The sequence below is a fragment of the Hordeum vulgare genome, chromosome 6H (genome assembly GCF_904849725.1).
Source record: "Hordeum vulgare subsp. vulgare chromosome 6H, MorexV3_pseudomolecules_assembly, whole genome shotgun sequence".
NCBI classification, from domain to species: Eukaryota; Viridiplantae; Streptophyta; class Magnoliopsida; order Poales; family Poaceae; genus Hordeum; species Hordeum vulgare.
Window position 1 is genome coordinate 470,063,056 of NC_058523.1, and position 72,089 is coordinate 470,135,144.

Here is a 72,089-nt window from a genome sequence, read left to right on the forward strand (position 1 = left end):
AAGTTGATCTTGGGAGGAGCGCATCTAACTTTCAAAGCATGAATATCACAAGACATCCTATCAACGCTCTTAGCCAAATCATCTATTTTGAGTAGTTTTTCCTCTATGGACGCATTGAAAATCTTTTGAGAGTTGATGAACTCTTTGATATTACTCTCTAGATCAGAGGGTAATTTGCTATTATTTCCATAAGTGTTGCCGTAGGAATTGCCATAATTGTTAGAGCAGTTACTAGGAAAAGGCTTAGGAACATAGTTTCCTCTAAAAGCATTGTTGTTGCCAAAATTGTTCCTACCAACAAAATTCACGTCCAAACTAGTGTTGCTACTCTCAATCAAAGAAGATAGTGGCATGTCATTAGGATCTACGACATCATTTCTACTAGCAACCAAATTCATCAACTCGTCCATCTTAGCACTAAGCGAGTTAATCTCTTCTATAGCGTGCACCTTTTTGCTAGCAGGCGACCGTTCAGTGTGCCACTGAGAGTAGTTGGTCATGATATTGTCTAGGAGTTTCGTAGCGTCTCCTAACGTGATTTCCATGAACGTTCCACCTAAGGCGGAGTCCAAGATATTGCGAGAAGCGAAATTCAAGCCAGCGTAAAAGATTTGTATAATCATCCACAAACTCAATCCATGAGCGGGATAATTTCTAATCATAAGCTTCATCCTCTCCCAAGATTGTGCAACGTGTTCATGATCAAGTTGCTTGAAATTCATGATATCGTTGCGTAAGGAGATGATCTTAGCCGGTGGAAAATACTTGGATATATAAGCATCTTTGCACCTATCCCAAGAATCGATACTATTTTTAGGCAAAGAAGAAAACCAAGTTTTTGCGCAATCTCGCAACGAGAAAGGAAAAAAGTTTCAACTTAATCACGTCATTATCCACATCTCTTTTCTTTTGCATATCACAAAGCTCAATGCAGGTATTGAGATGGGATGCGACATCTTCACTAGGAAGGCTAGAGGATTGCTCTTTCATAACAAGATTCAGCAAAGTTGCGTTGATTTCATACGATTCCGCACTAGTGGCGGGAGCAATCGGAGTACTAATCAAATCATTATTATTAGTGCTCGAGAAGTCCCAAAGTTTGGTGTTTTCAGACATGATGTCTTCAATAAACAAACAAGCACACAAGCAAGCAAGAAACCAGCAAAGGAAAACGACAAAGGCAAAGGAAAACGGCGAAGGAGAAAGGCGAATGAAAACGGCAAATGTGAAGTGGGGGAGAGGAAAACGAGAGGCAAATGGCAACAAAAGTAAATGCAAGAGAAGAGTTTGTGAGACCTACTTGGATAGATCTTGATTTCTCCTCCCCGGCAACGGCGCCAGAAATAGGCGTGTTGTCGGGAGAATATTCTTCACGATCCTCCTCGGCAAGCGATCCTCTTCCCCGGCAACGGCACCAGAAATACTTCTGATGTTTGTTGTGTATCCCTCGCAATTGTGCCAGAAATACTCCTACTACGGCACGTTGGTGTTCCCTCGAAGCGAAAAGGGTGATGTAGCACAGCGACGGTAAGTATTTCCCTCAGTTTGAGAACTAAGGTATCAATCTGGCAGAAGAGTATCTCACCAACCTACACAGACACAAAATCTTGCACCCAACGCTATGAAGGGGTTGTCAATCCCTTATAGATTGTTTGCCAAGTGAAACTGAAAGTAACAAAGTAACAAAGCAAAGTAAAAGCGGAGTTGTAAATGATGGATGTGAATAGACCCGGGGGCCATAGTGTTTACTAGTGGCTTCTCTCATGAAAGCAAGTAGACGGTGGGTGAACAAATTACTACCGAGCAATTGATAGAACTGTGCAGAGTCGTGATGATATCTATGCGATGATTATTTCTATAGGCATCACGTCCGAAACAAGTAGACCTATACTTTCTGCATCTACTACTATTACTCCACACGTCGACCGCTATCCAGCATGCATCTAGTGTATTAAGTCCATAAGAACAGAGTAATGCCTTAAGCAAGATGACATGATGTAGAGGGATAATCTCAAACCAATGATAAAACCCCCATCTTTTTACCCTTGATGCCAACTGCTTGATGTGTGCCTTACTGCCCCTACTGTCACTGGGAAAGGCACCACATGGCAGAACCCAAAACCAAGCACTTCTCCCATTGCAAGAATCATAGATCAAGTTGGCCAAACAAAACCCAAGACTCGGAGAGACTTACAAGGATATCAAATCATGCATATAAGAAATCAGCAAAGACTCAAATATATATCATAGATAATCTGATCACAAGTCCACAATTCATTGGATCTCGACAAACACACCGCCAAAGAAGATTACATCGGATAGATCTCCATGAAGATCATGGAGAACTTTGTATTGAAGATCCAAGAGAGAGAAGAAGCCATCTAGCTACTAACTACGGACCCGTAGGTCTGAAGTGAACTACTCACGAGTCATTGGAGGGGTGATGATGATGAAGAAGAAGCCCTCCACCTCCAAAGTCCCCTCCGGTAGGGCGCCGGGAAGGGTCTCCAGATGAGATCTCGCGGAAACGGAAGCATGCGGCGGCGGAAAAGTATTTTCGAGGCTCCCCTGATTTTTTGCGGAATATTTGGGAATATATAGGCGCAAAACCTAGGTCAGGAGTGTTGGGGAACGTCGCATGGGAAACAAAAATTTTCCTACGCGCACGAAGACCTATCATGGTGATGTCCATCTACGAGAGGGGATGAGTGATCTACATACCCTTGTAGATCGTACAGCAGAAGCGATTAGAGATCGCGGTTGATGTAGTGGAACGTCCTCACGTCCCTCGATCCGCCCCGCGAACAATCCCGCGATCAGTCCCACGATCTAGTACCGAACGGACGGCACCTCCGCGTTCAGCACACGTACAGCTCGACGATGATCTCGGCCTTCTTGATCCAGCAAGAGAGACGGAGAGGTAGAAGAGTTCTCCGGCAGCGTGACGGCGCTCCGGAGGTTGGTGATGATCTCGTCTCAGCAGGGCTCCGCCCGAGCTCCGCAGAAACGCGATCTAGAGGAAAAACTATGGAGGTATGTGGTCGGGCTGCCGTGGAAAAGTCGTCTCAAATCAGCCCTAATACCTCCGTATATATAGGTGGGAGGGAGGGGAGGAGGCAGCCTCAAAACCTAAAGGTTTGGCCGAAATTGGAGGTGGAGGAGTCCTACTCCAATCCTACTTGGAGTAGGATTCCACCTTCCCACTTGGAAACTCTTTCCACCTTGTGTTTTTTCCTTCTCAAACCTTATGGGCCTTAGTGGGAACTTATTCCAGCCCACTAGGGGCTGGTTTATCTCTTCCCATAGCCCATGAGACCCCTTGGGGCGTGACACCCCTCCCGATGGTCCCCGGCACCCCTCCCGGCACTCCCGGTACACTACCGATGAGCCCGAAACTTTTCCGGTAATGCACGGAAACCTTCCGGTAACCAAATGAGGTCATCCTATATATCAATCTTCGTTTCCGGACCATTCCGGAAACCCTCGTGACGTCCGTGATCTCATCCGGGACTCCGAACAACATTCGGTAACCAACCATATAACTCAAATACGCATAAAACAACGTCGAACCTTAAGTGTGCAGACCCTGCGGGTTCGAGAACTATGTAGACATGACCCGAGAGACTCCTCGGTCAATATCCAATAGCGGGACCTGGATGCCCATATTGGATCCTACATATTCTACGAAGATCTTATCGTTTGAACCTCAGTGCCAAGGATTCATATAATCCCGTATGTCATTCCCTTTGTCCTTCGGTATGTTACTTGCCCGAGATTCGATCGTTAGTATCCGCATACCTATTTCAATCTCGTTTACCGGCAAGTCTCTTTACTCGTTCCGTAATACAAGATCCCGTAACTTACACTAAGTTACATTGCTTGCAAGGCTTGTGTGTGATGTTGTATTACCGAGTGGGCCCCGAGATACCTCTCCGTCACACGGAGTGACAAATCCCAGTCTTGATCCATACTAACTCAACTAACACCTTCGGAGATACCTGTAGAGCATCTTTATAGTGACCCAGTTACGTTGCGACTTTGATACACACAAAGCATTCCTCCGGTGTTAGTGAGTTATATGATCTCATGGTCATAGGAATAAATACTTGGCACGCAGAAAACAGTAGCAACAAAATGACACGATCAACATGCTACGTCTATTAGTTTGGGTCTAGTCCATCACATGATTCTCCTAATGATGTGATCCCGTTATCAAGTGACAACACTTGCCTATGGCCAGGAAACCTTGACCATCTTTGATCAACGAGCTAGTCAACTAGAGGCTTACTAGGGACAGTGTTTTGTCTATGTATCCACACAAGTATTGTGTTTCCAATCAATACAATTATAGCATGGATAATAAACGATTATCATGAACAAAGAAATATAATAATAACTAATTTATTATTGCCTCTAGGGCATATTTCCAACAGTCTCCCACTTGCACTAGAGTCAATAATCTAGTTCACATCACCATGTGATTCCAACGAATCCAACACCCATATAGTTATGGGGTCTGATCACGTCTTGCTCGTGAGAGAGGTTTTAGTCAATGGTTCTGAAACTTTCAGATCCGTGTGTTCTTTACAAATCTTTATGCCATCTTATAGATGCTTCTACTACGTGCTATTCGGAAATGCTCCAAATATCTACTCTACTATACGAATCCGTTTCACTACTCATAGTTATTCGGATTAGTGTCAAAGCTTGCATCAACGTAACCCTTTACGACGAACTCTTTAACCACCTCCATAATCGAGAAAAAATTCCTTAGTCCATTAGTTACTAAGGATAAATTTTGACCGCTGCTAGTGATTCAATCATGGATCACTCTCTGTACCTCTCAACATACTTTGAGTCAAGGCACACATCAGGTGCGGTACACAGCATGGCATACTTTAGATTCTACGGCTAAGGCATAGAAGACGACCTTCGTCTATTCTCTTTATTCTGTCGGGGTCGGGTTTTGAGTCTTACTCAAATTCACACCTCACAACGCAACCAAGAACTCCTTCTTTGCTGACCTATTTTGAACTCCTTTCAAAAACTTGTCAAGGCATGCATCTTGTTGAAACTTCCGTTAAGTGCTTTTCGATCTATCTCCATAGATCTTTGATGCTCAACGTTCAAGTAGCGTAATCCAGGTACTCCTTTGAAAACTTCTTTCAAAACAACCTTGTATGCTTTACAGAAATTCTACATTACTTCTGATCCACAATATGTCAACCACATATACCTATCAGAAATTCTATAGTGCTCCCACTCACTTCTTTGGAAATACAGGTTTCTCATAAACTTTGTAAAAAACCCAAAATCTTTGATCATCTCATCAAAGTGTATATTCCAACTCCGAGATGCTTGCACCAGTCCATTGAAGGATCACTGGAGCTTGCATACTTGCTAGTATCTTTAGGATCGACAAAACCTCATGGTTGTATCTCATACAATGTTTGCTCAAGGAAACCGTTGAGGAAACAATGTTTTGACATCCTACATGCAATATTTCATAAATAATGCAGCAACTACTAACATAATTCTAACAGACTTTCAGCATCGCTACGAGTGAGAAAGTCTCATCATAGTCAACTGTTTGATCTTGTCGGAAACATCTTTGCGACAAGTCGAGCTTTTCTTAATAGTGACTTATCACTATCATCGTCTGTCTTCCTTTTAAAGATCCATCTTTACTCAATAGTCCTATGACCATCAAGTAGTTCTTCCAAAGTCTACACTTTGGTTTCATACATGGATCCTCTCTCGGATTTCATGGCTTCCAGCCATTTGTCGGAACCCGGGCCCACCATCGCTTTCTCCATAACTCGTAGGTTCACTGTTGCTCAACAACATGACCTCCAAGACAGGGTTACCGTACTACTCTGCAGCAGTACGCGACCTTGTCGACCTACGAGGTTTTGTAGTAACTTGATTCGAAGCTCAATGATCATCATCATCAGCTTCCACTTCAATTGGTGTAGGCGCCACATGAACAACTTCCTGCGCCCTGCTACACACTGGTTGAAGTGATGGTTCAATGACCTCATCAAGTTCTACTACCCTCCCACTCAATTCTTTCAAGAGAAACCTTTCCTCGAGAAAGGATCCGTTTCTAGAAACAAACACTTTGCTTTCGGATCTGAGATAGGAGATGTACCCAACTGTTTTGGATATCCTATGAAGATGCATTTATCCGCTTTGGGTTCGAGCTTATCAGACTGAAACTTTTTCACATAAGTGTCGAAACCCCAAACTTTCAAGAAACGACAGTTTAGATTTCTCTAAACCTCAGTCTATACTGTGTCATCTTCAACAGAAATACGCGGTGCCCTATTTAAAGTGAGTGCGGTTGTCTCTAATGCATAACCCATAAACGATAGTGGTAATTCGATAAGAGACACCATAGTATGTATTATACCAAATAGTGCGTGGCTATGATGTTCAGACACATCATCACACTATGATGTTCCAGGTGGCATGAACTGCGAAATAACTTCCACATTGTCTTAACTGCGTACCAGAACTCGTAACTCAGATATTCATTTCTATGATCATATCGTAGACAGTTTATCCTCTTGTTACGACGAACTTCACTCTGAAACAGAATTGAACTTTTCAATATTTCAGACCTGTGATTCATTAAGTAAATACTCTAGTATCTACTCAAATCGTCAGTGAAGTAAGAACATAATGATATCCACTGCGTGCCTCAGCACCCATTGGACTGCATACATCAAAATGTATCACTTCCAACAAGTTACTATCTTATTTCATCTCAATGAAAACAAGGCCTTGCTCATGTGGTATGATTTGCATGTCACTAGTGATTCGAAATCAGGTGAGTACAAAGATCCATCAGCATGGAGCCTCTTCATGCAATTTATACTAACATGACTCAAGCGGCAGTGCCACAAGTAAGTGGTACTATCATCATTAACTCGTACCTTTGGCACCAATATCATGAACATGTGTGACACTACGATCAAGATTCAATAAACCATTGAAGGTGAATATTCAAGAAAATAGAGTAACCATTATTCTCCTTAAATGAATAATCGTATTGCAATAAACACGATCCAATCATGTTCATGCTTAACGCAAGCACCAAATAACAATTATTTAGGTTTAACACCAATCCCGATGGTAGAGGGAGCGTGCGACGTTTGATCATATCAACCTTGGAAACACTTCCAACACGTATCGTCACCTCGCCTTTAGCTAGTCCCCGTTTATGTCGTAGCTTTCATTTCGTGTTACTAATCACTTAGCAACCGAACCGGTATCTAATACCCTCATGCTACTAGGAGTACCAGTAAAGTACACATCAACATTATGTATATCAAATACACTTCTTTCGACTTTTGCCAGCCTTCTTACCTACCAAGTATCTAGAGTTGTTTCCGCCTCAGTGACTGTTCCCCTCATTACAGAAGCACTTAGTCTCGGGTTTGGGTTTAATCTTGGGTCTCTTCATTAGTGCAGCAACTGCTTTGCCATTTCACGAAGTATCCCTTCTAGCCCTTGCCTTTCTTGAAACTCAGTGGTTTTACAAACCATCAACTATTGATGCTCCTTCTTGATTTCTACTTTCGCAGTGTCAAACATCGCGAATCGCTCAAAAGATCATAGTATCTATCCTTGATATGTTATAGTTCATCACGAAGCTCTCATAGCTTGGTGGCAATGACTTTGGAGAACCATCACTATCTCACCTGGAAGATTAACTCCCACTTGATTCAAGCGATTGTCGTACTCAGACAATCTGAGCACACGCTCAACGATTGAGCTTTTCTCCTTTACTTTGTGGACAAAGAATCTTGTTTGGAGGTCTCGCACCTCTTAACAAGGGCACAAGCATGAAATCACAATTTCATCTCTTCGGAACATCACTTATGTTCCGTGACGTTTTACAACGTTTTCGGTGCCTTGCTTCTAAGCCATCAAGTATCTTGCACTGAACTATCGTGTAGTCATCAGTAACGTGTATGTCGGATGTTCATAGCATCCACAGACAACGCTCGAGGTGCAGCACACCGAGTGGTGCATTAAGGACATAAGCCTTCTGCGTAGCAACGAGGACAATCCTCGGTTTTACAGACTCAGTCTGCAAAGGTTGCTACTATCAATTTTCAACTAAATTTTCTCTAGGAACATATAAAAACAGTAGAGCTATAGCGCAAGCTACATCGTAATTCGCAAAGACCATTAGACTATATTCATGACAATTAGTTCAATTAATCATATTACTTAAGAACTCCCACTCAAAAAGTACATCTCTCTAGTCATTTGAGTGGTACATGATCCAAATCCGCTATCTCAAGTCCGATCATCACGTGAGTCGAGAATAGTTTCAGTGGTAAGCATCCCTATGCTAATCATATCAACTATACGATTCATGCTCGACCTTTCGGTCTCATGTGTTCCGAGGCCATGTCTGCACATGCTAGGCTCGTCAAGCTTAACCCGAGTGTTCCGCGTGTGCAACTGTTTTGCACCCGTTGTATGTGAACGTTGAGTCTATCACACCCGATCATCACGTGGTGTCTCGAAACGAAGAACTATCGCAACGGTGCACAGTCGGGGAGAACACAATTTCGTCTTGAAATTTCAGTGAGAGATCACCTCATAATGCTACCGCCGTTCTAAGCAAAATAAGGTGCATAAAAGGATTAACATCACATGCAATTCATAAGTGACATGATATGGCCATCATCACGTGCTTCTTGATCTCCATCACCAAAGCACCGGCACGATCTTCTTGTCACCGGCACCACACCATGATCATCCATCAACGTGTTGCCATCGGGGTTGTCGTGCTACTTATGCTATTACGACTAAAGCTACATCCTAGCAAAATAGTAAACGCATCTGCAAGCACATATGTTAGTATAAAGACAACCCTATGGCTCCTGCCGGTTGCCGTACCATCGACGTGCAAGTCGATATTTCTATTACAACATGATCATCTCATACATCCAATATATCACATCACATCATTGGCCATATCACATCACAATCATACCCTGCAAAAACAAGTTAGACGTCCTCTAATTTTGTTGTTGCATGTTTTACGTGGTGACCAAGGGTATCTAGTAGGATCGCATCTTACTTACGCAAACACCACAACGGAGATATATGAGTTGCTATTTAACCTCCTCCAAGGACCTCCTCGGTCAAATCCGATTCAACTAAAGTTGGAGAAACCGTCACTTGCCAGTCATCTTTGAGCAAAGGGGGTTACTCGTAACGATGAAACCAGTCTCTCGTAAGCGTACGAGTAATGTCGGTCCAAGCCGCTTCAATCCAACAATACCGCGGAATCAAGAAAAGACTAAGGAGGGCAGCAAAACGCACATCACCGCCCACAAAACCTTTTGTGTTCTACTCGAGAAGACATCTACGCATGAACCTAGCTCATGATGCCACTGTTGGGGAACGTCGCATGGGAAACAAAAAATTTCCTACGCGCACGAAGACCTATCATGGTGATGTCCATCTACGAGAGGGGATGAGTGATCTACGTACCCTTGTAGATCGTACAGCAGAAGCGATTAGAGATCGCGGTTGATGTAGTGGAACGTCCTCACGTCCCTCGATCCGCCCCGCGAACAATCCCGCGATCAGTCCCACGATCTAGTACCGAACGGACGGCACCTCCGCGTTCAGCACACGTACAGCTCGACGATGATCTCGGCCTTCTTGATCCAGCAAGAGAGACGGAGAGGTAGAAGAGTTCTCCGGCAGCGTGACGGCGCTCCGGAGGTTGGTGATGATCTCGTCTCAGCAGGGCTCCGCCCGAGCTCCGCAGAAACGCGATCTAGAGGAAAAACTATGGAGGTATGTGGTCGGGCTGCCGTGGAAAAGTCGTCTCAAATCAGCCCTAATACCTCCGTATATATAGGTGGGAGGGAGGGGAGGAGGCAGCCTCAAAACCTAAAGGTTTGGCCGAAATTGGAGGTGGAGGAGTCCTACTCCAATCCTACTTGGAGTAGGATTCCACCTTCCCACTTGGAAACTCTTTCCACCTTGTGTTTTTTCCTTCTCAAACCTTATGGGCCTTAGTGGGAACTTATTCCAGCCCACTAGGGGCTGGTTTATCTCTTCCCATAGCCCATGAGACCCCTTGGGGCGTGACACCCCTCCCGATGGTCCCGGCACCCCTCCCGGCACTCCCGGTACACTACCGATGAGCCCGAAACTTTTCCGGTAATGCACGGAAACCTTCTGGTAGCCAAATGAGGTCATCCTATATATCAATCTTCGTTTCCAGACCATTCCGTAAACCCTCGTGACGTCCGTGATCTCATCCGGGACTCCGAACAACATTCGGTAACCAACCATATAACTCAAATACGCATAAAACAACGTTGAACCTTAAGTGTGCAGACCCTGCGGGTTCGAGAACTATGTAGACATGACCCGAGAGACTCCTCGGTCAATATCCAATAGCGGGACCTGGATGCCCATATTGGATCCTACATATTCTACGAAGATCTTATCGTTTGAACCTCAGTGCCAAGGATTCATATAATCCCGTATGTCATTCCCTTTGTCCTTCGGTATGTTACTTGCCCGAGATTCGATCGTTAGTATCCGCATACCTATTTCAATCTCGTTTACCGGCAAGTCTCTTTACTCGTTCCGTAATACAAGATCCCGTAACTTACACTAAGTTACATTGCTTGCAAGGCTTGTGTGTGATGTTGTATTACCGAGTGGGCCCCGAGATACCTCTCCGTCACACGGAGTGACAAATCCCAGTCTTGATCCATACTAACTCAACTAACACCTTCGGAGATACCTGTAGAGCATCTTTATAGTGACCCAGTTACGTTGCGACGTTTGATACACACAAAGCATTCCTCCGGTGTTAGTGAGTTATATGATCTCATGGTCATAGGAATAAATACTTGGCACGCAGAAAACAGTAGCAACAAAATGACACGATCAACATGCTACGTCTATTAGTTTGGGTCTAGTCCATCACATGATTCTCCTAATGATGTGATCCCGTTATCAAGTGACAACACTTGCCTATGGCCAGGAAACCTTGACCATCTTTGATCAACGAGCTAGTCAACTAGAGGCTTACTAGGGACAGTGTTTTGTCTATGTATCCACACAAGTATTGTGTTTCCAATCAATACAATTATAGCATGGATAATAAACGATTATCATGAACAAAGAAATATAATAATAACTAATTTATTATTGCCTCTAGGGCATATTTCCAACAAGGAGGCGGCTAGGGAAGCCACAAGCTTGCCCACCGCCGCCTCCCCCCTGGTGGCGTGGTGCAAGCTTGTGGGCTCCGAGGGTCCCACCTGGCCTGGCCCAAAGGTTCCCTACTCTTCTTTTGTTCGGGAAAAAATCATTTCGGGGATTTTATTCCGTTTGGACTCCGTTCCAAAATCAGATCTGAAAAGAGTCAAAAACACGGAAAAACACGAACTAGCACTTGGCACTGAATCAATAAGTTAGTCCCCAAAAAGATATAAAAAGGTACATAAAACATACAAAGAAGACAAGATAACAACGTGAAACCATCAAAAATTATAGATACGTTTGAGACATATCAGTATCCACCCGTCAACATATTTGGAATTATTGTGAGCATCACGCGTTTGTTTCGTATTGTGAACCTCAACAGGTACATGAAGCGCTCGATGATGAGGATTGGCTTATGGCCATGCATGAATAACTCAACAACTTCGAGCGTAATCAAGTATGGGATTTAGTGCCAAGACCAAAGGAGGAACATAATGTCATCGGGACCAAATGGATCTTCCAAAACAAGCAAGATGCCAATGGGATTGTGATTCGAAACAAGGCAAGATTGGTGGCTCAAGGCTACTCCCAAGTCGAGGGTATCGACTACGATGAAACCTTTGCCCCTGTTGCTCATCTAGAATCTATTCGCATGCTGCTTGCATTTGCTTCTCATCATAATTTCAAATTACAGCAAATGGATGTGAAAAGTGCTTTTCTTAATGGTCCTTTAAATGAGTTGGTCTATGTCAAACAACCCCCGAGATTCGAACATCCCAAGCTCCCCAATCATGTGTACAAACTTAATAAGGCACTCTATGGCCTTAAACAAGCCCCACGTGCGTGGTATGAGTATCTTACCGAGTTGTTACACGATCGTGGGTTTGAAATTGGGAAGATAGATCCCACTCTTTTTACTAAGAGGGTTAAAGGGGATTTGTTCATATGCCAACTATATGTTGATGATATCATTTTTGGTTCTCCTAACATTTCTTTCAATGAAGAATTTGCTGCACTAATGACCGAGAAATTTGAGATGTCCATGATGGGAGAGTTGAAGTTCTTCCTCGGATTCGAGATTAAACAAGGCTTAGAAGGGACCTTCATCAAACAAGCCAAGTACACTCAAGACATGCTCAAAAGGTTCGAGCTCGAAGATGTCAAGCCGGTCAAGTTCCCCATGCCAACAAGATGCAAGCTTGATAGTGATCCCAATGATAAAGCAGTGGATCAAAAGGTATATCGCTCCATGATTGGATCCCTCCTTTACCTTTGTGCATCTAGACCAGATATTATGTTGAGTGTAGGGATCTGTGCATGGTTTCAATCCGCACCAAAAGAAAGTCATTATATGGTTGTTAAGTGAATCTTTCGATATTTGGCTCATACCCCAAACTTTGGTCTATGGTATCCCAAAGGAGCGAACTTCAACCTAGTAGGCTACTCTGACTCAGATTGGGCAGGAGATTGTGTGGAGAGGAAGTCAACTTCTGGAGGATGCCAATTCCTTGGTCGCTCACTGGTAAGTTGGTCTTCAAAGAACCACAATTGTGTCTCACTATCATCCACCGAAGCTGAGTATGTGGCAGCTGCAAGTTGTTGTGCAAGTTGCTATGGATGAGGCAAATTTTAAAGGATTACGGTGTCACTTGTGACAAAGTGCCTCTTCTAGGTGACAATCAAAGTGCTATCAAGATTTCCCTCAACCCGGTGCAACATAGCAAGACGAAGCATATTGATATTCACCATCACTTCATTCGTGAACATACCAAGCTATGTGATATTGAGGTTCACTTCATCCACACTGAAGAGCAACTTGCAGATATTTTCACTAAGCCCCTAGATGAAGCAAGGTTCCGGGAGTTAAGGCATGAGCTAAATATCATTGATTCAAGTAACGTGGATTGAAACTAGGCACTTTGCACCTCACTATGCATTAGATCTTGTTCTAGGTGTAGGCATGGACATAGGGGGAGTGTTGTTCTCTCAATGAACTTTCCATCCCCCCATTATGCATAAATCGATCAAGTCTTTCACTTTGGCCATTACTAAATGGCACTTGTGCTTCAAAGACGAGCGTTGGTCATGAACCCAAGGATAATTCTTCGCGGTGTCATACCTTTGCCTCAAACATAGGTGGCCTCGGCCACCGCCCCCACCTTTCTCTCATATGGAAGAAAGGTTACAAAATGACTAGTCAGTATACCTTGCTGGTGCTATCTTTGTTTTTACACTGACTAGTCGCTGCCCACGTCGTTTCCACGGAATCCTATGTCTCGTTGTGTCATTGTGAGCGGTACTACCGCCAGGGGTAGCAGTACTACCGCCAGGACCCCAGCGGTACTACCGCCAGGGGTAGCGGTACTACCGCCAGGACCCCAGTCTATCACGACTTGACTAGGGCTTTTTAGGGTTGTCACAAGGGAGAGCGGTACTATCGCCAGGGGGAGCGGTATTACCGCCAGGACCCCAGCGGTACTACCGCCAGTGGCAGCGGTACTACCGCTAGGACCTCAGCGGTACTACCGCTGGCCCATATCCCTTGGGCTATATAAAGGAGGGGGAGCCCGTTTTTTTTTCTGCCCTCTTTCTTCTTCCTTGTGGCTCTTCCTTCCTCTACCCCGAACTCCCCCCATTTGGATCTCTATTTGCGGAGCCCCTTCTCTCCCTTGAGTTGGAGGGTTTGCTCCACTCCTCCTTCCTCCATCAAGTGCCATGGACACCGGTAAAGCTCCTCCCTTTATTCTCTTGATTGGTGTTTTCTTGTTCTAGGGTTAGGAGCTTGGTGATTTGGATCCATGGCTATGGTTTGTGCTTTGTTCTTGGATGCAACGAAGGAGATATTCTAGGGGAGTTTAGGTCCTATGGTTCATTGCTTTTATCTTGACATACCCTAGGTTCTTCATGTTTTAGATCAAGTACTTTTTCTCTCTTTTTTTGGATTAGATCTAAAACTTGAATCCTCTTGACTAGGCATGTCTCTATCTAGATGTTCTTGAGGTCCTCATGTGATTAGGGCTATGGTGGTTCTTGTAGTGATTCTATGCAGTAGCCATGGCCCTCGTAAATCCAATCTAGCCGTTCTTATGGGTCTTTCTGTATTCAGATCTGACAGTCAACCCCCTAGTGGTACTACCGCCAGCCTGGCGGTACTACCGCTAGGACCCCAGCGGTACTACCGCCAGGGGTAGCGGTACTACCGCCAGGATGATATTTTTCGTTTTGTTTGGCAATGTGAGTTTATTCTTATGCTTCTTTTTTACCATTGCCTTGACTCCTCCTGTCGCTCTTTTTCGGTGTGTGTCTTGTGTGTCACAGGTGGTGCTCGCCGCTCGAATCCCCCACGGGACACCCAACCGAAGCAGTATCGCACTCCAGATGCTCCAGAGGGCTCCGCCACTTCCGGTCTGAATCCCAAAAAGAAGTCTTTCAAGAAGCCAGCTCACAAGACCAAGGGGATCAACGTTCGCAACATGCCCCCTAAGGATTTTCTGTTGTTCCGCAACCGCAATCCCTATCTAGAAGAGAAGGCTCAGATCAAGAATATTGAGCATGTTTGGTCACGGGATCACTGCATGATCTATCGCGACATCATCAAGCAATTCAAGAAGATGTTTGTTCCAGTGCAGTGGATTGACTTTTCTCACCTTCAGCGGAACCCGGATTACTTTGGTGAGGCTCTCTTTTTGATTGACAAGCTTGGCATTAAAGAGACCATCACTTTCACGCGAGACTTTGATCCAGATGTTGTGGCCCAATTCTATGTCACTGTTCACTTTGCACCTGATGACGAGCGCACCATGACTTGGATGACCGGTACTCAGAAGATGACAGGTTCCTGGTCAGAATTCATGAAGCTTCTCAAGGTCGACTTTCAGGGAGATGAAACTCCTCTTGGGTTGTGATACGTCTCAAACGTATCTATAATTTTTGATGGTTTCACGCTGTTATCTTGCCTTCTTTGTATGTTTTATGTACCTTTTATATCTTTTTTGGGACTAAGTTATTAATTCAATGCCAAGTGTCAGTTCCTGTTTTTTCCGTGTTTTTGACTCTTTTCAGATCTGATTTTGGAACGGAGTCCAAACGGAAGAAAAACCCTGAAATGATTTTTTCCCGAACGGAAGAAGACCAGGGGGCTTTTGGGCCAAGCCAGGTGGGCTCCAGAGAGCCCACAAGCCCCCACTCCGCCACCAGGGGGGAGGCGGCGGTGGGCAGGCTTGTGGCCTCCCTGGGCGCCCCCTGACCTAGGTCTTTGGCCTATAAATTCCCAAATATTCCGCAAAAAATCAGGGGAGCCTCGAAAATACTTTATTAACCTCAGTTTATCACATGCAGTAGTACATGCAAACAGATTCCTAGTCATAGTCAAAAACCATGTTTTGAAGCCCCTTAAAATTTGAGAAAATGGGTTAACGATGTGGTTCAAGCAACCTTCTCTCTCCATATGAAGGTTACCCCTGTCCGATCAAGCTTAAATGGGAGGTGAAGACACCCTTGGATTACCAAAAGTTAACATTTATGTGGCATTCTCATGTGCTAATGCTCATGTGACCATGGGGTTAATTGCAAGACGTACTGGATGTGAGTTCATTATATCAACTTCTCACAGGTATGCAAATATTCCAAACTCTTTGGTTGCTTAAACACTTGCTCTCTAGGATGTGATACACATGATCTGTCAAGGAGGAAGAATGGCCTGATGTTACCTTTCAATATGATTGTCAGATACTGGTGGAGATGTGGAACTAAACAAAACAGAACATATTGAATATTATGGGCCCTGTGTGTGAAATTGAGGAGCTGAGCCAAGCCTTTTTTCTTTCTTACGACGTTTCATTTTTATTTTTAGAGGCTAATTTATGTGTGCAAAGCTGCATGTGCAAGTTAGTGGCCGGAGGCCGTGGCATAATGCTGCTTCGGATCAACTTGCTTTTTGATGCAAACTGACAGTAATCATGAGAAGGGAGCTGAGCTCATTTGATTGTGAAAAAAGCCTCTTTGATCTTTTGGTGTTAAGATTTTACCCCACAATATTGGTTCAATGCCATTGATATTTCTATGTGAGATATCTGCTTTTCATTTTAGCACCCATTCAGGTGTGCTATGAGTATTTGCAACATGTGATGGGATGTCAAGATTTTCACAATACATTATCAATGCCTATATTGTTTGCAGATTTACATATGCATTTGGTTAGCAACCTCATCTAAGAAGTATGTGTTAATCACTTGATCTACTATCCCTGGTTCTTTTTCTTAGATTTTAGTTATGAATTGCTTACACCATAATATTCATGCAGCGTCTCATAATATAAGACGTTTTTGTAAGAGATTTTTTATTACACATATATGTTAATCTCATTGGATTAACACTTGAGACGTGCGATTGCACGTGGAAGCTTACTCGTTCGCATAAATACATTCACTTTCACTGTTGAAGAGACTATAGATTTTTTGCTTTCATCAGACTAGTCGTGGGCCATCCGATTAGAATCATATCCATCGTTCGATTTACTATTAAAACTCACGCAAGATTTGCTGAATTGATGCCTTAAATGACTGCTTCGTCCTAACTGCTTTGTGTGCATGACCCGATGGTAGTTCCTTCTTTTGCGGGATGGGCCTGGTGGTAGTTATTAGTTGTATTGCTGCTTCCAAACTAATGCGGTCTGATTAGCTTTGCTTCAAATTACGTGCTTCCAAGATTTCCTAAAAAAGTGCTTCCAAGATTGATGCAACAATTTTCTCCACACAATTTATTTCTCCATGTTAGTTACTCTATTTTGAGCACAATCCATATTTGCTTCCATCAATTCAATAATCTGCTTCAAGTGCGTACAATCAAGTTTGTTTTAATCTAAGAAAAATCTGTGATTACAAATATTTACTTTGTTTTCATCGATGCAATAATTTATTTCCATCAACTCATAATATGTTTCCACTACAAATCAAATTTGCTCTTACCAGAAAAATCTATATCTGCTTTCAAGCATAAAGTGGTTTTCATTGTAGGTATACATTGATGTCACAAGAGACGGAAATTTGCTTCCAATGAAAAAGTAATCGTCTTCCATGAAACAAAAGACTAATACCATTTCAACATGTATCAATTACATTACAGCAAAATCTGATACAAAGATCCCACGTAAGATAGCTGGGAAGCGAGGGTGTTGTCTTGAGCTCTGGCGTCGCAATAGTGAAGATGACCTTGGTTCTTGTCTTTCACGTGTCTCCACCACCTCTGTTGCCTTCATATCAATACTGTCGACATCATGGCGAGAGGGTAGTGCAAGGCGATTGAGAAAACAATGATGCATGGTTGGCATCGTGTGATGCAAACCATTTGTGATAACTATAGAAGCGAGAACTATGGAAGCAAACTACCTAGAATGAATACACATATGTGATAACAAGGACAAGACCAAAATTTATATAAGAATACGTAGGAAGTATGGAAGCAATCTGCATACACCAAAAAAACACTTGAACTATGATTTGAAAGCTCACTGGAAGCATGAAAATATGCTATATGAGTATGACTCATCTTAATAGAAACTATAGAACATTGAAAATGAAAACACATTAAGATTACGGCTAACATGGGATGCATGCTAGATGTACTTGTACATACAAAATGAATCAAATCTTGTTTACTTATTGAACCAAAGTCTATCCTGAAGAAGCTAGTGTATTGAAATTTAGAATCTCCATGAGTACGAACCATGAAAAAAGTGTGTGACATGATACATGTCAATAAGTACAACATATGTTACAGGAGCTCGAATGGAAGCATACAACAATGAAAATCAAAGCCAACTAATATTGTGGGTAACAGCGATATGGATGATTTGTGTCACTAACTTACAAATTAATATAATTGTTTTTACCTATGAAAGCAAAATGTATAGAGTTCAAACTGTATTGTGGTTTAGATGCTACGGAGTACATAACAAAGTACTCCAGCACGAACATGGTACTTTGGGACAGAACTAGTCTTCCATGAAAGCATGGAAATTTGAAATAATTACGACCTTTGATCGGGAGGTGCACCGGCAAGGTGGACCAAGGGCTGTATCGAGCGGAGCATGGCAGGGGATCCATCTGGGCGGCATTGTCAGAGATGAAAGTAGTATGAAGGAAGCACAACAACAATGTATGGTTTACAACAGTGCTAACAAAAACAGAAGAATGAATAAACGGAGAATATATACGATGGAACTACCGAAGCAAAATACACATAAGGAAGAAACATATGTAATATAATATTGAAGCATTGCATTGTACAATGGATACTGAAGCAAAACTAAAAAAATTGGCCTCCAAAGGATGGATGTTTTGAATCACCAACATATAGATTAATCTGCATTATTATTATTTGGCATTAGGAAGAGAAAAAAAATCAGAGTCCAGAAGCATTTGTATAGCATTATAGATGCTACAAAACTAAGAAGCATGGACATTTTTAATTTGAGACAGATATATACTTCGATGGAAGCATGCGGTTTGAAATAATGTCGAAACTCATATTACCACCAATAGAATCAAGTTATTGAGGTCTGCATATAAAATTAATCAAAATTCATAGATGGCAAAAAGATCCATTACACATCGGATATAACGTAGGCACACTCAAACAAATTACATTGAAGCAAGCAGTGGACCCAAACTAATGCAAATCAAAATAGGACAGTAAAACTGAATCAAATATTCGATCAATCAAACTAGTTCGTGTGAGTACATACCACCGAGACGATGCCTTCACGGAGCTTCTTTCCCGTGCCGAAACGGCGCACCAGCATGGTGGGAGGGACGGTGGTGGAGGACCGGTGCGGCGAAGGGAAGGGGCATGGTCGGTCGACGGTGAGAGAAGGGATCAACGAAGAAGATGGAGGCGGGGCGCCATACCGGTGACATGGATCAAGTGTAGCCGTCATGAGTTCTTGATGGGGAGCTGGCGGCGGAGGTAGCAGTCGACGTGACGACGTGCCGCCGCTGTGCGCGCCCAGAGCTCGCCCGTGGGATCCGAGATTTACTCGCTCCGATGGGTTATCCGCCGAGATTTACTCGGAAGATGGAAATTGTGGGATCAATTAACGGGATTGAAGATTTGCTTAAAATATGGACCGTGGGATAAAAAAGGAATCAATGACCCAGGGCTGGTCTGAGGAAACTTCCGTATCAGACTGCTGATAGGAAGTGTTTCCCTACAGTCACTACCGGCCAGTGGCAACGGCGAGACCGTTTGCGTTGCGTTGTCCGCGCCGCGCACGAAAGCATGTCACGACCTCACCTCTCACGCTTCCAACGCACGACGCCCACCACGGCTGGCCACGTGGACGCTTCTCCACGCGGCGTCTTTCCATTGGACAGGTGACTCAATCCTGGCCCGTTCTATTTCCAGCCAATCTTCCGACCAACCCCTCATACTTTCCATATTCCACAAACCACCCGCCGCAGCAGAAACCGGCGCATCAGCAGCAGGCCCGTAATCCGCGATCCAAAAATACTTCCAGGGTCTCGAACGGAAAAGATTTTAATAGTAGCAGAAAAAGAACCGATTTTTGCAATCGGAAATATAGCTCGCACGCCCTCCCCGTCGAGATCGTTCTCCCGTGCTCCCGCCCCGTCCACACTCGCGAGCTCCAGATCCCCGAACCCTGACCCCCCCGCATGCCATCCCACTAGCCCGCTCGCTCGCTCCCCCGCATGGCGCCGCGTCTCCTGCTCCTCGCCCTCGTCGCGGCGGCCGTGGCCGTGCCGCCGGCGAGCGCCGCGGTGGCGAGCATCGACCTGGGCTCCGAGTGGCTCAAGGTCGCGGCCGTGCACCTCGCGCCGGGCCGCGCCCCGATCGCCGTCGCCATCAACGAGATGTCCAAGCGCAAGTCCCCCGCGCTCGCCGCGCTGGCCGACGGCAACCGCCTCGCCGGCGAGGAGGCGGCCGGCATCACCGCGCGCCACCCGGCCAAGGTCTTCTCCCGCATGCGCGACCTCCTCGCCAAGCCCTTCCCCTACGCGCGGGCCCTCGCCGACTCGCTCTTCCTCCCCTACGACCTCGTCCAGGACGCGCGCGGCGCCGCCGCGGTGCGCGCCGACGACGGCCAGGTCTACACCGTCGAGGAGATCGTCGCCATGGTGCTCCACTACGCCTCCGGGATCGCCGACGCGCACGTCGGCCTGCCCGTGCGGGACGCCGTCGTCGCCGTGCCGCCCTACTTCGGCCAGGCCGAGCGCCGGGCCCTCACGCAGGCGGCCCAGCTCGCCGGGTTCAACGTCCTGGCGCTCGTCAACGAGCACGCCGGGGCCGCGCTGCAGTACGGGATCGACAAGGACTTCTCCAACGAGTCACGCCATGTCATCTTTTACGACATGGGCTCAGGCAGCACCTACGCCGCGCTCGTCTACTACTCGTCCTACAGCGCCAAGGAATTCGGGAAGACGGTGTCTGTCAACCAGTTCCAGGTAAAATTCTCACCTCTCCAGCTTCTTTGTCTGTTCAATTTGCTTCAAAACTCATATGCCTGCCTGTAAGATCTCTGAAGAAGAAGAAAGATGTTACTTCTGCTTTCACATGCCTAGCTGGTAGAGAAGATTGTTACTTCTGCTTTCACATGCCTAGCTGATAGTAGATCTGAAGAGAACATGAATTTTAGCTGCTTTCTCGAATAGATAGCTACAGAATCTACTGCTAATGCTGTTAGCTAATTCCTCTCCAGGTTAAGGATGTCAGATGGAACTCCAAACTTGGAGGCCTTGAAATGGAAATGCGTTTGGTAAACTATTTTGCTGATCAGTTTAACAAGCAGCTTGGCAATGGGGATGACATCCGTCAGTCTCCTAAAGCAATGGCTAAGTTGAAGAAGCAAGTCAAGCGCACCAAAGAAATTCTGAGTGCAAATACTGCTGCTCCGATCTCAGTTGAATCTCTATATAACGATATTGATTTCAGGTGCGTCCTTCCATACATGCATAATCTTCAGATGATCATTAATATGAAACTTAAAGATGAACCAAACTGTACAAACAGGCTCACATGTCCCGTCTTATGTCCTAGATTGATTCTGAACACATGAGCCTCTTGCTTGTAACCAAACATAATCTGGAGTAGCATGAATGACAGGCCCTACTATTTCATATTTGTCAAATGGTCCAACCTTTGATAGATCAAGTTGATTTCTTTGTCTCTTGTAAAGTACGTAGATGCAGTATCAATTGAATAAAATTTGTTTTGGTATTGCTTTTGCATATCTCTTGTGAATAATTTCTACTCTACATTGAAGTTCTGCATCCTTTTTCATTGCATATTCATGATACGTGGACCTTGCAAGATTATGATTCATACCAGCTTCTTAACTCGTCATTGTTGGTATTTACCTTAGGCCCACTGCTGCCCTTTTCCCTTACCGCTTTCTTCTGTAATGGTGGATCTTTTCCCCAGCTCATGCTTTCAGCTTTCCCTTACTTTTTCTTGGCATGGAGTGAACCTGTAATCTTAAATCATGATTAGGAAATTATTTCAAGGTTTTATGTGTTGATCGACATACTGTTTGTTACAGGAGCACAATAACTCGTGAAAAATTTGAAGAGCTTTGTGAAGATTTATGGGAGCAGGCTCTGACTCCAATTAAAGATGTGCTTGCCCAGTCAGGCATGAAAATTAGTGACATCTATGCTGTAGAGCTAATAGGAGGAGCTACCAGGGTACCGAAACTGCAGGTGATTATTACTCTCTCATTCAAGACTTACACTTAACTTGCCATTGAAGGGCTGTAATGAAATGCAGGACTGTTGCATTATTGAATTTCGTAAACTCTTGTTGTATATACTCGTACAAACTAAACTGATTTTATAACCTGGGTGCATGCGGTTGCCTGCTTCTTATTTCACCTTTTATCTCTTAAGAAGGTTTCATCGTGAATGGAATTCAGTATTTGGCACGTCTCACATTTGTATTCTCCTGTTCCAGACTAAGCTGCAGGAATTCCTGGGACGGAGTGAGCTAGATAAGCACCTTGATGCTGATGAAGCAATTGTTCTTGGTGCCTCACTGCATGCTGCTAATCTAAGTGATGGGATTAAGTTGAACCGTAAGTTGGGGATGATTGACGGTTCTACTTATGGTTTCGTGTTTGAAATAGATGGCCCAGATTATGTCAAAGATGAAAGTACTGATCAAGTACTGGTGCCAAGGATGAAAAAAATGCCGATAAAGGTAAAAAGGATATTAGTCAATCTCTTGCTTTTACTTGTCCACAAACTTTGCCTATTGTTTGAAGAAATATATCTGAAGACGCTTTTTATTTGTCCGTTGTCTACAGTTATTCAGGTCAATCAAACATACTAAGGACTTTGATGTGTCTCTTAGCTATGACAAAGCTTCTGAGTTGCCCCCAGGTGTTTTATCACACAAGTTTGCGGATTATGCTATATCAGGCCTGACAGAAACCACTGAAAAGTAAGCACAATATTGATGTTATTTTGGTGCGCATAGTCTCAAGTGTCAACTCTCAACCCTGATCATAGTCAACTTAACAGCCTGAAAGGATCGTGAACCAATATTTATTCTGAATAGTCTGCCTGTGAATTTGTAATACATATATATATATATGGTCATGTCAATATAATTCCAACTAAAAAAAGGGCTCTAGAAAATCAAGTGATACTGCCATTCTGTTATTACGATTCACCTCATGTTTTGGTTCATTGCATCGATTTAAGTATTTAACAATGTGCATTTTTCAATCAGGTATGGAAGCCGCAATTTATCTGCACCCATCAAAGCAAATCTACATTTTTCTTTGAGTAGAAGTGGAATTATTTCTCTTGATAGGGCAGAAGCAGTGATTGAGATAACTGAATGGGTTGAAGTTCCAAAGAAGAACGTAACACTAGAGACTAATACCACCGATCAGACTTTGTCTGCTGAATCAGGAACATCTGATAGTACAACGGATAGTAAGGAGAATTCTAGTTCAGGAAGTGATGCTGATAATTCTAGCACTACCAATGATGAGAGCAATGTGCAAGATACTATTACAGAGAAGGTGCTGAAGAAAAGAACCTTCAGGGTTCCATTGAAGGTAAACCATACTTGGTAAATTTACGCCAATATTGACATGACAAAGAACATATGACATAGATTAATTTACACGTCTTATTTTTTAATATAGGTCACTGAAAAAACAGCTGGTGCTGCATCAATCCTTTCAAAGGAGCTGTATTCTGAGGCAAAAAGTAGGTTAGATGTACTTAATAAGAAGGATGCTGAACGGAGGAGAACTGCTGAACTGAAAAATAACCTAGAGTCTTACATATACTCTATGAAGGAAAAGGTACCCTTTTTTTGCATCTGTCTGTCTTAAATTAAATGTGCACCTTTTTTTGTTTTCTTTTTGAGTTTTTAGCTTGTTGTGATGTGAGCATTGTCAGCACGTGGCATACTGCAATGTAAATTGCTTTGTATGTGATGCACCTTATTTATTTTTGACTGCTTAATTGCTGCCATTCAATATCACAGTTGGAGGAAAGCACAGATATGTTGACCGTCTCAACTGAACAGGAGAGGGAATCTTTTACAGAAAAACTCAGTGAGGTTAGTCAAATAATGGATCTTGCTTGGGGTATAATTTGTCTAGGATATGTCTCATGCTGAAGTTGTTGTTGACAAATGCAGGTGCAGGATTGGCTGTATATGGATGGTGAAGAGGCTCAAGCAAACGAATTTCAAGAGCGCCTTGATCAGCTTAAGGCCATGGGCGACCCAATTCTTTTCAGGTAATTAATTTTATTAAATTTTGTACATATCACTCAGTTACTGAGATTGTTTATTTTTATTTTGTTATACAGAATGAGTGAGTTAAAAGCCCGACCAGCAGCTTGCGGAAGTGCTCGATTATATCTTACTGAGCTACAAAAGGTATCCCCGCAGATGAGCAAATGACTTCTCTAACTAAAATAATTTATTCTTGACACAATGTACTCCAATATAAGATCCAATATTGTTTACGTGTTTGCAACTAAAATTATGCTTGATTAAGAAAGAACATATACTTGTTCCATTTGAGCAAAAAAAAAAAACATTTGTCTGGAAAGGTCAAGCGTTGTATTACCAACACAACGTCAGTGCAATCTTGGATCCTTTCAGCACATGTCACTGCCAGAAAACAAAATTTCTTCATCTTGAACAATCACGCAGAGTCATCTTCGTGTTCATGGGTTCTTTAAGCTGTCACTGTGCTAATTAAATATTCAAAAGAGATAATGTCAGTGCAATCTTGGACCCTTTCTTATCTTACATTGCAAATTTGCAAAGTAGAACCCATGATAATGATCAGACTTTTGTAGGCGCAAAAAAACTGAAATTTGGACATTGAATTCCAAACAGGCTAAACACACACTGCATTTTAGTTTATCTGCATTATAGAACCGCCAAGCCTTAAAAATTGCAGATGGTTCTACTAAACGGTTTATGTGTTGTTGCACTCTCGTTTATTCTTTTTTCCTGCAGATCGTTAAGAACTGGGAGACAAGCAAACCATGGCTTCCAAAAAAGAGAGTAGATGAGGTCGTAAGTGAAGCAGATAAACTGAAAGCTTGGTTGGAGGAGAAGGAAGCCCTACAGAAGAGGTATGCCATTTTAAAGAAAAATCATTCTCGAGTTCTATTTACGTTTCAAGTGCCTAACTCCAAACGGGTATTGCAGCACCCCTGTCCACAGCTTGCCTGCTTTCACATCTGAAGAGGTCTATAAGAAAGTTTTAGCCCTACAAGATAAGGTCAGAATTTGTACTTAGCCTCCTAGCACACCAGGCTCGACTTCTATTCAACTTCTCAACAGTCGACACAATGGGAACTTGCTTGTTGTGCAGGTCTCTAGTGTCAATAGGATTCCAAAGCCAAAACCCAAGGTTGAGAAGAAACCTCCAAAGGAAGACGCTAACAAGGACAAGACGGACTCTTCAGAATCTGCATCCAGCGAGCCTGAGCCTGAGTCCACCGAGAAGTCGTCGGAATCAGATGCCCCGGAAAAGACTAACGATTCAGAACCAGAATCTCATGATGAGTTGTGATTATTAGGATCAGCTTTTGATCCCCCTGGGAGAGATACTGCTCAATATACTCCGAGAAGATAGTTTGTACCACAGTTTTGTTTGACGGCCGAAAGACGAGGTTTGTGTAGGAATTCGCGGCAGGCTAGATGCTATATGGGCGAGAAGAATTTGATATAAATCCCTGTATAGCAGTATTGTGGTCTCTAGGGCATATGCTGTCAAGATAGCGCCTTGAAAGGCTTAGTTGTCAGGACTGAGAAGACTTTGTAGCTGCATTGTTGTACTGAAACTCATTTATATTTTGATAACAGCTACTATAGAGATTTCATGTCTGGTAGGGGTATCAATGTACCTTTTAGCTCTTTCATACTGTCTATCACGCATTGTTGTGAACTTTCAGTTAAAGGAATAAGAGTGCATCCGCCTTCAGGCATGAAAAAAGCGGTAGGCGTAAGTTAGGCGGTGGCAAGACAGTAATATAGCTTTTGTTGTCAGGGTGTATCTGTGGTTATTATACGTGTATCGATGTTAATATAGGAGTTGGATTATGAAACATTTCCCGTATCAGTTCAATATGACATAATTTTTTAGTTGGGTAGACAATTTTTTATTTACCTTACCTAAACGTTCATTTATCTTAAGCAGTACCTAAGGACACTTTCATTTATCATTTATACTCGGATGTTTCCAATGAGATCTTTCAAACTAGGCCCTATACGTGCATATTCTCACAAATATTTTTTTCAAAACCAACTTTGAGTCGGGAAAAGCAAGTTCGTAGTGCAAATATGCTTTTTTAGCTTGGACCGATTTTCTACTACAGTGATAAGTCAATTGTGTGAAAACCATGTTTTGGGAAAAAACATAATACTTCATCCGTCCTAAAATAAATATTGTTGATTTATTAACAAATATATACTAACTTAATTATAATTTTATGACACCTATTTTGGAACGAAGGGAGTAGTTGCTTGCATATTATTAAGATGCTTTTGTATAGTTTTAGGGTACGCACTAGTTTACGCAAAGTAACGTAACACGATATATAAAATAAAAGTTGCATTGCGAGTTATTTCTTGTCACATTAACTTGCATACAATAATATTTGGCAAACTATTTAATTTGTATTAAGAAATATTGTAGCACATATCATTTGTGACAAACGATATACGTGCTGGTTTACGAGAGAAAAGCAGATTTATACTGAACATTTGATTTTCGTCAAAGTATGTTTTCAGATATATCCACCAGGACGTGTTCATGTGGAATCTAATTTTGATGGTCTCATGACGAGAAATATAAGAAAATGCAAGAAAAATATGAAGGAACTAGTTTTACTCGAAATAAATATCAGTTTTTTGGCTGGCATGTGTTAGAAAAGCAAGTTCGTACTAGAAACTTGCTTTTCGTGGCAGAAAATGACTTGTCAGAAAAGTTTATCAGAACAAGCCGATGTGGGATCTAATTTTAAAGCACAACGGTGAAAGTGAAATTCAATCTATCCAATTCCCTTGAAAGTAATAGAATTATGAAATTTTAGAATAATTTGCATGATGGTGAATGTCATATTTCCCCCCCGAAGCAGGCCTCAAACATCCGGACGCACCCATATCCTTCACATATTCTAGCAACCTCCACGCTACCGAGCAAGTCACAAAATTACTTTGCGAAGAGAGCATGTGAATTTGAAGTAGAGTGGCCATGTCACTTACACGAAGTATCGTTGCCGGGGAGAAAGACAGTCGAGGAAGATAAGCGGGGGCCAGGAGGCAGGAGCAGCGCTTGACCAACTCCGCCCTTCTCCAAAAGTTGACCGTTATCTCACTGACTCCCTATCCCTAGGACCAGTCAAACAGCCAGGCTTGCTACCGCCAGCCAGCCAGCCACAGCCACTAGCACCCACCAACCAACCTCGTCTCAACTCTCAACTCCCACTACCACATGCCCTGACGCCCCGACCCGGTCCATCTTGCACCCAGCCCCAGCATGTCACTCTCTCCTCATCACCATCGCTCGTGCCTCGCAGCCCGAGAACACTTCCCCCCTCCAGAATCCCAGCGCCGCCTCGTATATAAAGCTCCCCCAACTACTATCAAGCCAGCCGCGCCGCACAAGGAGATCGAGAAGAAAGCCGACCAAAGGCGTGCTCCATCGATCGAGCAAGCGAGGATGGAGAAGAATAATGGCGTCAAGGTTACCTACGTCGAGACGCAGTTCGTCACCTCCGACGCCGCCGGCTTCAAGTCCCTCGTGCAGCGCCTCACCGGCAAGTCGCCCGCGCGCAAGCTCCACAGGCCGCGGCCGCGCCGCGCCGACGGGAGGAGCGCTGCCGCCGGACCGTCGGGCTGTTTCATGCCCGCCACGGCAGGCCCGGCCAGGGCCAGCGCGGCGGCGAATGACGACGTGCGGACGGCCGACGCCGGCGCCGCGCAGCCGTGCCTGGACGAGCTGCACGGGCTCTGCGATTACTCGGAGCTGTTCGGCGTCGTCGGCGCGGCCGGACGGCACCATGGCGGGAGTAGCACTGGTTTCCCCTATTGAAAAAAAGTGTGAACAATGCTCCAAATTCAAGTCATATTTGGACGCTCTCTGCACTTTTATGTTCTGCCTATTGCGGTTACTAAGGCATCCAAATTTTGAGCTGAGATGACCGTTGTCAATCAAATTTTTTTCTTTTTGAAAAGGAGGAAACGAGCCCCCGGCCCCTGCATCAATCGATACATTCAGTCATATTATTTAAAAATTCAAAGTAACATCATAGGTCCAGATAAGTTTGTATGTCGAAATAAAAATGAAACTAAAATAAATCTTAAAAATCTGCCACACCCGGCGTAACTAATAACAGACTACGATGCCTATACACCTAGTCTATTACTAGCACGCCATCCAAACCGGTTGAAGATAACCCGTGCGGCCATCTCCCATCGGTTGCACCGAGTATCCATAAGCTCTCTGGAGTCCACATGACTGAGTAACGACCACGTACGGATCCAAGAAGTTGCTCTGAATATGACCTGCAAAAAGTTATTAAATCTCTTGCCATTAAAAATCATGTCATTCCTGGTATTCCATATAGCCCAAAATAGAACGCATATCGCAATTCTAATACAACAACAACAACAACCAAGCCTTTCAGTCCCAAACAAGTTGGGGTAGGCTAGAGTTGAAACCCATAAGATCTCGAAGCCAAGTCATGGCTCTGAAACGTGGATAGCTAACTTCCACGCACCCCTGTCCATGGCTAAGTCTTTGTCGATATTCCAAACCTTCAGGTATCTCTTAATGGACTCCTCCCATGTCAAGTTTGGTCTACCACGACCCCTCTTAACATTCTCAGCACGCTTTATCCGTCCGCTATGCACCGGCGCTTCCGGTGGCCTCTGTTGAATATGTCCAAACCATCTCGAGACAATGCTGGATCAGCCTCTCTTCAATCGGTGCCACCCCAAGTCTCTCTCGTATATCGTCATTCCGTACCCGATCCTTCCTTGTGTGGCCACATATCCATCTCAACATGCGCATCTCTGCTACACCTAACTGTTGGATATGTCGTCTCTTGGTTGGCCAACACTCCGTGCCATACAACATCGCAGGTCGGATAGCTGTCCTATAAAACCTGTCTTTTAGCTTTTGTGGCACTCTCTTGTCAGAGAGTACGCCAAAAGCTTGGCGCCACTTCATCCACCCAGCCTTGATTCGGTGGCCCACGTCTTCATCGATATCGCCATCCTTCTGCAACATGGACCCCAAATATCGAAACATGTCTCTCTCCGATACCACCTGCCCACCAAGGCTAACCACTCCATCCTCGTGCCTAGTAGCACTAAAACTGCACCTCATGTATTCAGTTTTAGTTCTACTAAGCCTAGAACCTTTCGATTCTAGAGACAAAATTTTAACGTCCACTACATTGAGGCACGTTGTAAATATTGAGCCCATGCATGTAGGTGTGATCACATTAAAAGCTATATGAACAGTGCGCCAAAGTAGTTTTGCAAGAGGACATTCCAAGAATAAGTGTCTTATTGTTTCATTTTGATCACAATAACAACAATTAGATCTACCTCTTCAGCTACGTTTAATTAAGTTATCTTTGGTTAATACCACACCTTTGTGTAGAAATCACATACAATTTTTAATCCTTAGAGGTACTTTGATATTCCAAATATGTACTGATCTGGAGACTGGTCCTGTGTTGATCAGATCCGTGTACATGGACTTTAGTGAGAATACACCAGTCACTGATAAAGTCCAACGAACACTATCTGGTTGATGAGATAATTGAACCTGCATAATTCTACTTACCAGATGCAACCATGCCCTACTAAAGTTCACCTGAAGTGCATATTAAGAGGTATTGATTGTAAAACTATGGACGCATAGTCCTGTTTACGTTGTGTAATATTGTAGAGCATGGGATACCTAGCGGTGTCTCCCCAAGCCAAGTATCTTCCCAAAATCTTGTTGAGGCACCATCCCCTACTATAAATTTCACCCTCTGGAAAAAATAATTCTTTATCTTCATTAACCCTTTCCAAAAAGGTGAGTCATGTGGTGTAGTAGTAGCCTGGGCTAAAGTCATGTCAATCAACATGTAAAGTCGATTCCGGTATGTGCTACAGGTGGAGGCACAAGATATATTCAACATATGTCTGGGAGCAACAAAAGAAAAATCTACTCTACATTGACAGGGACATTTGTTTCCACACATGGAAACATTTTTTTTTGTATGTGTGTGTGTGCGCGGTGCAAGTGCAACACCGGCAAATGGTCTTATGCAACATTGACTTCTACGAGGCTTGGCCTATCTACTCTACTCTACAGATTCGATGAGAAGTACTACTGTGCATGCTTGCAGCAGCAGCAGCTGCGACAAGTAACACATACAGGGGCACATACAAAACTGGCTCCATCTCTTCACCAAGTATACAACAAACACTCTACCCAGTACATATACCAGCGCCTACACCTTGTAAAAACATACCGCGAAACAACCCCTGTCATGGCAGTGGGACTTGGCAGCCCCTCTCGTCTTGCGGAGATGAAGGATATCGGCTTCTTGGGTTCACGCCGGATGATGTGAGAAGTAGGTGCAGAGCATCACCTCCTCTTCTTTTACTTTCACTTCTTTCCTGTCGGGGTAACGGACTTGTCAAATTCCTAAATTTTGCAGTTGCCTGGCTGGACCCATCCGAAAGCATTAAAAAAAGAGAAGATCATGGTTCTGCGATGACCTGATAATACAAAAGAAAAACCGTGTTTTTTTTTCGAGGAAAAGGAGAGCTGCAAACACCAATACGCGAGACATTAATCCCCCTCTTGTTCTTGTGCAACTTATGCACCAAACGTTAGTCATATTTCATACCTGGGCATCATTCTCCGGACCGAACTGCAGTATTTAACTATTACCTGGGCATCACTCAAGTGTCCAGTGCTGTTTTCTAAGTTCTGCATCCCTAAAGGACTCGTAGTTCTTGCAGCCTTGCGGCACCTGATCAAATCTCTCTAGTTAGGCTATGAACGAAGATTGCGTACTGCAAAAATTTTGATGCACGGGGGCTGCATCGTAATGGGTTGGTGAGGGTCTATGGCTATAGAAGCTCTCCCCGTATTTTTCATGCTTGGTTAGTTTCAATTCATTGTCTTTTGTTTGTGAAACAAGTATTCATTCTGCTGAGCAAAAATGGTATACCATTCTAGCAACAAGCCTACAACAAAATGTCTCTTGAAACACTGAAATAGGTTCACAGAATGGAAACAAGCAAAGAAACTATGGACATGTACTGCAAGAAGAATACCATGGTGGATGGATGTGAATAATGTTTCCTTCTACAAGACCCACATTGCCACATATTTTGGGACTGAAGATAATGGTCTTCTTACTACTGCTGTCATCCATGTCACAATCTGTTAAGGGAAACTGCAAGAAACACAAATACACTGCTAAGTGATAACACCACACTCGCACGAGATGCTGGAAAAATAGCATTAGGTTTGGTCTGTTAGAACTTACCCCCAGTAAAGGATATGTTTTGGGAGGGCAAAACAACATTAAAAGATAGTTCTAATGGTAGCACTGCATTCTTATCTTAAATGTCTGAACACTACATGATTGGGCAATTCAAAAAGAGTGGCCAAATGCCACACAGAAAACTATCCAACATGCATGACTTGCACAAGCACATATTCCTACAATTACCATTTCAATAGCAAGCATGTACTTTCCATGCACAACAATTCTTACTTTTCTTGGAAAATAGTATGATAACAATATGTTAATTTGCTGCAAGCAATAAAGTAAACGAAAGAACAGAAGAGCTTTTGAAAGATAAAGATGAAACACGGACGTTACTCTTTTCTTTCAACAGGCAGAGGCAGACTGTTAGTTTTCCTTCCAAGGACATTGACAAAATTTGAACAGTAACTACCCTTGCATCACCTGGCAATACGAAGAGTCGCCGCATCATCAATATATGAATAGACATTGATGGAGGTTATTTTAGAATGTATATGTAGTACCACTACTAACTGCTTCTTCTAGCAAGTCTAGCACAACTATATAAGTTCATGATAGCAAAACTAAGGACTACCTAAATAATCTCGCGCTTTGTTATACTGCCTCGAGAACTTAGCATGGCTATCTTTCTCCATCTGCATAATCTGTTGCATCCTTCCATAATAACCAGTCCTGCATAGAGAAATAAAATAATTAGAATAACATAACATTCGGCGTTATTTCTACGCGCATTTGGTAAGGAATTGTCAGGATTACTATACCCAGTTGATCTCGTGGGGAGTGCAGTACCCTCTGTATCTGTTGCATTGAAAGCTTCTTGGAATAGGTCAGACATAGTTTTTCGGTTTCCCTTCACATCTCTGTTCACCATAGTCAAGTTGTTTCGAACAGTATCCTGTTGCAGGAATGAAGTATCATGACGAATAGTACAACTGAACAACTACCAATAACAGCAGTTATACTAACAACATACTTCCGCTTCATCCTCGCTAGACGTTTCACCAATAGCATGCTCCGAGGGCTCTTCACTCTCAAGATTCCTCTCACCTAGAAGTGCTAGTATTTTCTTCCCTGAAGTCGGAACTTTTGGCTTCCCTTCCTTAGCTTCCTTTTGTTGATGAATCTGCATTGAAATATTCAGAGAAAAGCTAGGTGTTGTCTAAGAGCTCCAAACAATGAAGCAGCACCAAGAAATACACACCGAAAATGGTGTTCTAACAGATGAGGCACTTCTATCCTGTAGATCTTCAAGAAGTTCAGCAACTGAAATGTTTGCATTCTTGGTTGGATGGGCAAAATCAGAGGGCAAGTCTTCAGTTTCTTCATCGATATTTTCCACCTGCTCATCCACCATAGTTTCTATAGCTTTAGCTGGTCGCATTCCTGACGAAACTTCTTGCTCCCCCGCATACAAGTTTTCACTCTTTACGCCTGACAGGATAGAATTAAATCCACGTATTGAAAATTTGAGCTTATTTTCACATTTGCTCCCTGCATCAGTACCAAAAAGGAGAACGATTCATATATGATACACTCCCGAACAAGTTATGCAAGACAACATTTACATGCCAAAGTCCTCACTGCTTACAAGAAATATCAGAATCTACATAATACGGGAGATGCAGTGATATACTTTTGCTTGTTCCAGCAGATAGGAGCGAGACACTATGAGCATGAGGATCCTTGTGCACATGGGCTAGCTTATCAGCTTCTTCCTGAACTTCATCCCAGATGGCTGATTCCTCATGGCCCGCCATTCTGTTATCCTTCTCTCTCTTTTCTGTAGTAGCACAGGCCAGTGAGAGCCTTGTTGGTTCGACTTGGACATCCTGTCGATGTACAATAAAAGACAAAGCCACATGTTCAGAAAGCATTTCATATGCTGCTACATGCCGAGATTTGCAAGAAGATATCAGATACATCTGCATAAAAAGGCAGTGGAAGGTATGGTTTGCGCATCTGGTAGGGTGGTTCAGGGTCCAGACACAACACTATGAAATCTAGAACAGTTTCGTTGCACATGAGCAGCAACGATGCCTGTGAAATTTATTGCCCAAGCAAAATACCAAGGCCTATGTAGCTCAGCAATCAAGAGAGGCAGCACCTCATCAGATATCGGATCCTCGATAGAGTCAGAGACGCGGTGAGAGTGAGGGGATGCGCAGTCGTACTCATCGAATCTTTCCATGGCAAATGCCCTGAATCAACTGCACGCATAGGCTGTTGTTAGGCAGCTAGCGAAGTTACAGCACAAATTGGTGGAAAAGAGTCAAATGCCCTGCCTGTTGCGGACGCGTGGCGCTGCCGGCTGGGGCGTCGGAGTACCGGATGCCCGACGCGCCGGCCGCTCTGCAAGTTGCCCCGTCGTCCCCCGGAGCTGGAGGGCCTCCGCCCGCTCGCTCGCTCGCGCCGCCGCCCCGCGATTCAGCTGGCGGGCCGCGTGGCCGTGGCCTCGGCGCCTCGAGAGGTCGCGCCCTCGCCTCGCGCTGCGAGTAGCTCCTGCAGCCTTGTTCCTCAGCTCGCTGGCCGACCTGATCGCCCTGCTCGTCGGCGGAGACGCCGCGGCCGCGCGCTCCAGCTGCCGAGCAGCAGGCCCGTGGGGTCAGGGTCCTGCTTCTTGGGCCTTGTACCTGGGAAGGGGAGCATAATAGGCCCTAATTCCCAGGCTTGGCCTTGTGGGAGCGGAACGGGCCCAGGGTTTCTGAATTATTTTTGGTACATTCATACATTTTCCTCTGGAGTTTCCCCTTTAGGCCTTGTTCGGTTTCTTTAAAATTGGAGGGGTTTGAAAGGGATTGGGAGGTATTAAATCTCCTGCAAGTCAAATTTCACCTCAATCTCCTCCATTCCTCTCCAATCCCTTCCTCGATGGGATTAACCGAACAAGGCCTTAGGCCTCGTTTGTTAGAAGGGGGTTGGGAGGGTTTGTAGGGGATTAACCACGCGGGCCTGATAATTCTCAGAAATCCCGACCAGGCCGTTTGACGCACATGGTTTTGAGTAGCCCAAACCCTTCGATCCCCACCAACCCCTTTCGTTCCACGCGGAACTGAACCCACGAGGTCCTACTTGTGGAACTGGACAACGAGATCGGGTGAGACGTTGAGATCGTCCGAGTTTGTCCGAATTTTAATCAAACGCAAGGAATTAGGAAGGAAAGGGATTAGTGGGGATTGGGTGAACGAAAGGGAATCATCGAATCCCCTGCAATCCTCGACCTCCTTGGGGTAGAAAAACCACCCTTGTCAAACGAAGCCTTAGGCCTTGTTCGGTTAATCCTTCTCCCAAGGGGATTGGAGAGGATTGAAGGGAAATTTGACTTGTTAGGGATTTAATCTCCTCAAACCTTGTCAAATCCCTTTCATTTCCCTGTCAACCAAACAAGACCTTAGGCCTCCTTTGGTTTAGAGGAAATTTGTAGGAATTTCATAGGATAAGATTTCTGTAGGAAAAATTCCTTTAGATCCCTTTGATTTGTAAGAACAAAATCCTATTTCTATGAAGAAATTATTTCTATTCTTCATATTTCATAGGAAAATAAATATTAGCCTAGACTCAATGGAAAAAAATCTTATGATGCGTATCAAAGGACATCTCCTTTTATATTCCCGCTCATAGGATTTGAGATAAATGTCATCTTATTTCCTATAACTTTCATATTCCCATGATTTTTCCTACCCTGTGAACCAAAGGAAGCCTTAGCTAGGGTTTAGGTTCCTCTCGGCGGCGCCATGGGTGACCACTGTTGAGATATCATCCCTTGCCCTTAGTTTTCCTCGGAGCTGGAGGGCCTCCGCCCGCTCGCTCGCTCGCGCCACCGCCCCGCGATTCAGCTGGCGGGCCGCGTGGCCGTGGCCTCGGTGCCTCGAGAGGTCGCGCCCTCGCCTCGCGCTGCGAGTAGCTCCTGCAGCCTTGCTCCTTAGCTCGCTGGCCGACCTGACCGGCCTGCTCGTCGATGGAGACGCCGCGGTCGCGCGCTCTAGCTGCCGAGCACCAGGCCCACGGGGTCAGGGTCCTGGTTCTTAGGCCTTGCACCTGGGAAGGGGAGCATAATAGGCCGTAATTGCAAGGCTCGGCCTTGTGGGAGCAGAACGGGCCCAGGGTTTCTGAATTATTTTTGGTACATTCATACATTTTCCTCGGGAGTTTCCCCCCTTTAGGCCTCCTTTGGTTTAGAGGAAATTTGTAGGAATTTCATAGGATAGGATTTCTGTAGGAACAAATTCTTTAGAGCCCTTTGATTTTTAAGAATAGAATCCTATTTCTATGAAGGAATTTTTTCTATCCTTCAAATTTCATAGGGAAAAAAACATTAGCCTAGACTCAATGGAAAAAATCTTATGATGCGAATCAAAGGACATCTCCTGCGAATTAAAGGACATCTCCTTTTCTATTCCTACTTATAGGATTTGAGATACATGTTATCTTATTTCCTATGACTTTCCTATTCCTATGATTTTCCTACCCTATGAACCAAAGGAAGCCTTAGCTAGGGTTTAGGTTCCTCTCGACGACGCCATGGGTGATTACTGTTGAGATATCATCCCCTCCCCTTAGAGATAGATCAAGGCGCCTAATAGGACTTTCACAAAGCACATACCTTGATAAATTTTTGAAGAAGTTCAAAATGGAACATTCCAAGAAGGGCTTCTTGCTTGTGTTACAAGGTATAAAGTTGAGTAAGACTCAATGCCCGGTAAGTACAGAAGATAGAAAAACGATAAGTGTCGTACCCTATGCTTCGGTCATAGGGTCTATCATGTATGCAATGATGTGCACAAGACCGGATGTCAGCCTTGCCATAAGTATGGCAGGCAGGTTTCAAAGTGATCCATGAGTGGAGCACATGACAACAGTCAAGAATATTCTAAAGTACCTGAAAATGACTAAGGAAATGTTTCTCGTTTATGTAGGTGACGAAGAGCTCGTCGTAAAGGGTTACGTCGATGCACGCTTCGACACTGATCCGGATGACTCTAAGTCACAGACCGGATATGTATTTATTCTTAATGGGGGTGCGGTAAGCTGGTGCAGTTCCAAGCAAAGCGTCGTAGCTGATTCTACATGCGAAGCAGAGTACATAGATGCCTCAGAGGCGGCTAAGGAGGGTGTCTGGATGAAGCAGTTCATGACATATCTTTGAGTTGTGCTGAGCGCACTGGATCCAATAAATATGTTCCGTGACAACACTGGTGCCATTGCTCTAGCCAAGGAACCAAGGTTTCACAAGAGGACCAGACACATAAAACGACGCTTCAATGCCATCCACGAGTACGTCAAGAAGGAGGACATAAATATTTGCAAAGTGCATACGGATCTGAATGTTGCAGACCCGCTGACTAAGCCTCTTCCACGAGCTAAACATGACCAACACCAGAACTGTATGGGTGTTAAATTTGTTACATTGTAAATCACATAGAGATGTGATACTAGATTACTAACTCTAGTGCAAGTGGGAGACTGTTGGAAATATGCCCTAGAGGTAATAATAAAATAGTTATTATTATATTTCATGTTTCAAGATAACCGTTTATTATCCATGTTATAATTGTATTGAATGGAAACATAGATACATGTGTGCATATGTAGACAGAACACTGTCCCTAGTAAGCCTCTAGTTGACTAGCTCGTTGGTCAAAGATGGTTAAGGTTTCCTAGCCATAGACAAGTGTTGTCACTTGATAACGGGATCACATCATTAGGAGAATGATGTGATGGACAAGACCCAAACTATAAACGTAGCATGTGATCGTGTTATTTTGTTGCTATTGTTTTTTGCATGTCAAGTATACATTCCTATGACCATGAGATCATGTAACTCACTGACCCCAGAGGAATGCCTTCTGTGTATTTGATACATCTCCAACGTATCTACAATTTTTGATTGTTCCATGCTGTTATATTATCATTCTTGGATGTTTTACGATCATTTTATAGTCATTTTATATCATTTTTTGGTACTAACCTATTGACATAGTGCCCAGGACTAGTTGCTGTTTTCTGCATGTTTTTTTACATCGCAGGAAATCAATACCAAACGGAGTCCAAGCACAGCGGAACTTTTTGTGAATTTTTTTAGCCAAAAGACATCCAGTGGGCCAGGAACGCACCTCAGGGGAGCTCCGACGGGAGCACAACCCATCAGGGCGCGCTTGGGCCCCCAGGCGCGCCCCGGTGGGTTGTCCCTCCTCGTTGGCCTCCCGCACCGCCTCTTTGCTCTATAAATACCTCAATATTCCAGAAACCCTAGGAGGGGGGACGAAAATCAATTCGAGCCGCCGCAGAGTCCAGAAACACCAGATCAAAACTAGACACCATCACGGAGGGGTTCATCATGTCCATTGGTGCCTCTCTGATGGTGCATGAGTAGTTCTTTGTAGACCTACGGGTCCGTAGTTAGTAGCTAGATGGCTTACTCTCTCTCTCTCTCTCTTGATTATCAATACAATGGTCTCTTGGAGATCCATATGATGTAAATCTTTTTGCGGTGTGTTTGTTGGAATCCGATGAACTTTGAGTTTATGATCAGATCTATGTTTTTATCCATGAAAGTTATTTGAGTCTTCTTTGATCTCTTATATGCGTGATTGATTATAGCTTCGTATTTCTTCTCCTATATTTGGGTTTTGTTTGGCCAACTTGATCTATTTATCTTGAAATGAGAAGAGGTGCTTTTGTGACGGGTTCGATCTTACGGTGCTTGATCCCAGTGACAAAAAGGGAAACGACACGTATGTATCGTTGCTATTAAGGATACTAAGATGGGGTCTATTTCTACATAAATAGATCCTGTCTACATCATGTCATCGTTCTTATTGCATTACTCCATTTTTCCATGAACTTAATACACTAGATGCGTGCTGGATAGCGGTCGATGTGTGGAGTAATAGTAGTAGATGCAGGCAAGAGTCAGTCTACAAATCTTGGACGTGATGCCTATATAATGATCATTGTGTGGATATCGCCATGATTATTTGAAGTTCTATCAATTGCCCAACAATAATTGTCTTCCCACCGTTTTCTATTTTCTCGAGAGAAGCCACTAGTAAACCCTACGATCTCCGGGTCTCTTTTCGTCATATTTGCCTTTGCGATCTATTTTCCTTTACTTTTATTTTCAGATCTATTAAACCAAAAATACAATAACACCTTGCTGCAATTTATTTGTTCTGCGATCTATTTATCCTATCTACCACTTTTACCTCACGTTATTTGCCTATCTTGAGGCGCCATACCCGAAAGGGATTGACAACCCCTTTAACACGTCGGGTTGCGAGTATTTGTTATTTGTGTGTAGGTGCTGTTTATGTGGTGTGAGGAGGTTCTCCTACTGGTTCGATAACCTTGGTCTCATCACCGAGGGAAATACCTACCGTCGCTATACTGCATCACCCCTTCCTCTTTGGGGAAATACCGACGTAGTTCTAGTAGACATCAAAAGGAATTTCTGGCGCTGTTGTCGGGGAGGATCTTCAACATCAACCAGGTTCCTAATCACAAATCTCATCTCCTCGAAATTTACATTATTTTCCATTTGCCTCTCGTTTTCCTCTCCCCCACTTCACAAAAAATTGTCGTTTTATTCGCCTTTTTCTCACCGGATCTCTTTTTTTCTACTTGTGTTACCATGTGCCTTCTATTTGCTTGCATCTTTGCTTGCTAAAAATATATTGATATGGATCCTCATCCACTTGCTAATCTTTTCAAGATATCCAATTATGATGAACCAATTGCTAGTGAGTTGAGTGTACTTGATTATCTCCATGAAGTTTTGCTTGAGATTCGTGAATCTAAAAATTGTGATGAAGTGATTCACGATGTTTCCTTGAATGAAAAGCATGATTGCAATGATATTGTTATAAATTCTATTAATATCAGTTGTGCTAATGATATGCAAACCCAGAAGCTTGGGGATGCTATATTTGATGAGTTTTCCATGACCACTACTTATTGCAATGATTATGATTGGGGTGATAATGCTTCTTATGATCTTGATAATTTATTTAATACTCTTGATGATTATGATATTGAAATTGGGCTTGGAAGAGTGTCAACTTTAGGCATTATTGATCCCACTATTTTGTCGAGTGTTCAATCTTATGAAATTTTTGATAGAAGTGGGTTTGGAGAGGTCATGACTTTAGTTAATGATAATCCCACTATTTTGGAAGAGTGTCAACTTTGCATGCATGTGTACCATGAAGGGAAAATTTTATATGATAGTTATATTGTTTAATTCCTTCATGATGATACTGAAATTTATTATGAGGGAGGAACATATGCTTGTAGGGATTGCAATAATATCAAGTTTCCTCTCTATGTGTTTACAATTTTGAAGTTATGCTTGTTTTGCCTTCCTATGCTAATTGATTCTTGTTCCCATAAATTGTTTTACCAAAAAATCCCTATGCATATGAAGTGGGCTATACTTAAATGTGTTTTTCATGCTATTCATGAAGCTCCTTTGCATATCTCAATTACTACTTTTTATGCGAGCATCATTGAAATCATCATGCCTAGCTAGGGGCGTTAAACAATAGCACTTGTTGGGAGGCAATCCAATTTTATTTTTATGATTTTGTTTTTGCTTCTGTTTTTAGTGATTCACACATTATTACCTCTATACTAATGGTGTTTTCTTGTTTTAGTTAGTGTTTGAGCCAAGTAATACCTTTGGGATGATTTGGGTGAAAGTTGATTTGATCTTGCTGAAAAACAGAAACTTTTGCGCTCACGAAATTATTTTTAATTTTTAACCGAATACTGATTTTGAGTTGATTCTATTTGAAGAAGATTAATAAAAAAATTATTCATGTCTTCCTAATTTTTCAGAATTTTGGAGTTACAAAAGTATTCTAAGTAGTCAGATTGCTATAAACTCTTCTGTTTTTGACAGATTCTGTTTTATTTGGGTTGTGTGCTTGTTTTGATGATTCGATGGTTTTCTTTGATGAGTTTTTGCCATATAAAAGTTGTAATACAGTATATATAATGCAAAAATAAAATATGAATACTTTTGCAACAATACTTATAGTAGTGGTTTGCTTTCTTATACTAACGGATCTCACGAAGGTTTTGTTGAGTTTTGTGTGATTGAAGTTTTCAAGTTTGGATGATCTTATGATGGATGAAGGAATAAGGATTAGAAAAAGGCTAAGCTTGGGGATGCATGAGACACCCCAATATAATATTCAAGAAGTAGCAAGCAACTAAGATTGGGGATGCCCCCGAGTGGCATCCCCTCTTTCTTCTAACAACCATCGGTATTTTACTTGAAACTATATTTTTATTCGTCACATATTATGAGTTTTGCTTGGAGAGTCTTGTATGATATGAGTCTTTGCTTGTTTTTCTTTTTGTTTTAAGTCTTGAATCCTTGCTGGACACACCTTTTTGAGAGAGTACAAACTTATGCTATGCTTGCTCCTATGCTTCACTTAAATTTTTAGAGCCATGGATTTGCTCTAGTACTTCACTTATATATTTTTGAGAACGGTGTGCTTTGTTATTTTTGAAGAAATGCTCTCATGCTTCACTTAGATTTATTTGGGATTTAGTAAAAAATTTAAGAAATTCTCTCTTGCTTCACTTAGATTATTTTGAGAGAAAGAAAAATTATGCTCATGTTCTTCACTTAAATTTGTTTGAGCTTATGAAAAGCAACATATGAAAATAGTCCCAAAGTGGTAGATATCCAAGGAGGATATAATAAAAACTTTCATAATGATCATTGGAAAAAATAAACCTGATTGTTAGTAATGGTTTTGAGATATGACGATATGATATGTGACTCATGTTGATGAGTAATTGTGCTTTAGTAAGTGTCGTGGGTATAAGCCTGACAGTAGATGTGTAGGGTACGAAACGGATGGGCAGAGTCCCAGCTATGGCGAGGTTGTATGAGTTCAGGCCCCTCTACGGTGGAGGTAATAGCCCTATGTCTCAGTGCTCTGGGAGCTTGTTGTCGAGTGGAATATGGAATACCATGATTTGCTAACCCCTGCACCAGCGGGGGAGGGTGGCTTATATAGAGTGCGCTGCCCTCCACAACGGTTCCGGTACAGGGGTGGAGTAGTGGCGATTGAATGCCTACATTACAGGTAACATACGTCCTAAATGCTAATAAATGCACCGGGAAACGTACGACCGTTTCCCTCCAGGGGGGTTACGATGTACCGAGTGGCATCCAGTCGGTTAGTTTGATGTTCTCCGAATGCTAGTCTCCGACTGGATGGTCGAGGACCTGTTACCGACTGGACGATGGGGACTCCTTAATTCAGTCGGAACTGACTAAGGGCCTTGTCCCTTATGAGGGGTAGTCCTTGGGTAGGACTTACAGGGCAGGCCTATGACCCTACCCTAGGACTATAACCCCATCATTAGTCCCTGAATGGATTGGGGTTGGAACGACGAAGCGATGCTTGAAGTTTGGACCAACTAGAACGGATGTGACTTTGGCGTTGCTTGCCTCGATCCATTTTATCTTCTCTGACCAACGATCCGAGTGGAAACCTTTGTGGAACAAACTGTCAGAAACCGAGTGCTTCCAGGGTATCTCTTGACGTGACCAGTCAACTGACAGCGGCGGATTTTCCGGGATCCTCAAATTTCGGTTTCCGCATGCTTAGCGGGGATGACGCCAGCGCGCTCGAGTAGCGCCTGACGCCTCGATTCTCGCGCCTTCATCCTCTCCACTGATATCGCCGCGGTCGGTCGGGGGATAAGGTTTCGAGGCCACCTGCCAGCGACCCAGTCAGAACCTTACTTAAATCCCAGCGGCAAGGGTTTTTCGTTACGCCCGCCGGATCTTTTGCCTTTGCTTCGTCCTTCTCGCCGCCTCTAGCGCACCTAACCTCTCCACTCCTCCTTCCCCTCCGCGGATTCGCAGCTTCCGCCATGACCAAGGGTCAGACCAGTAAGATGGAGGCGAGGAAGAAGAAGGGGAAGGCGGTGGCTCCTGCTCAGCGGCGGCAGCGGCCGTTGCCGGTGGGGTGGATCCAAGGCGACTTCCTCCCCTCCATGGTGACGGAGGGGGATCTTCTGCAGCTGGTGGAGCACGGGATGATCATGCACAGGTCTTGGAGGCTGCCGGCGGAGAATGAGGTCGAGCCGGCGCCCCGGGAGGGGGAGCGCGTCCTGCTGCTCAGCCATGTCTATCGAGGTTTCTCTCTGCCCCCGCATCCTTTCTTTAAGGGCATTATGAACCACTTCGGGGCACAGCTTCACCACTTTCCCCCGAATGCTATTGCCCATCTCTCTGCTTTCATAGTTTTGTGCGAGTGCTTCATCGGCTGCCCTCCCCATTGGGGGCTGTTCAAACATATATTCTCTGCTAGATCTCAAACTATCAAACGACTCAGCCAGTCGGATGATAAAACACATCTTCTCCAACTCTGCGGAGGCTTAGGTTTCCAGAAAAAGAGTCGGAGTAGATATCCTGCTCTTCAGCTGAGTGAGTGGGTTAGGAACTGGCAGTCGACGTGGTTCTACTGCCAAGACGTTGCCTGCCCGAATGCCTCGACAGGGTTGCCTCCTTTTAGCTTAGATCGTCCCGCTCCACCTAAGTAGCTTGTGCTCACGAAGGCGGAGAAGATCGACATCCAGCCCCTGGTCGACGCACTCGTAGACGTCGTCAGAAGGGGAGTCTCTGGCATAGATTTGCTGGAGATTTTCCTTGGTCGGCGCATACAACCACTGCAGGCTCGCAACCACGCCATGTGGCACTACACGGGGCCCGAAGACTCCACTCGGACCAACATCTTGAGCGTGACCGAGGAGAAGGTGGCGTCGTGGGTGCTCCAGATCACAGGCGCCTGTGAGAACCCCAGAGGGTCTCGGCGAGTGAGGGCTTTCAGCACGGACAATCCTCCTCCGAACCAGGTGAGTACCATTTGTCGAGTGCACGTATCTATTTTAGTTTTATCGCTTTCTTGAATCTCTGCCTGTCGTCTGATGTCGCCGACTGTATTTTACGCAGAAGTGGACCAACTGGTTTTCTCCTGTCTCGAACGGGAACCCGGCCGAGGAGGAGGAAGAAGGCAGCCAGGAGGGCAGTGTGGAGAGCGGCGAGTATGTCTCCGACAGTGGGGAGACGGAGGAGGAGTCTGGTGAAGAAGAGGAGGAAGACGAAGAGCAGGACTCGCCGCCTCCGCTGCCAGAGCACCGGACCAAGTGCCGACATGAACCTGCGGTTCCCTCGGCCCCTCCGGCATCCTCGAGTGTTCCGTCTGCTGCTCCCGTGGTTCCGAGTGCTCGGAGCACCAAGAGGGCCAGGGACGTTGCTGTCGAGCCCGTGGGTCGGCCTTCCAAGGTGGCCAAACCGAGTGGGTCTAAACCTCGGAAGGCTTTGCCGCGGATAAGGGTCGTCGTTCCCGTCACCTCGACGTAAGTGTACTGTTCCTCTAACTTCCTCTGATATCCGATTGGACTGCTGTTTTATTGGTCGAATGAATTTCACTCGACAGGGTTGCCACCTCTGCCACCTCTCTCGCGCGCCAGGAGGATGATCCCATGGACGCGGACAACGTCGTCTCGTCCCAGCCAGGTGCGTTGTAGCGATTCCAAGAGTTTTATATTATCGCATCGCGGATTCTGTCTTTGGTCTTGCCCCTTTCTTTTTCTGAGATCCCGCGTCGTTCGATCCGGCCGGGGCGATTTATCTGGATGAGGGTGACCAGGGGAGACCTGAGCAAGCTGCAGAGCCTGTCCTTGAGGCTGCCCCGCCAGTTACTGCTCTCGCCGCGGTCGTGCCGCCGACTAAGGAGGCGCTGGTGGTTGCTGAACCGACTGGAACGGGCCTTGGGATGCCCAAGGAGCTTCCAACGATGCCAGGCCCGTCAAATGTCGAGTTCAACATCAAACACCTCCCGGAGGATCAGGTGGAAGCGGCCAAGGGAGCCATGGTGCAGGCAGAGCTGATGGCGGGAGAAGCCAAGAAGGCGTACGACTCCATCGCCTCTGTGTACCAGCGAAGCTTGGAGCTACGGGACGATATCCGAGTAAGTAGTCCAGTAAGTATTTGCTTTTCTCTTGTTTCTCTTGTAACCCACTGGGTGTGCTCGGATACTGTATGATGTTTGCAATGGGTTCACTCTGAGTGAACCCAGTGGGTGTAGTCCCCGAGACTTCTGTCGAGTGCTTGCACCGGCAGTTGTCTTTATGCATATTGTCTCTGACTTAGTCATATTCGTAAATAATATGGTCGACTGCTAACAGTTGGGGCACTCGGAGTGCACCTACTGTAAGAGTCTCCGAGAGTAATTTTACTCAGGTCGGGTGGTATTAGCCTTGTAGGCGTAGGTGTTGTCATGAATCTCAATAGGGCGGACCTGTTTGAGTTGCATGCCAGTGGGGTCACTCTCAGTGAACCCACTGGGTGTAGTCCCCGAGACCGCTGTCGACTACTTGCGTCGGCAGGGGTCTGAAGAACTTAGACTTGGTATTGTTGGATTTGTCTGATCGTCTCTTGGCGCTGACTGGCAGAAAACTTGCGAGATGGGGACAACATATGAGACTCTGAGGGCAGAAAAGGTGCAATTTGCTAGTGAGCTGGATGCGGCACTGATTGCAATGGCTGGAATGAAGGAAGTGCTGGCGGAACGAGAGAAGTCATTGGAGCAGGCTCGTGAAGTGAACAAAGCGCTGACTGCTGAAGTTGAGAAGATGGGGAAGCAAAGGTCCACGCTGATGGGACAAATGGATGTGCTGAACAAACGGTGTATAGCACAGGAGAAATACGTCAGTGACTGGGCTCGGCAGATGATGACGCGTCTGGGTGGTAAGTCCTGTTTTTCCGAGTGCTTGTGGTACGTGCGTTACACTCGGCGCTGATTGTTTGCTTGCCCTGTGTTTGCAGATTTTTGCGTGGACGCTGAAGCTGAAGTAGCTGACGTGGAGCGGTCGATTCGCGAGAACATTCCACTCGGCGAGGACGCCAATCGAGACCTGCTCGCAGCGCACATTCGCGTGGGCAAAGTTGGTCCTTTCATCGGTCGACTGAGAGAAGTCGTCGACCGGATCGACAAGGAGCTTTGGCCGGAAGATGAGTCGCGGCAGGAGATGGAAAACTTGATGAGTCGACTGGAGGAGGTCCCCAACCGAGTGCAGTCATGGAAGAAATCTGCGGCTCGCTGTGGTGTAGACGTTGCTCTGTCCTTGGTCCGAGTGCATTGCAAGGAGGTGCGCGAGGAGAAGCTGAAAGCGTTGAAGGTCGCCAACACGAAGAAACTTTGATTCAAAGACTTCATGGAAACCTTCCTTGAAAGTGCCACCCGCATCGCCGACGGAATCGACCTGGACACCTTCGTGGAGCCCTGCAGTCCTGGCGCCAATCCAGACGACGCGTAAGAAAACTTTATCCTCGGTATGCCGAGTGTTGATTTGTAAGAAACTTTGGCCACTTCTGTTGGCCGTCACATTCTTGTTTCGGTGTGGGTAAGCTTGATCCACACCGAGCCACTATCTTTGTTTGAACTTTGAATCGAATCCTTTGCTCTTCTGTTGCAATTTTGACTCGAGTTTTTGTTTGGCGTTTCTTGGTGAAGCCAAAGGCAAACATTCAGAACATGTCAGTTGTCTTGACATCTGCATGAGCCTCATTGAGGGTCCGTAGAATTTCCAATTGGATCTGTATGATCACCGAGTGGATCGGTAGGATCGCCTAGTGGATCGGTAGGACGTACTCGGAGGTCAAAGAGTACTTGGGCGATACGGGATCGCAGCTAGGTTGTCGAGTGCGACTATCAAGTCGCACTCGGGGCGAGTTGGTACTGATGTAGTTGTCAGTTGTTTTGACGTCCACATGAGCCTCAATGAGGGTCTGCAACTCATGTAGTTGTCAGTTGTTTTGACCTCCACATGAGCCTCAATGAGGGTCTGCAACTCATGTAGTTGTCAGTTTTTTTGACATCCACATGAGCCTCAATGAGGGTCTGCTACTCATGTAGTTGTCTGTTGTTTTGACCTCCACATGAGCCTCAATGAGGGTCTGTTGAGTTCCCGAGTGTACCTGTAGGATACAGTCAAAGGCATGCGGGTGCTTAGGCGATTCTGGATCGCAGCTAAGTCCCCGAGTGTGACGTTAAGTGCACACTCGGAGAAAGTTAATACTTAGGCGATTCTGGATCGCAGCTAAGTCCCCGAGTGTGACGTTAAGTGCACACTCGGACAAAGTTAATACTTAGGCGATTCTGGATCGCAGCTAAGTCCCCGAGTGTGACGTTAAGTGCACACTCGGAGAAATTTAATACTTAGGCGATTCTGGATCGAAGCTAAGTCCCCGAGTGTGATGTTAAGTGCACACTCGGAGAAAGTTAATACTTAGGCGATTCTGGATCGCAGCTAAGTCCCCGAGTGTGACGTTAAGTGCACACTCGGAGAAAGTTAATACTTAGGCGATTCTGGATCGCAGCTAAGTCCCCGAGTGTGACGTTAAGTGCACGCTCGGAGAAAGTTAATACTTAGGCGATTCTGGATCGCAGCTAAGTCCCCGAGTGTGACGTTAAGTGCACGCTCAGAGAAAGTTAATACTTAGGCGATTCTGGATCACAGCTAAGTCCCCGAGTGTGATGTTAAGTGCACACTCGGAGAAAGTTAATACTTAGGCGATTCTGGATCGCAGCTAAGTCCCCGAGTGTGACGTTAAGTTCACGCTCGGAGAAAGTTAATACTTAGGCGATTCTGGATCGCAGCTAAGTCCCCGAGTGTGACGTTAAGTGCACACTCGGAGAAAATTAATACTTAGGCGATTCTGGATCGGAGCTAAGTCCCCGAGTGTGACGTTAAGTGCACACTCGGAGAAAGTTAATACTTAGGCGATTCTGGATCGCAGCTAAGTCCCCGAGTGTGACGTTAAGTGCACCCTCGGAGAAAATTAATACTTAGGCGATTCTGGATCGCAGCTAAGTCCCCGAGTGTGACGTTAAGTGCACACTCGGAGAAAATTAATACTTAGGCGATTCTGGATCGCAGCTAAGTCCCCGAGTGTGACGTTAAGTGCACACTCGGAGAAAATTAATACTTAGGCGATTCTGGATCGCAGCTAAGTCCCCGAGTGTGACGTTAAGTGCACACTCGGAGAAAATTAATACTTAGGCGATTCTGGATTGCAGCTAAGTCCCCGAGTGTGACGTTAAGTGCACACTCGGAGAAAATTAATACTTAGGCGATTCTGGATCGCAGCTAAGTCCCCGAGTGTGACGTTAAGTGCACACTCGGAGAAAATTAATACTTAGGCGATTCTGGATCGCAACTAAGCCCCCGAGTGTGACGTTAAGTGCACACTCAGAGAAAGTTAATACTTAGGCGATTCTGGATCGCAGCTAAGTTTTTTTTGTTTTTTTTGAGACCGGAGTCTACGATCGCGGAAGAACTTTGAACCTGCAAAAAACTGAATCTGCTTTATTATTTCACCAATACTTGTTCTTTACATTGCTTCAGTCGACGGTCACGTGTAGAAGCGCGTCAGGAGATCTCCGTTCCATGCTTGCGGCTCGTCTGTCTCCGTGTCGACGTTGTAGAGTCTGTATGCTCCATTGTTCAACACCTTGGAGATGATGAAGGGTCCTTCCCAGGCAGGAGCCAACTTGTGAGGTCTTTGCTTATCCACTTGGAGCACCAGGTCGCCTGCTTGAAACATACGACTCCTGACGTGTCGCGCGTGAAAACGCTGCAGATCTTGTTGATAAATGGTTGAGCGAGTCAGTGCCATCTCGCGCTCCTCCTCTAGAAGGTCCACTCCATCTTGCCTTGCTTGTTGTGCTTCAGCTTCGGAGAAGAGTTCGACTCGTGGAGCATTGTGAAGTAAGTCACTCGGAAGGACTGCTTCTGCTCCGTAGACGAGGAAGAACGGTGATTGCCCTATAGATCTGTTCGGGGTTGTGCGAAGACCCCAAAGCACTGAAGGTAGCTCGGTGACCCATGCGCCAGCGGCATGTCCCACCTCTCGCAGGAGTCGGGGCTTCAAACCTTGCAGAATAAGTCCATTCGCCCGCTCTGCTTGTCCATTGGACCGAGGATGCGCCACGGAAGCAAAATCTACTCGGATACCTTGGCTTGTACAGAAACCTTTGAATCTGTCCGAGTCAAAGTTTCTCCCGTTGTCCGTGATTATGCTGTGAGGTACACCGAATCTGGAGATGATGTCCCTGACAAACTTGACGGCTGTTGAGGCATCGAGCTTATTGATGGGCTTGGCTTCGATCCATTTCGTGAACTTGTCGACTGCCACCAACAGATGTGTGTATCCCCCTTGGCCTGTCCTAAATGGACCGACTGTATCTAATCCCCACACTGCGAACGGCCAGACAAGAGGGATTGTCTTCAACGCAGATGTTGGCTTGTGTGACTTGTTGGAGTAGAACCGACAGCCTTCACATCGATCGACCATATCTTTAGCCATCTCGTTCGCCTGCAGCCAGAAGAAACCAGCTCTGAATGCTTTGGCGACAATTGCTCTTGAAGAGGCGTGATGACCACAGGTTCCCGAGTGAATGTCTTCCAGGATCAACTGTCCCTCCTCAGGGGAGATGGATCGCTGAAGGATGCCTGAAACGCTTTCCTTGTATAACTGTCCATCAATGACAGTGAAGGATTTTGACCTGCGGACTATCTGTCTGGCTTGGACTTCGTCTTCTGGTAGTTCTTGCCTCAGGATGTATGCAATGAATGGCGCAGTCCACTCGGGGATGATAGCAAGAACTTCCATGACCAAATCAACCACCGCAGGGACTTCGACTTCAGTCGGATCTCTGGAGGTCTTTGGTTGTACTGGTTCCTCTGTGAAGGGATCTTCTTTAACTGAGGGGAGGTGGAGGTGCTCGAGGCAGACGTCTCTCGGGACGGGTCTCCGAGTGGATCCAAGCTTTGCCAACTCATCAGCTGCGTGGTTTTTCAGTCGCGGAACGTGATGAAGTTCCAAGCCTTCAAACCTTTTCTCGAGCTTCCTCACCGCATTGCAGTATGTAGTCATGGTGGGGTTCCTGACGTCCCACTCCTTCATAACTTGATTGACCACCAAATCCGAATCGCCGTAGACCATCAGGCGACGGATGCCAAGTGAGATGGCCATGCGCAATCCATAGAGGAGAGCTTCATACTCTACCTCGTTGTTGGAGGAATCAAAGTGTATTTGCAGCACGTACTTGAGTTTGTCGCCCTTTGGCGATATGATCACAACGCCAGCGCCGGAGCCATTCAACATCTTGGACCCATCGAAGAACATTGTCCAATGAGCCGAGTAGATGTGGGTCGGTTGCTGTTGTTCTACCCATTCTGCTATGAAGTCAGCCAGAGCTTGAGACTTAATAGCTTTCTTGGCCTCGAACTTGATATCGCAGTACAACATCTCCATTGCCCACTTCGCCACTCGGCCTGATGCGTCCCGATTGTGGAGGATTTCCGACAACGGAGCATCAGAAACGATAGACACCGACTGGTCTTGGAAATAATGGGCCACCTTCTTCGCAGTCATGTAAATCCCGTAAATAAGTTTTTGATAATGGGGGTACCTCTGCTTGGAAGGGGTCAGGACTTTGGAGACGTAATACACTGGCCGCTGAACTTTGTATGCTTTGCCTTCTTCTTCTCGCTCGACTGTAAGAACAGTGCTGACGACTTGATTTGTAGCCGCGATATATAGAAGAAGGGGCTCTTTACTGAGCGGAGCAGTAAGAACCGGCTGGGTGGAAAGTAGGACTTTGAGATCATCGAATGCGACCTGGGCTTCATCTGTCCACTCGAAAGTATCTGATTTCTTCATGAGTCGGTACAAGGGAAGCGCCTTTTCGCCGAGTCGACTGATAAACCTGCTCAAAGCCGCTAGGCTGTTGGGGAACGTCGCATGGGAAACAAAAATTTTCCTACGCGCACGAAGACCTATCATGGTGATGTCCATCTACGAGAGGGGATGAGTGATATACGTACCCTTGTAGACCGTACAACAGAAGCGTTAGTGAACGCGGTTGATGTAGTGGAACATCCTCACGTTCCTCGATCCGCCCCGCGAACAATCCCGCGATCAGTCCCACGATCTAGTGCCGAACGGACGGCACCTCCGCGTTCAGCACACGTACAACTCGACGATGATCTCGGCCTTCTTGATCCAGCAAGAGAGACGGAGAGGTAGAAGAGTTCTCCGGCAGCGTGACGGCGCTCCGGAGGTTGGTGATGATCTTGTCTCAGCAGGGCTCCGCCCGAGCTCCGCAGAAACGCGGTCTAGAGGAAAAACCGTGGAGGTATGTGGTCGGGCTGCCGTGGAAAAGTCGTCTCAAATCAGCCCTAAAACCTCCGTATATATAGGTGGGAGAGAGGGGACCTTGCCTTGGGGCTCAAGGAGCCCCAAGGGGGTCGGCCGAGCCAAACGGGGGAAGGACTCCCCCCAAACCGAGTCCTACTTGGTTTGGTGGGTGGAGTCCTTCTTTCCTTTCCCACCTCCTCCTTTTTTTTTTCTTTTCTCTTTGATTTTTCTTCCAATGTGCATAGGGCCCTTTTGGGCTGTCCCACCAGCCCACTAAGGGCTGGTGCGCCACCCTCAAGGCCTATGGGCTTCCCCGGGGTGGGTTGCCCCCCCGGTGAACTCTCGGAACCCATTCGTCATTCCCGGTACATTCCCGGTAACTCTGAAAACCTTCCGGTAATCAAATGAGGTCATCCTATATATCAATCTTTGTTTCCGGACCATTCCGGAAACCCTCGTGACGTCCGTGATCTCATCCGGGACTCCGAACAACATTCGGTAACCAACCATATAACTCAAATACGCATAAAACAACGTCGAACCTTAAGTGTGCAGACCCTGCGGGTTCGAGAACTATGTAGACATGACCCGAGAGACTCCTCGGTCAATATCCAATAGCGGGACCTGGATGCCCATATTGGATCCTACATATTCTACGAAGATCTTATCGTTTGAACCTCAGTGCCAAGGATTCATATAATCCCGTATGTCATTCCCTTTGTCCTTCGGTATGTTACTTGCCCGAGATTCGATCGTCAGTATCCGCATACCTATTTCAATCTCGTTTACCGGAAAGTCTCTTTACTCGTTCCGTAATACAAGATCCCGCAACTTACACTAAGTTACATTGCTTGCAAGGCTTGTGTGTGATGTTGTATTACCGAGTGGGCCCCGAGATACCTCTCCGTCACACAGAGTGACAATTCCCAGTCTTGATCCATACTAACTCAACGAACACCTTCGGAGATACCTGTAGAGCATCTTTATAGTCACCCAGTTACGCTGCGACGTTTGATACACACAAAGTATTCCTCCGGTGTTAGTGAGTTATATGATCTCATGGTCATAGGAACAAATACTTGACACGCAGAAAAACAGTAGCAACAAAATGACACGATCAACATGCTACGTCTATTAGTTTGGGTCTAGTCCATCACGTGATTCTCCTAATGACGTGATCCAGTTATCAAGCAACAACACCTTGTTCATAATCAGAAGACACTGACTATCTTTGATCAACTGGCTAGCCAACTAGAGGCTTGCTAGGGACAGTGTTTTGTCTATGTATCCACACATGTAAATGAGTCTTCATTCAATACAATTATAGCATGGATAATAAACGATTATCTTGATACAGGAATTATAATAATAACTATATTTATTATTGCCTCTAGGGCATAATTCCAACATAGGCAACCTGTGAGCCGTTGAACGTCGTGTATTCTGACCGGCCTCTCCATTCGGACGATGGTCCCGATCTTTTCGGGGTTGACATCGATCCCTCGTTCGGAAACGAAGAAACCGAGTAACTTTCCGCTGAGAACACCGAATGAACACTTGGCGGGGTTGAGCTTGATATCGTACCTACGAAGGTTAGCGAATGTTTCTGCCAAGTCAGTCAGCAGGTCGGAACCTTTGCGTGACTTGACTACGATATCATCCATGTACGCCTCCACATTCCGACTGATCTGGTCGAGGAGGCATTTTTGGATCATGCGCATGAAGGTAGTTCCTGCATTCTTCAAACCGAATGGCATAGTGATGTAGCAGAAGCACCCGAATGGGGTGATGAAGGCTGTTTTTAATTCATTGGGACCATACAGACGGATCTGATGATAGCCCGAGTAGGCATCAAGAAATGACAAACGCTCGCAACCCGTAGTCGAATCGACAATTTGATCTATGCGGGGGAGCGGAAAATGGTCTTTCGGGCATACCTTATTGAGATGCTTGAAGTCGATGCACATTCGGAGCGACTTGTCCTTCTTGGGCACCATGACAACATTGGCGAGCCACTCGGAGTGGTGAACCTCGCGAATGAAGTTGGCTGCCAGCAGCTTGGCCACCTCTTCCCCGATTGCCTTCCTCTTGTGCGCGGCGGACCGGCACAGGCGCTCTCGGACGGGCCGAGCGGTGGAATCCACATGCAGTCGGTGCTCAGCCAACTCCCTGGGTACACCTGGCATGTCAGAGGGTTTCCATGCGAAGATGTCCCAGTTTTCACGGAGGAATTGGGTGAGCTCGGCTTCCTATTTAGGATCGAGGGTGGTGGAGATGTTCATCGGGGCAGCAGTGTCGTCCGTCGGGTGGATGCCGACCTTCTTCGTTTCTCCCGCCGACTGGAATGCAGACTCTGAAGCTGGCTTCTTCGAGCGCATCAGGTCAGCGGGGTCGACTGTTTTCTTGTACTCATCGAGCTCGAGGACGGCCATCTGCTGATCGGCGATTCTTGATCCCTGCTGCAGACACTCTTCAGCTTGCTGCCGATTGCCCGTGATGGTGATCACGCCATTTGGGCCTGGCATCTTCAGCTTCAGGTATACGTAACATGTACGGGCCATGAAACGCGCATACGCTGGGCGGCCCAGAATTGCGTGGTAAGCTGTCACACCCAAGATGCGACCCTATCCTCAATTTGGCACGAGGGCCTCGTCAGGGATAGAAGCGCATCTCGTCGTGTCGCAAGAATGGATATTGTTATAAGTACATGTACTGAAAAGAAGAGATATTTAGAATTGGCTTACACTCGCCACAAGCTACATCAGAGTCACATCAGTACATTACATATTCATCAAGAGTAAGAGCAGGGTCCGACTACGGACGAAAACAAACGACAAAAGAAGAACGACATCCATCCTTGCTATCCCAGGCTGCCGGCCTGGAACCCATCCTAGATCGATGAAGAACAAGAAGAAGAAGCAACTCCAAATGAACACTCAACGCGCTCACGTCAAGTAATCTTTACCTGTACCTGCAACTGGTGTTGTAGTAATCTGTGAGCCACAGGGGACTCAGCAATCTCATTTCCAAAGGTATCAAGACTAGCAAAGCTTAATGGGTGAGGCATGGTTAAGTGGTGAGGTTGCAGCAGCGGCTAAGCATATATTTGGTGGCTAACTAACGAGTACAAGAAATAAGAGGGGGGGGTGATCTACGCATAACGGACGTGACTACTGATGATCAAATTAATGATCCTGAACACCTACCCACGTCAGACATAACCCCACCGTGTCCTCGATCGGAGAAGAAACTCACGAAAGAGACAGTCACGGTTACGCACATAGTTGGCATGTTTTAATTAAGTTAACTTCAAGTTATCTAGAACCAGTGTTAAACAAAGTTTCCACGTTGCCACATAACCGCGGGCACGGCTTTCCGAAAAGATTTAACCCTGCAGGGGTGCTCGAACTAGTCCATCACAAATTACCACAAGCCGCATAGAAATCCTCAATCACGAAGCTCGCGATCTCGTCGGATTCCCTAGTGGAAAACCTCAACTCTGAGATTACCCAAAGCATCACCGGAATCCCGATGCACAAGATATTCCGTCAAAGGTAAAACTAATCCAGCAAGGCCGCCCGGCGTGTCGATGATTCCGATAGGAGCCGCGTATCTCGTTCTCAGGACACGACGGATGGAACTAGCTACGGGTGCCAAACCTCGAGTTTCCTCGCGGTGGCCCCGCAGGCAGACCGTTTGGGACCAACACCATCAGCACTGCCCCCGTGTTTATGTAAAATTACTCCTCGGGTTCATGACGCCCTATGCAATTCAATATTAACAAAATTATTACGTTGGGCAAAATGTAAAACCAATGTTGGGCCTTGCCGGACCAGCTTTAATCTAAAACGAATTATCAAGGGGGTCCCCATAACAACCCCGATCGTGTTAGGAGCGCTCATTTATGGAACATAACACCGGTAGCCGAAAACTAAGGGGGCAAAGGTGGAACAAAACACCAGGCTAAAAAGGCCGAGCCTTCCACCTTTTACCAAGTATATAGGTGCATTAAATTAAATAGCATTTGATATGGTGATATAACAAGGAACCCATGTTTTCACATGGAAGCATCTGCACCTGCAACTAGCAACGCTATCAACAGGGTTAAGCAAGCAGTAACATAGCCAATCAGTGGTTTGCTAGGTTGAACAGGTTGAGGGTTTCATGGCATTGTTGAGAGGCTGATATTCAACATGTGGTAGGCAACGAGACATAATCGATAGAAGCGGTAAAACTAGCATGGCAATGATAGTAATGGTATCTGGGGAAATGATCATCTTGCCTGAGATCCCGCTTGGAAGAAGAACGGCTTCGTGAAGCAGACGAACCGACGTAGTCGAACGGGTCCTCACATTCCGACACGCTTGCGGAACTCTATCGGAACGGAGCAAACCGGAAACAAACATCAACACAAATATTCACCACACGATGCACAACATGATGCACAACCTAATATGATGCATGAACAGTTCAACGATGCAAGGGATGGCATGGCAATTCACCTCAAGCAAGCTCTACACATTAAGTGAAGCTCGATATGCAACGGGTTGCATATCGACGCAACTCCACGCTTAATTATTTAATTCACTCCCGTTAATTATCACGACAATATTACATTGTTGTTATCATGGCAAGGGTGAAGCGATGGTCCTACAAGTCATCCTCGACGGTTAACTCGCGGAGCAAAGAATGGACGCTACGGCACAAGAGACATGCAACACAAGAAATATTATGCCATGAATGCGACATGCATGCAAGTTACAACACGGTCAAGAAGGGAAAGAAACAGGTGTCGCCACGGCGAGTGAGAGGGAACCATGGCAACAAATCGGAAACGATGCCACGACAACGTTCCTATCTCGATAACTCAACGGGGTATCGTGCCAACGTATAGGAAGCGTGTGCGGGAACGCTAAATAAAGATGGGGTGATCCCGGTTACCGGGTTCCCATGTGTCGAGGGCACGACGAAAAGGAAGACAACGTGCACGGGCAAACAACGGTGCATACATACGGTGCATACATGCATTCAACTCAAACAACTCATACATTCGTACATCACTAGCACACGGTACACGACATGTCCCATCGGTATACCTTCGACGCGTGCTCCACGTATATCGGGGGGAGGGATGCATTTGTATTCATTAAATTGAGAGAATACAAGCTGTATGCCAAGTTTTCCAAGTGCGAGTTCTGGCTGAAAGAAGTGGTTTATCTTGGGCATATTATCTCTGCCGAGGGCATTAAGGTTGACCCGTCCAAGGTTCAAGCCATTGTTGAATGGGAACCTCCGCAGAATGTGAAGCAGCTTCGAAGCTTTCTCGGTCTTGCCGGATATTGCAGAAGATTCGTTGAGAACTTCTCAAAAATCGCCAAGCCGCTCTCTAGTCTTCTTCAGAAGGGTGTCAAGTATGTGTGGTCTCCAGAGTGTCAACTGGCTTTCGATGCACTCAAAGAGAAGCTTATCTCCACTCCGGTATTGGCTGCTCCGGATGATTCCAAGCCGTACCAGGTCTTTCGCGATGCTTCTCTCCAGGGTTTCGGTGCAGTCTTGATGCAAGATAGGAAGGTGGTTGCTTATACCTCCAGGCAGCTGAAGCCTGCGGAGAAGAACTATCCTGTGCACGATCTCGAGCTAGCAGCTGTTGTGCACGCCTTGATGACTTGGAGACATCTCTTGTTGGAACGCAAGGTTGAAGTTTTCACCGATCACAAGAGCCTCAAGTATATCTTCACTCAGCCTAACTTGAATCTTCGGCAAACACGTTGGGTGGAAATGCTCCAGGATTTTAATTCGAGTGTTGAGTACACGCCAGGCAAGGCAAATGTTGTGGCAGATGCATTGAGCAGGAAGGCATATTGCAACAGTCTGATTCTGCAACCTCTCCAGCCGGGTCTTTCTGAGTCTTTCAGGAAGCTCAATCTTCAGCTGGTTCCTCAGGGTTTTCTTGCGAACCTTCACATCTCTCCTACCTTGGAAGATCAGGTCAGAGCAGCTCAGCTACTTGACGCTATGGTGAAGAAGGTCAAGATTGGCGTCGAAAAGAGTCTTCCCAAGTATAAGTGTTTCACTGTGGATGCCAGGGACACTTTGTTTTTCGAGGACCGCCTTGTCGTCCCGAAAGGTGATCTCAGGAAGGTGATCATGGAAGAAGCTCATAACTCTCTGCTCTCTATTCACCCTGGAAGTTCCAAAATGTACCATGACTTGAAGCAGACTTTCTGGTGGACCCGTATGAAACGTGAAATTGCCCAATTCGTAAACGAGTGTGATGTATGTCGAAGGGTGAAAGCAGAACATCAAAGACCAGCGGGCCTCTTGCAGCCTTTGCCGATTCCCGAGTGGAAGTTCGATCACATTGAGATGGACTTCGTCACCGGGTTTCCGAAGTCCAAGAAGGGCAATGATGCTATCTTCGTCGTCATCGACAAATTGAGTAAAGTAGCGCATTTCCTTCCAGTCAAGGAGTCCATTTCAGCAGCTCAGCTGGCAGAGTTGTACACCTCGAGGATTGTCTCTTTGCACGGCGTACCTATGATGATCTCGTCAGATCGTGGAAGTATCTTCACGAATTACCACAAGCCGCATAGAATCCCTCAATCACGGAGCTCGCGATCTCGTCGGATTACCTAGTGGAAAACCTCAACTCTGAGATTACTCAAAGCATCACCGGAATCCCGATGCACAAGATATCTCGTCAAAGGTAAAACTAATCCGGCAAGGCCACCCGGTGTGTCGACGAACCCGATAGGAGCCGCGTATCTCGTTCTCAGGACACACCGTCTATGCAAAGTGGACGGTAGCCAAACCTCGAGTTGCCCCGAGGTGGCACCGCCGACTGCTAAGTGGGTGGACCAACACTCATGCGGAGCACTGGCCCGGGGGGTTTATTAAATTATCCTCGGGGTCCGGAAAGTCCCTATGCAATTTTATTAGGTGATTAGGCAAATGTAGTACCAAAGTTGGGCCTTGCCAGACCAGCTTTAATCTAAAACGAATTATCAAGGGGGTCCCCATAACAACCCCGATCGTGTTAGGAGCGCTCAATTATGGAACATAACACCGGTAGCCGGAAACTAAGGGGGCAAAGGTGGAACAAAACACCAGGCTAGAAAGGCCGAGCCTTCCACCTTATACCAAGTATATAGGTGCATTAAATTAAATAGCAGTAATATGGTGATATAACAAGGAACCCATGTTTTCACATGGAAGCAACTGCACCTGCAACTAGCAACACTAACACACGGTTAAGCAAGCAGTAACATAGCCAATCAGTGGGTTGCTAGGTTGAACAGGTTGAAGGTTTTCATGGCATTGTTGAGAGGCTGATATTTAACATGTGGTAGGCAACGAGACATAATCGATAGAAGCGATAAAACTAGCATGGCAATGATAGTAACGGTATCTGGGGAAATGGTCATCTTGCCTGAGATCCCGCTTGGAAGAAGAATGACTCCATGAAGCAGACGGACCGACGTAGTCGAACAGGTCCTCACATCCGACACGCTTGCGGAACTCTATCGAGACGAAGCAACCGGAAACACAAATCAACACATGGAATTCACCACACGATGCACAACACAAATGATGCATGAACAGCTGAATACATGCAAGTCACGGCATGACAAATCACACAATCAAACACTACACATTAGGTGAAGTTCAATATGCAACGAGTTGCATATTGACGAAACTCCACGTTAATTATTTAGTTCACTCCCGTTCAGGTACACGGCTATATTAATGTTGTCAAACATGCAAGAGGTGAAGCACAAATTAATCTACCTATCTAGACATTTTAAATGAGGTCGGAAATGACATATATCATCTCCGAAACGGCCTCACATGTTAATTTACAATTCTGTCCAGATCTGAACTAATGCATTTAATTAGTTGTTAAGCAGCAAAACAAATAGGTTCACGTGATTCTACGCGTCCAGGCAAGCAATCTACACATAAATAACATCTCCAACGGAGCTACGGATCAAAAGTTACAAGCACCGCAAGATATGATGGCATGAATGCAATATGCGTGCAACGGCGGTCACGAGCACTTCAAAACATCCAACCAGCAAGGGAAAATGAAACTACACGAGATTCTAAGCAAGTTTCATGTAGGACACGATCAAAACGGAGCTACGGTTCAAAAGATACGAGCAAATCAAGAAATCAGTATAATCTGCCAAAACCAGCCACATAGCATTTTCTACGCCCCACAACTACGGCTACACATCTCCGATATGCTCAAGAAAGGCATGGCACGGAAGAGGGCAAGAAGCACTACTACAAACTACTAACAACAACTAACATGGCAGCAAGGAGCACTAGGACAAGAAGACACAAAATGGCATCTCACACACTATTTCAGACTTAGTGAAAATTACACCTCATGAAAGTGCACTTTTCGATCTGAAGCAATATTGACAGCAGAAAAACCTATAGCTACAGGACTCCAAAAGGCATGAAACTTTACAGCATGCTAGAGAAACACAAGGGGTACAACTAACTCCATTGGACCAACCTCAGAAGAGCTACAGAACACAAGATGCAAGCAAGCCAAGACAGCAACAAAATAATAACAGATTGCAGACTTAGAAATATTTCAGCTCCTCTAAAACAGCACTATTTCTAGCAACTCGAGGGCTATCAAACCACACCTAAACATGCATTTCTATTGCAACCAAAATACCAGGGGCTAAACAAAACATCCAAGGTCAACTCTCTAGTTGACAACTAATTCAAACGAGGCGTGGGAATAAATCCTACGAATTAAACAAAAGAGCATCACAACAAAATATCGCGCGAACTAACTTACTCAAAAGCAAAAACTAATTGCACAGAAAAATCCATGGGATTTTTCTACCCCGGAAACATATAAAATATGTGGGGTTGCGCAACAAAATAATACCACACGAATAAGCGGGAAAATAACCTATACACGGAAAAATAAACTACCCGCAATCCCTACACGTAAAAATACAAATGGCCGCTCTAAAAAGCATGGAAAAATGGTCCCTAAAACATGGGCATTTCTACTACGGAGTTTGAGCAATCCGGACACGCACGAAAAAATAACTCGGGACAATCCCCTATTGGGACAGCACGCTAAACTAGGCATTCGACACGTCAAACTAATTCAAACATGCATGCAAGTTGCAAAATGTTGATCTACACGGAAAACTACCCGAAAACCATATACTACACGCCTCGTTCCGACTTACGGGTAAAAAGATACGGACGTTTGAAAAACTAGTCTATTTCCTGAAAATAAAATATATTCCCAGAAAAAGAAAAAAAACTAATCTAAATGGGCCGCACACGCGGGCGCTACATAATTAAAAAAATGCACACGGTGAGGGTTAGGCTCGGGGAAGGCTCACCCGCGGCCATGGGCCGAATCTGGAGGCGTGCGCGCTGCCGAGCTGGGCCGGCCCGAGGCGAGGAGCTGGTGGGCCGCGCGACGGTTGGGGCAGCCCACCGATGCCTCTTCCTCCTCACGTCACGGGGCTCTAGAGGAACCGGCGACGGTGCTACTGGCGGGGCCTGGGCGGCGGAGCAGGGGCGACAGCCGGCCTAGGGCGCACGGCGGAGGCGTGGGGAGGAAGGCTCGGACCGGATCTGGTCGATGGGGCCTTGAGGCGGCGGCGTGGGCATCGGCGAGGTCCGGCCTCTACTGGAGGCGAGGCCGAGGAGCCTTTGCCATGGGAAGCACAACTCCGGCCCGGGAGCTAGGCGCGACGGCGAGGTGGTCCCTGGCCAAGGCAGGACGGCCCGGTGGCCGGCGAGCCCTGGCGGCGCGGGAGGCAACGCGGCGAGGGAGCAGCGCGGGTGGAGGAGGGCTGCAGGGAGCTCGGGAGGAGACGGGGCGAGGATATGCCAAGTATGTGTGGTCTCCAGAGTGTCAACTGGCTTTCGATACACTCAAAGAGAAGCTTATCTCCACTCCGGTATTGGCTGCTCCGGATGATTCCAAGCCGTACCAGGTCTTTTGCGATGCTTCTCTCCAGGGTTTCGGTGCAGTCTTGATGCAAGATAGGAAGGTGGTTGCTTATACCTCCAGGCAGCTGAAGCCTGCGGAGAAGAACTATCCTGTGCACGATCTCGAGCTAGCAGCTGTTGTGCACGCCTTGATGACTTGGAGACATCTCTTGTTGGAACGCAAGGTTGAAGTTTTCACCGATCACAAGAGCCTCAAGTATATCTTCACTCAGCCTAACTTGAATCTTCGGCAAACACGTTGGGTGGAAATGCTCCAGGATTTTAATTCGAGTGTTGAGTACACGCCAGGCAAGGCAAATGTTGTGGCAGATGCATTGAGCAGGAAGGCATATTGCAACAGTCTGATTCTGCAACCTCTCCAGCCGGGTCTTTCTGAGTCTTTCAGGAAGCTCAATCTTCAGCTGGTTCCTCAGGGTTTTCTTGCGAACCTTCACATCTCTCCTACCTTGGAAGATCAGGTCAGAGCAGCTCAGCTACTTGACGCTATGGTGAAGAAGGTCAAGATTGGCGTCGGAAAGAGTCTTCCCAAGTATAAGTGTTTCACTGTGGATGCCAGGGACACTTTGTTTTTCGAGGACCGCCTTGTCGTCCCGAAAGGTGATCTCAGGAAGGTGATCATGGAAGAAGCTCATAACTCTCTGCTCTCTATTCACCCTGGAAGTTCCAAAATGTACCATGACTTGAAGCAGACTTTCTGGTGGACCCGTATGAAACGTGAAATTGCCCAATTCGTAAACGAGTGTGATGTATGTCGAAGGGTGAAAGCAGAACATCAAAGACCAGCGGGCCTCTTGCAGCCTTTGCCGATTCCCGAGTGGAAGTTCGATCACATTGAGATGGACTTCGTCACCGGGTTTCCGAAGTCCAAGAAGGGCAATGATGCTATCTTCGTCGTCATCGACAAATTGAGTAAAGTAGCGCATTTCCTTCCAGTCAAGGAGTCCATTTCAGCAGCTCAGCTGGCAGAGTTGTACACCTCGAGGATTGTCTCTTTGCACGGCGTACCTATGATGATCTCGTCAGATCGCGGAAGTATCTTCACGAATTACCACAAGCCGCATAGAATCCCTCAATCACGGAGCTCGCGATCTCGTCGGATTACCTAGTGGAAAACCTCAACTCTGAGATTACTCAAAGCATCACCGGAATCCCGATGCACAAGATATCTCGTCAAAGGTAAAACTAATCCGGCAAGGCCACCCGGTGTGTCGACGAACCCGATAGGAGCCGCGTATCTCGTTCTCAGGACACACCGTCTATGCAAAGTGGACGGTAGCCAAACCTCGAGTTGCCCCGAGGTGGCACCGCCGACTGCTAAGTGGGTGGACCAACACTCATGCGGAGCACTGGCCCGGGGGGTTTATTAAATTATCCTCGGGGTCCGGAAAGTCCCTATGCAATTTTATTAGGTGATTAGGCAAATGTAGTACCAAAGTTGGGCCTTGCTAGACCAGCTTTAATCTAAAACGAATTATCAAGGGGGTCCCCATAACAACCCCGATCGTGTTAGGAGCGCTCAATTATGGAACATAACACCGGTAGCCGGAAACTAAGGGGGCAAAGGTGGAACAAAACACCAGGCTAGAAAGGCCGAGCCTTCCACCTTATACCAAGTATATAGGTGCATTAAATTAAATAGCAGTAATATGGTGATATAACAAGGAACCCATGTTTTCACATGGAAGCAACTGCACCTGCAACTAGCAACACTAACACACGGTTAAGCAAGCAGTAACATAGCCAATCAGTGGGTTGCTAGGTTGAACAGGTTGAAGGTTTTCATGGCATTGTTGAGAGGCTGATATTTAACATGTGGTAGGCAACGAGACATAATCGATAGAAGCGATAAAACTAGCATGGCAATGATAGTAACGGTATCTGGGGAAATGGTCATCTTGCCTGAGATCCCGCTTGGAAGAAGAATGACTCCATGAAGCAGACGGACCGACGTAGTCGAACAGGTCCTCACATCCGACACGCTTGCGGAACTCTATCGAGACGAAGCAACCGGAAACACAAATCAACACATGGAATTCACCACACGATGCACAACACAAATGATGCATGAACAGCTGAATACATGCAAGTCACGGCATGACAAATCACACAATCAAACACTACACATTAGGTGAAGTTCAATATGCAACGAGTTGCATATTGACGAAACTCCACGTTAATTATTTAGTTCACTCCCGTTCAGGTACACGGCTATATTAATGTTGTCAAACATGCAAGAGGTGAAGCACAAATTAATCTACCTATCTAGACATTTTAAATGAGGTCGGAAATGACATATATCATCTCCGAAACGGCCTCACATGTTAATTTACAATTCTGTCCAGATCTGAACTAATGCATTTAATTAGTTGTTAAGCAGCAAAACAAATAGGTTCACGTGATTCTACGCGTCCAGGCAAGCAATCTACACATAAATAACATCTCCAACGGAGCTACGGATCAAAAGTTACAAGCACCGCAAGATATGATGGCATGAATGCAATATGCGTGCAACGGCGGTCACGAGCACTTCAAAACATCCAACCAGCAAGGGAAAATGAAACTACACGAGATTCTAAGCAAGTTTCATGTAGGACACGATCAAAACGGAGCTACGGTTCAAAAGATACGAGCAAATCAAGAAATCAGTATAATCTGCCAAAACCAGCCACATAGCATTTTCTACGCCCCACAACTACGGCTACACATCTCCGATATGCTCAAGAAAGGCATGGCACGGAAGAGGGCAAGAAGCACTACTACAAACTACTAACAACAACTAACATGGCAGCAAGGAGCACTAGGACAAGAAGACACAAAATGGCATCTCACACACTATTTCAGACTTAGTGAAAATTACACCTCATGAAAGTGCACTTTTCGATCTGAAGCAATATTGACAGCAGAAAAACCTATAGCTACAGGACTCCAAAAGGCATGAAACTTTACAGCATGCTAGAGAAACACAAGGGGTACAACTAACTCCATTGGACCAACCTCAGAAGAGCTACAGAACACAAGATGCAAGCAAGCCAAGACAGCAACAAAATAATAACAGATTGCAGACTTAGAAATATTTCAGCTCCTCTAAAACAGCACTATTTCTAGCAACTCGAGGGCTATCAAACCACACCTAAACATGCATTTCTATTGCAACCAAAATACCAGGGGCTAAACAAAACATCCAAGGTCAACTCTCTAGTTGACAACTAATTCAAACGAGGCGTGGGAATAAATCCTACGAATTAAACAAAAGAGCATCACAACAAAATATCGCGCGAACTAACTTACTCAAAAGCAAAAACTAATTGCACAGAAAAATCCATGGGATTTTTCTACCCCGGAAACATATAAAATATGTGGGGTTGCGCAACAAAATAATACCACACGAATAAGCGGGAAAATAACCTATACACGGAAAAATAAACTACCCGCAATCCCTACACGTAAAAATACAAATGGCCGCTCTAAAAAGCATGGAAAAATGGTCCCTAAAACATGGGCATTTCTACTACGGAGTTTGAGCAATCCGGACACGCACGAAAAAATAACTCGGGACAATCCCCTATTGGGACAGCACGCTAAACTAGGCATTCGACACGTCAAACTAATTCAAACATGCATGCAAGTTGCAAAATGTTGATCTACACGGAAAACTACCCGAAAACCATATACTACACGCCTCGTTCCGACTTACGGGTAAAAAGATACGGACGTTTGAAAAACTAGTCTATTTCCTGAAAATAAAATATATTCCCAGAAAAAGAAAAAAAACTAATCTAAATGGGCCGCACACGCGGGCGCTACATAATTAAAAAAATGCACACGGTGAGGGTTAGGCTCGGGGAAGGCTCACCCGCGGCCATGGGCCGAATCTGGAGGCGTGCGCGCTGCCGAGCTGGGCCGGCCCGAGGCGAGGAGCTGGTGGGCCGCGCGACGGTTGGGGCAGCCCACCGATGCCTCTTCCTCCTCACGTCACGGGGCTCTAGAGGAACCGGCGACGGTGCTACTGGCGGGGCCTGGGCGGCGGAGCAGGGGCGACAGCCGGCCTAGGGCGCACGGCGGAGGCGTGGGGAGGAAGGCTCGGACCGGATCTGGTCGATGGGGCCTTGAGGCGGCGGCGTGGGCATCGGCGAGGTCCGGCCTCTACTGGAGGCGAGGCCGAGGAGCCTTTGCCATGGGAAGCACAACTCCGGCCCGGGAGCTAGGCGCGACGGCGAGGTGGTCCCTGGCCAAGGCAGGACGGCCCGGTGGCCGGCGAGCCCTGGCGGCGCGGGAGGCAACGCGGCGAGGGAGCAGCGCGGGTGGAGGAGGGCTGCAGGGAGCTCGGGAGGAGACGGGGCGAGGATATGCCAAGTATGTGTGGTCTCCAGAGTGTCAACTGGCTTTCGATACACTCAAAGAGAAGCTTATCTCCACTCCGGTATTGGCTGCTCCGGATGATTCCAAGCCGTACCAGGTCTTTTGCGATGCTTCTCTCCAGGGTTTCGGTGCAGTCTTGATGCAAGATAGGAAGGTGGTTGCTTATACCTCCAGGCAGCTGAAGCCTGCGGAGAAGAACTATCCTGTGCACGATCTCGAGCTAGCAGCTGTTGTGCACGCCTTGATGACTTGGAGACATCTCTTGTTGGAACGCAAGGTTGAAGTTTTCACCGATCACAAGAGCCTCAAGTATATCTTCACTCAGCCTAACTTGAATCTTCGGCAAACACGTTGGGTGGAAATGCTCCAGGATTTTAATTCGAGTGTTGAGTACACGCCAGGCAAGGCAAATGTTGTGGCAGATGCATTGAGCAGGAAGGCATATTGCAACAGTCTGATTCTGCAACCTCTCCAGCCGGGTCTTTCTGAGTCTTTCAGGAAGCTCAATCTTCAGCTGGTTCCTCAGGGTTTTCTTGCGAACCTTCACATCTCTCCTACCTTGGAAGATCAGGTCAGAGCAGCTCAGCTACTTGACGCTATGGTGAAGAAGGTCAAGATTGGCGTCGGAAAGAGTCTTCCCAAGTATAAGTGTTTCACTGTGGATGCCAGGGACACTTTGTTTTTCGAGGACCGCCTTGTCGTCCCGAAAGGTGATCTCAGGAAGGTGATCATGGAAGAAGCTCATAACTCTCTGCTCTCTATTCACCCTGGAAGTTCCAAAATGTACCATGACTTGAAGCAGACTTTCTGGTGGACCCGTATGAAACGTGAAATTGCCCAATTCGTAAACGAGTGTGATGTATGTCGAAGGGTGAAAGCAGAACATCAAAGACCAGCGGGCCTCTTGCAGCCTTTGCCGATTCCCGAGTGGAAGTTCGATCACATTGAGATGGACTTCGTCACCGGGTTTCCGAAGTCCAAGAAGGGCAATGATGCTATCTTCGTCGTCATCGACAAATTGAGTAAAGTAGCGCATTTCCTTCCAGTCAAGGAGTCCATTTCAGCAGCTCAGCTGGCAGAGTTGTACACCTCGAGGATTGTCTCTTTGCACGGCGTACCTATGATGATCTCGTCAGATCGCGGAAGTATCTTCACTTCCAAGTTCTGGGACTCCTTTCAGTCTGCTATGGGCACGAAGATCCGCTTCAGCGCAGCGTTCCATCCTCAGACTAGTGGTCAAGTGGAGAGAGTGAATCAAGTTCTTGAGGACATGCTGAGAGCCTGTGTCATCTCTTTTGGCATGAAGTGGGAAGATTGTCTGCCTTTAGAGGAGTTCTCGTATAACAACAGTTATCAAGCTAGTTCTGGCAAGGCTCCATTTGAAATTCTCTATGGCAGGAAGTGCCGCACTCCGCTCAACTGGTCCCAGACAGGCGAGCGTCAGATCCTTGGCAATGATATGATAGAAGAAGTTGAGGAGATGTGTTGGATCATGCGAGACAACCTCAGAGCAGCTCAGTCCCGTCAGAAGAGCTATTACGATAGCAAGCACCATGACATGTCGTATGAGCTTGATGATTTTGTCTATCTCAAGGTGTCGCCTATGAAGGGTATGCAGCGTTTTGGCATCAAAGGCAAGCTTGCGCCTCGTTTCGTTGGTCCGTTCAGAGTGGTTGGCAAGAAGGGCGACCTCGCGTACCAGCTCGAGCTTCCGTCAACCTTTGCAAATGTCCATGATGTGTTCCATGTTTCTCAGCTTCGGAGGTGTTTCAAGACCCCCGAGCGCACTGTGCATCTTCAAGATATCGATCTTCAGCCTGACCTTTCTTATCGTGAGCATCCAGTTGTGGTTCTCGAGGCGACTAAGCGCAAGACTCGTAACAAGACTGTCAAGTTTCTCAAAGTGCAGTGGTCACACCATTCCGATAAAGGGGCTACGTGGGAACGCGAGGATCACCTCCGTTCCGAATTTCCCGATTTCTTTCAGTCTTAGATCTCGAGGTCGAGATCTTCTTTCTAGTGTGGGAGAGTTTGTAATGCCCCAAGTGTAGAACCTACCCCCTTTTTGGACCTACTTCATGTGGGACCACCTTGTCAGAGATTATGATGTTAAGTTGGTACCATGATTTCATGTGTGTTCCTTGCTATTTACTTCTCATGCATGCATGCATAGCATATCATATCATTTCATGTGTTAGGTGTTGGTGCATGTGGTCATATGATTTCATGTGTTGAGGCATATGTTATGATGTGGTGTGAAGTAATGAGAGGGTGGTGCTTGGCATCAAATACAAACCCCCCTTGTGTAGTTCCAAACCTTTTTATTTATTCTTTTTCCCAAGTTCAAATCCTTTTGCTCCTATGTTGTTATAAAAATGTTGCACGTTTAGAGCATTTTAGTTGGTAAGTGGGTATGAAGCAGAGGGGTTTTAAAACTTATTTTGTTTGGGGTTTCCCTTTATTTTCAGATTATTTTAATCTGATTGACAATTATATGTAGTGTTAAAATATCATTTTGGTATTTTAAGAATTTGGGGCATAATTCCCTTGTGCCCAGGAGTATTTGTTTTTTTATTTCTAAGGCCTTAGTTTTTTTTCTTGGTGTATTATTTGCTGAGGGGGCGTTATATATATGGGAGAGGGCCAGGTTCTTTTTTTCCTTCCTGGCATTTGAGGCCCATTTCCTCCCTGGCCCAAGCCCCCCCGCGCAGCGCAGCCCACTCGCCGTCCCTCTTCTTCCTCGTGGCGACGTCACGCTGTACGAACAGCGCTCCACCACTGATCTCCCTTCCCATCGATCTGGTGGCTCCAAGCTCGCCCCCCCTCGAGACGTTATAAGGAGCCCCCGGTCTTCCTCTTCCTCCGTTGGGTTCCTTCTTCCCTTCCAGTGCGCCGCCACCTTCCCCATCTCTCTTCCTCCCCGCAGGTAAGGCCTGTAGACTAGCAACAGAGAGAGAGAGAGGGAGGAGCTCGCCGCGTCTACCCCGCATACGTCGCCGTCCGGCGAGTCCGCCATGTCCAGGGGCTCGGGGGTGCACCCCGCGCTCCATTCCCGCCCTCGCTAAGGACGAGGAGCGTCCTCACCGACGAGCACGAGCCCGTCTACGGCTTGGCCCGGTGGTCTCTCCGTCCTGCTTCGGTTCGACAGGGCAGGAACTTCCCCGAGCACCTTCTTCCTCTCCGGTCTTCCTCCTCCTCCTATCGGTTCCTCCTTCCGTTCCCAAGGTGAGCAGATCACCTCCCCTTCCTTCTTCCTCCTCGGTTCCGTCTTGGATCCGCCGTGGTGGTGCGCCGTGCTTCTCTGTCAGGTAGCCGGTAGCAGGTGCAGGTGGTGTTCGTAGCAGGGTTCTTCCCAGCGTAGCAGTAGATCAGCAGCAGGTCGAGTAGGAGTCGTGGTGGTTTCGGTGTCGCAGGTAGCAGGGCTCCCTCCCCACGTAGCTGACGGCTAGTAGCAGCGTGCAACCACAACAGGTTCAGGTCCGGCCGGCGATCGGTGTTCCCGGGCGTCCTTGACCCGAGTAGTACCGTAGGTAGTTGATGTGTGTTGTGCCTTGTTGTGCTCGTGGTGTAGCTAGGTGGAGAGAGCTAGCTCCGGGTAGCAGACGGCAGTAGCGTAGAGGAGGTGTACGAGGTGCCTCAGTATCACAGCAGAGAGCCACGGCGTCTTCTCTGTCGCCGGCGAGCAGCAGTTCACGCGCAGGTGCAGAGCAAGTCAGTTGGGAGTGTTAGCTTACCTGTTTCAGTTTCCCCCCTCTGCCAGTATCCGTTTCGTAGCCCAGTGGTGTGTGTGTGTGTGGTGCCTGTAGGAGGGCGTGGGTTCGAGTCCCCCCCTCAGCACTTTCTTTTTTAGGTTGTTTTGTTTGCGGTTTAGAGAACTGCAGGGAGACCTTACCCTGCTTGTTCTACCTCCCTCGTCAACAGCCGTAGCAGCAGCGCAGTGGAATTGTGTGTGGGTGTGGAACCAGGGGCTCTGGGGTTCGAATCCCAGAGAGACCCAATTCTTTTTCCGGTTTCTTTCTTGCTGTTTTTTTGTTGTTTTCCCTTGCCTTGTGTGCTACTCCATGCCTAGTTCAATGGGGTTCCAATGCCTTAATTTTTTTACATCCCTGTTGTTTGATGGAGGTGTGAGAGAGGGTATGTATGTAGGGTTAGTGTGATAGTAGTAGTGGTGTAGATTGATGTGTGTGTGAGTTTTGTGCTTGAGATTGAGTGTGTGTGCAAGTGTGTGTGTAACCCTACACACATGCTTGTGCAATTGCACAAGCCTTGAAGTTAAAGCTTTGGTGGAAGTAGTTTGTGATGTGTGTGTATTAGCTTGTGGTTGCACTAGTATAGTTGTGATGTGAGTGTGTTTCCCTTATGTTTGGAGTTGGGTTCTTGCTCCAAGTGATGCTAGTGTGTTTGATGTGTGTGAGAGCCTCACCCATGACAAGGCATGATGTGCCTTGATATGCACATGAGCAAGCTTGGGTGTGATGGTGTTGGATTCATGATGGGAGTGTAGCTATTGTATGTTCTAACTAGATTGAGTAGGACTAGCTTTATGTTATGCTAGAGATGTGTGTGTGTGTGGACCTTCCCACCTTTGCAAGTGGTGCACCTCCTCATGCTTAATATGAAAGAGAGCATGTTGTGTGTGTGGGGTTGGCTTGTGATAAGTATTGGTGTTGTTGATGTGCATGACACAAACATGGGGTTCAAACCCCCATGTCACTTTGTCATTGTGCACATGAACTCTACCTTGGTAGTTGTTGTCTTAGTAGGGTGCTTTATGGAGTTGCATATTCAGTTTTGTTGCAAGTTTGATCTTTGATTCCATGGAATAGGTGGAGCCCAAGGGCATGAGTTTTTGAGTGATAGTAGTAGGGGTTTTGCTCTACACCATAGTGGTGTCAATTGCCTCTTGGTGTTGTGTGTGTGCAAACTATGCCTAGACAAAGTGGGCATGTGGCTGAAAAATTCCAGATTAGTGAACTCTGAAATTTCACTAAGTCTGGGATTCTGGAAACATTTTCTTCCCCTATAGATGAGGATGTGCTGGTCATTCTGTTGAGAACTAGCCCTAGTTCAGTGCTAGGATTTTGAACCTGATATGTTTTTGAAGCTCCCTGTAAAATTTGAAGTCATTTGGAGTCCAGTAGGTTGTGTTTTGATTGCTGTAAAAAAGCTTCAGAACAGAGACAGAAACTCAGGTGCAGGAATTTTCACTAAGTCCCTGAGATCTGATGGTTTTCGGAAAGTTTGTGGCCTTGTATCTTCTAGAGTTTAATTCCTTTTGCTGTGATTCGTGCTGGTGCTTGTAGTGCTCTTGGTTGGCAACAGCCACATATATTATTTGTCATGTTTGGAGGCTTGTAGCTATGTTGCATGTAGCTCCCAAATAGCTAAGATGCAGATTATGGCAGATTATGTAGTTTTGTCATTTTGATCAAAGTGTGTGCTTAATTGATGTTGTGCTGTTCTCCCTTGCTCCAATCCATTCATGTTGGGTTGTTACATGTCTTGGCAACCTGGGAATACCAGATTTGTGCCAATTGTGAGTGTGGTATTGAATATTCCACGTAGAGCTTCATATCTTGTTCCGTTGATTCCCGTTGATCCGTAGCTCCGTTTGCAATGTTCTTTATATGGTTTTGCACCGTTTTCACGAGCCGCATATGTTCATGTCATTATCATGCATGTCAAAATAGCTTAGTGTTCAGTTCTGTCCAGAAACTTGCAGTAGTTTATTTTGCTTGTGCTGGTGATAGAAATAGTGGTGCATGCTCAATTTTCATCTCATGCATCATGTGATTGTTGCATCTTGTGGTGCTGCTGTTCATTGTCTGTTATTCTTATGTTGGGTAGCACCGGGATCGGAGAATGAATACGTGGAGTCAGGAGAGTACGTGCAGGACGATCCAGAACCATTCCAAGCTGAGGATATCACAAGCAAGATGATATGACCTTGATTCCATCTCTAGACTTGTTATGCTAGTTTCGTTCCCATGTCATATTGCTCGCTGCCTACCACTGAAATTAAATTGCCTCTTCATATGCCATGAGCCCAAACACCGTACTCCTTCCTAGCAAACTTGTATGGCTAAGTAGGCTTGCTCAGCTACTAATGTTAGCGTTGCTAGTTGCAGGTGTTTTGACTCATGTGATAACATGAGCTTGATATCATTATATTAAATTCTGTTATTTATTTAATGCACCTATATACTTGGTAAATGACGGGAGACCTAGCCTTTTGCCGGGTGTTTTGTTCCGTTATTGCCGCCTTAGTTACCGGTTACCGGTGTTTGTTTCCATAATGATCGCTCCTAACACGTTCGGGGTTGTTATGGGGACCCCCTTGAGAAATCACGTAGTGCGAAGGCTTGTTCGGCAGGACTCAACATTGGTGATAATTTGCTAATAACTTAATAATAATCTGCATAGGGAGTAGCTACCCCGAGGATCTTTAATCAACAAACCCGGGCCAGTGCTCCTCATGAGTGTTGGTCCAAACTGGTGTGCCTGCGGGACCACCACAAGGAAACTTGAGGTTTGGTACCTGTAGCTAGTTCCATCCGGCGTGTCCTGAGACTGATATACGCGGCTCTTATCGGGATCGTCGACACGTCGGGAGGTCCTGCTAGCCTTGCCTTACCTAAGCGGTATATCTTGCGTATAGGAATCCCAGTGAAGCTTTGGGTTCCCCCAGAGTTGAGGTTTTCCTCTAAGGAATCCGACGAGATCACGAGATTCGTGATAGAGGATGCCTTTGCGGCCTGTGTTCGTTTGTGATGGACTAGTTGGAGCACCCCTGCAGGGTTTAATCTTTCGGAAAGCCGTGCCCGCCGTTATGTGGCAACTTGGAATATTTTGTTGACATCCGGTATTAGAGAACTTAAACTTAAATAAATAAAACTGCCAACTGTGTGCGTAACCGTGACTGTCCCTTCGAAGATCCCTCTTCGATTGGGAACACGGTGGGGTTATGAATGCCGTAGGTAGGTGATCAGGATCACTTAGTGATCAAGTAAATCCGACCGTTAGCGTAGACCACCTTCCCTTCTACTTTGCGTAAGTTAGCCACTTAATCAAGCATAGGTAGCTGCAGCCTGATACACTTCACCCCTACCTTACCCGATAACATGACTAGTTATGGCACCAAGGTCTTAGATTGCTGAGTCCCCGTG

The 72,089-nt window shown here is 45.9% G+C and overlaps 2 protein-coding genes across 8 annotated transcripts; one reads left to right on the top strand and one right to left on the bottom strand.

Moving 5' to 3' along the window:
- Positions 1-19,832: 19,832 nt before the first annotated feature.
- On the top strand, positions 19,833-25,644 carry LOC123403659 (heat shock 70 kDa protein 17). The gene is made up of 13 exons (XM_045097577.1): positions 19,833-20,723; positions 20,978-21,210; positions 21,818-21,977; positions 22,228-22,473; positions 22,580-22,716; positions 23,008-23,341; positions 23,432-23,593; positions 23,779-23,853; positions 23,935-24,035; positions 24,108-24,177; positions 24,769-24,887; positions 24,964-25,036; positions 25,130-25,644. The coding sequence occupies exons 1-13, from the start codon at positions 19,971-19,973 to the stop codon at positions 25,328-25,330; spliced, it is 2,664 nt and encodes an 887-aa protein (XP_044953512.1). The 5' UTR covers positions 19,833-19,970; the 3' UTR covers positions 25,331-25,644.
- A 2,378-nt stretch (positions 25,645-28,022) lies between these two features.
- Positions 28,023-33,942, bottom strand: LOC123403660. Of its 7 annotated transcripts, XM_045097579.1 has the most exons (13): positions 33,611-33,942; positions 33,433-33,535; positions 32,917-33,157; positions 32,530-32,819; positions 32,302-32,451; positions 32,090-32,223; positions 31,903-32,000; positions 31,660-31,751; positions 31,111-31,232; positions 30,678-30,803; positions 30,547-30,595; positions 30,297-30,444; positions 28,023-28,326 (listed from the first exon to the last, which is right to left on the bottom strand). In XM_045097579.1, exons 2-12 carry the CDS (start codon positions 33,514-33,516, stop codon positions 30,313-30,315), a joined length of 1,518 nt encoding a protein of 505 aa, XP_044953514.1. In that variant the 5' UTR covers positions 33,517-33,535; positions 33,611-33,942; the 3' UTR covers positions 28,023-28,326; positions 30,297-30,312. The 7 variants fall into 7 exon arrangements, with proteins under 7 accessions (XP_044953514.1, XP_044953518.1, XP_044953517.1 ...); XM_045097580.1 differs by lacking the exon at positions 28,023-28,326 and having other exon boundaries at positions 29,896-30,444; positions 32,962-33,157; XM_045097578.1 differs by lacking the exon at positions 28,023-28,326 and having other exon boundaries at positions 29,896-30,444.
- Between the last annotated feature and the right edge of the window lie 38,147 nt (positions 33,943-72,089).

What these genes read in the sequence shown, in the direction of transcription:
- LOC123403659 (XM_045097577.1), top strand. Translation starts at nt 19,971, where the DNA reads ATGGCGCCGCGTCTCCTGCTCCTCGCCCTCGTCGCGGCGGCCGTGGCC. An exon ending in TATAACGATATTGATTTCAG is followed by an intron (nt 21,211 to 21,817) that starts GTGCGTCCTTCC and finishes TGTTTGTTACAG; the next exon opens with GAGCACAATAACTCGTGAAA. An exon ending in TGAAAAAAATGCCGATAAAG is followed by an intron (nt 22,474 to 22,579) that starts GTAAAAAGGATA and finishes CGTTGTCTACAG; the next exon opens with TTATTCAGGTCAATCAAACA.
- LOC123403660 (XM_045097579.1), bottom strand. Translation starts at nt 33,516, where the DNA reads ATGGAAAGATTCGATGAGTACGACTGCGCATCCCCTCACTCTCACCGC. An exon ending in AGGATCCGATATCTGATGAG is followed by an intron (nt 33,158 to 33,432) that starts GTGCTGCCTCTC and finishes GTACATCGACAG; the next exon opens with GATGTCCAAGTCGAACCAAC. An exon ending in CTGTTAGAACACCATTTTCG is followed by an intron (nt 32,452 to 32,529) that starts GTGTGTATTTCT and finishes ATTTCAATGCAG; the next exon opens with ATTCATCAACAAAAGGAAGC.